The sequence below is a fragment of the Prinia subflava genome, chromosome 2 (genome assembly GCF_021018805.1).
Source record: "Prinia subflava isolate CZ2003 ecotype Zambia chromosome 2, Cam_Psub_1.2, whole genome shotgun sequence".
Classification (NCBI taxonomy): Eukaryota; Metazoa; Chordata; class Aves; order Passeriformes; family Cisticolidae; genus Prinia; species Prinia subflava.
This window is the reverse complement of record NC_086248.1, coordinates 110873097-110944649: the sequence shown is the minus strand read 5'-3', so window position 1 is coordinate 110944649 and position 71553 is coordinate 110873097. Positions and strand designations below refer to the sequence as shown.

At 45.3% G+C, this 71553-nt stretch overlaps 1 protein-coding gene across 2 annotated transcripts; it reads right to left on the bottom strand.

Annotated features, from left to right (window-relative positions):
• Window positions 1-10978: 10978 nt before the first annotated feature.
• SPRED2 (sprouty related EVH1 domain containing 2) lies at window positions 10979-68618 on the bottom strand. 2 transcript variants are annotated; one of them, XM_063391558.1, is made up of 6 exons: window positions 67931-68618; window positions 35965-36142; window positions 34454-34622; window positions 31823-31887; window positions 14860-15009; window positions 10979-14470 (listed from the first exon to the last, which is right to left on the bottom strand). In XM_063391558.1, the coding sequence occupies exons 1-6, from the start codon at window positions 67975-67977 to the stop codon at window positions 13817-13819; spliced, it is 1263 nt and encodes a 420-aa protein (XP_063247628.1). In that variant the 5' UTR covers window positions 67978-68618; the 3' UTR covers window positions 10979-13816. The 2 variants fall into 2 exon arrangements, with proteins under 2 accessions (XP_063247628.1, XP_063247629.1); XM_063391559.1 differs by lacking the exon at window positions 67931-68618 and adding an exon at window positions 43624-43971.
• Window positions 68619-71553: the final 2935 nt, after the last annotated feature.

The window sequence follows — 71553 nt, the reverse complement described above, 5'->3', positions numbered from 1 at the left end:
TTGCAGAGCTTTCAAAGCTCTGCAAAACCCAAAGCAGTGTCCCCATAGCGAGAGAAACAAGAGTTTGCTACTTGGAGGGGGAGAGGAGAGGTGAATGCCTGCTTGTGAGCAGATCTCATTTAATGGCAGATGAGAGCATCACTTATTTTCACAAACAGTTATTTAACATAAGGAAGCATCATGAATAGAGAATAGCAGATAAGGCATAAATTATACAGCTAGCTCAAGAATATGGCTCCTACTCGACTTTAAAAGGCAGGCCAGATGTCTTCAGAGACTGTCGGCTGTGAGTCGGTGTCGCAAAGCCTTTCAAGCTCAGCTAACTCGAGTCACAATGTGCACTTGATTTGCTTGGCTGAACGGGGAACTTCCCGAGCTGCGAGCAGGATCTATGCACAGCTGAAAATACGGTGGGAATGAGTCAGTTCCTTGGAGCTTGCGTGGGAGGCAAAGACAGAACTGTGGGTGGCTTCAAAGTGTTAAACAGCCTTTTAAATTCAGGCCCAGTTTCTCAGAGGAATAAGGAAACAGAGATATTCACCCAGTCTGGGTTTAGTTTCATGTCTTGGGTCAGCCTTGAGAAAATTGCTCTCTGATAGTAACAGCCACTTCCCAGGCACACAGATCCACTTGCTCCCAAGGCAGTTCAGCTTCAGATGTAATTCTGTTTAACAGCAACCCACTTGGTCACCCACAGCAAGGCAGCAGCAGCTGACCGTTCTCTCTTAACATCTGCGAGCTGCCTCCAAGGCAAGGCAGGGCCCCACCAGCTCCAAGCCAGATGTTTCTCTGTCCATCTCTGCTCCCTGCATTTCACCCCTTTTGCTTGAGCTGCCTGGGATGATCACTCCTCCAACACAGGCACCTCAGGCACCCAGTCCCTCTGATGACAGAGAGCTGCTTCACTCTTTCCAGTTCTGTATTGGCAGGGAGTTTCCCTATCCTGCTGTCTATCATTCCACCTCTGGTGCCAAGAACTTTGGGATGTGGTCCTACCCACAACGGGTTTGCACATATAAAAGAAAGGGGATGCTGTAGGTTAAATTACCTGGTGCATTGGAAATTCAGGCCTCATCCAGTTACCTCCTGCCAACTGTTTGCCATTCAGCCTGGTTCTCCTATAGTGCAACTGGAGTCTGGTCAGCTCTAAAGAGGATTTATTGCTTTTACTGGATCAGGCTCACCCTTCCATTTAAGTGGATTAATGTGGGTTAGCTCCACACAGCATTAGCCAAGTCAACAGAAAGTTCCCTACTACTGGCGATGTTGTTGTTTTTTCTCTGTCACGATGAATTTTAATGGTCTTTTTGTGCAAGAGCAGCTTTGCAAAATCTTAGACTCCTGCTTTCCAACTTAGATGATTTGGCATGTGAAGAATGCAATGAATATTTAAACCTGTAGTTTGGCATAGCCTCCACAGAGCAGCTAGAAACCTAGTCCTGGTCTTTTGGGGACCAGCCAGCAACGATGCAAAACCCCAAGCCTGGAGAAGCAGCATGGGGAGCTCGTGAGGTTACATAAATCTTTGGTGCTCAATTAAAATCACTCTAACCCTACCATTCTTCAGATTCTTTAAATTAACCTCAGGATTCATATGGAGGAGCCGTATGCGGGTGGAGCTGTGGGTTATTTGATAGATGACTCAGATCACTCTGCTGGTCATATTTTATTCACGTGAGAGTAACTGCTGAGGGGCTGCTATTTACCACTGCAACCAGGGTCCCCAGCACAGCACTGTGCAACCATGTGGCAACAATCTCTGCCTGGAAGATCTTACACTCAAACCAGATTAGACAAAAGGGTCAAAAAGGAAGGCACCCCTCTTTTGCCCTCCTGGTACACATGGGTGAACTAGGGGCTCGCACACACACTGAAGCAGCCACCAATTAAGAGTTTACTGTAACCCCTTTGTACCCGACTTAGCCCACGGCAAAATCAAGGCAAACGGACTCAGCTTTAGTGGCTGTAAAAGGGTGCCTGGTTCAGGAGCCACCACCAGAAATCCTCCATCATCCGCTCGAACACACAAGGATAGATGCTGGAATTCAGCCAAGACAACGTGGCTTTCATCTCCGACATGAAAGGGGGCTCCCTTTGACATTTTGAGGCCCACTTTTTTAGGAGCTGTTATGCAAACTTCAGCTCACATGAGCTCCAACAATACGGCGGCGCTCACGACCGAAACTTTTCAGGGCGAGCAAAGTTTCTGTGTGCTCTGCAAGGATGTGAGTGGGAACAACCCCATCGGCTGAACAACTCCGACAGGTACCAGTTTGTGACCAGCAGCCAGAAAGGAAGGCAGTGGAAATAAATTTCTGATCTCGGTAAAACCTGAGCCGTGGTTTCAGTAGAGATGTTAGCACGGAAAGACGCACATTTCTTCGGAAGTCGCTGTTGCTCTCTGTCTGTGCCTGGCCTTCTGGAAATCCCAGATCCAAATATTGGCAGTTCTGTGCTATTTAACTTGTGAAGCTGTCCCGTAGCCAGTGGCCTTCTTCACACACGATTATATTTAGAAGGCTCCATAGGCTGGTATGTCATTATCTCAGTGTGTTAATTGATTAAGTCTGGCCTACATACAGTCAGCTGGACTATTCTCTTTTGGGTTGTTATTATTAGCAAGACCCAGACATTTTAAGCCTTTTGGAGCACAGGAATCTCTCTCATCATGCAAGCAGAAGCCCACAGAAATCTCTTGGAATCACTGGCTTTCCAGCTACAATAATTCAGCTTCATAGATGGAAAAATACTCATATTGATGCACAGGAAAGTAGTAAAAAAAGGTGAAAGCAGACTTCAATCTGACAACAACAAAAAAAATCATCCACCTACAGTCCTTCAAGGATGCAGCCAACACTCACAGCTGAATTCAAAAATTGTGAAGCAGACCCTCTAGCAGCTAGTCAGACTGAAAAAACCCAGGGCATTACTTGACAGATTTCTTTGCTCTGATTGGGAAAACATGCCACTTCCCTCCTAGATCTCACTAGTATATGTTAAAACAAGTATTCCACGAGTGATGAAATAAACAGGGCTTGGTTTCTAAAGGATGTGTCTGAGCACAGCTGGCTGTTTAAGTGAGAGGCACGGTGTGAAAGCAAAGCTGCTCTGGTGGGGTGGCTGTTTAGTGTCCAGCAGGGCATGACTGCCAGCTGAATTTATCCACAGGTAAGGCACTCATGGCAAGGGTTTTCCCACACTGTTTGCCCAGTGTCTAATCAGGGATGAGCTCGGCAAGAGTACTAAGAGCTCTCTGTTGTACACAGCTGCCTATTTTTATGAAGCCTGCAGGAAATTAATGTCTATGAGACCACAGTTTGGTTTTCCCTGGACATGTGGTTCAAGAAGCATTACTGGAGCAATGGACAGGACAAGCAGAAGATTAATGGTGCAAATACAAATCTGTATGAAACCAAGCCAAGGATGAATTTGTGTGTGTCTCTTTTTATTCCAAGCTGTAATTAAATTCAATGAGGCGCAGAGCCTTAGGACCCACATCTTAGAGAGCCTTGTACCTGCTATTTTCAGTGATCTGTGGCCTGGTTTCCCGAGGTGCTGCTCATCTGTTCTTCATGTTGAAGCAATTAAAATGCCAAATTAGAAGCCTCACATTAGGATCCAAACATCACCCAGTGAGTTTCTGCAGCAGAACCACCAAATTTCTACTTTTTAGCTGAACTGCTCAACTGGCCAGGCCTCGTATTGAGCAGATCAGGTCTTTGTGTTGTTCGTGACTAAGACCAAAAAAATGACCCTTAAATGGATTGTGCTGGCAACTTAGGCTGCAGAATTTTCCTGTGTTTCATTACAGGTTTTGGGAAAAGGCAAAGACCTTTGCGCAATGAAATAAAACCCACAGAGGCATTCTGGTATTTTTTTGTAAGAGCCAAGCTCTTACAAAAAATGGCTGCCAATAATTAGTATCCTAACCCTGTATTTTGGGGGTGATTATACTTTACTAAAGTCAGTGGGAAATTTGCCACTGACCTCAGTGAGGCCAATGTGTTACACCTACCAAGCTCATAGGTTTCAGAAAAAATTAAGACATTCAACACCTCTCGGAGCAAAGCCCATTGAGCCTAAATACAGACTTTACACCTTCCTGTCAGACACCCTGTTCATCCTAGTGAGCATTCACAGCTACAGCACAGCTGCTTTGGAAAGTATCTGAGTTCTAGAAAACAAATATTATAAATCCAGCTCAATGTCAGCTCAATGACAAATAAACCAATAAATTGCTCTGTTTTTACTACCTGCCTCATATCCTCAAATCTGTTTTGGGTCTTTGACATACAGCAGGCTCCAGAGAAACTGTACAACAATAACACAGTATCATCCCAACACTAAGGAAATGATGGTAATGGGATCCATAAAAGAGGATTAAATCTCTTGCCAGGAGAAGGATTTGGAGGAGGAGACACTGTCATTTACAAAATAGCTGCCATAGGGCCACAGCTCCTGAACATTGTCACATTTCAAGGGCAATCTGTATAAAAAAGTGGCTGGAAAAACCCGTCAAACTCTAATTTCAGCACTAGGAAAACCACTAGAGAAAATGGTAGACGAGTTGTTATTTTAGAGAAATCAAATATATTTCAAATAAAAATTTGTTAGGGTTAATGGATAAACTCATATCACTGTTACATTCAACTGGATTTTTTTTTTAACAGGCACTTAAGCTTGCCTGTTTGAGGGGATAAATCAATGACAAATTGTCTGACGTTGGGAAGAAATTTCATCTGCTAGCAGATGATTCCAATACAGAGTTTTTTGTATTCTTTCCCTTTGAAGTATCTGGTACAGGCTGTGGTTAGAGACAGGATATCAGCCTGATGAACCCCAAAGACATTTTCTTGTAGCTCAAAGTTCAGATGGTCACAAACAGCAGTTGTTCTGGTTAGAAAAAAGCATCACGCATTTGCTCTGAGTTCAAAAGCTCTCTGCTCAGCACCTGGATTTGCTGCTCCTCATGCCACATCTTTACAACCACTTCCTTCAGGAACTGGCTGTAAAAAGTGCTCTGATGGTGACAGCTCTTAAAATGTTATGTATGTGAGTGGGTTTGAAAACACAGTCCTTACAGAGGTGCTTCTTTGTTGCAGGACCTTTTGGTCATGAATGTTAGCACACAGGCATCCTTTCAGCCTGTTTTTTTTTTAAATCTTTGATGGGAATTTTAAACCTTGTATCAGAAATAATTGCTGCCATCTGGAAGCCCTGCAAGCTGTCAAAAATGAGTGAAAGGTGGCTGAGGGAACCTCCCTGCCAATTTGTCACTTTTTAAGTCGAAACTGTTTACTACTCCTACCTATATTTCTTTGTGAAGGTCCAAGTAAATGAAATGTCCTGGTAATTGGGCACAGGAAAAAAAAAAACAGGTGACAAGCTAAGGTGCTACATTTAAAACCAGTGATGCCAGGGTCCCTCAGAAAACCCTCAGCTGTCAGTAGGACACTCATTCCTTTGCAAGGGCAGAAAGTGGCTGCCATTTCAAATGGCCCTTTTAAGACAGAACTGGAGAGTTGGTGCACTGTGTAGTAGAAGAAATCCCTTTTTATGGATGCAGACTGTCATTGTAGCCAGTGTCTTTGAGGAGGATGGAGGAAGAATAATTATGGAATATCCTCAGCTGAAAGGGACCCACAGGGATCACCAAAGTCCAACTCCTGGCCCTGCACAGGACACCCCAACAATCACACCCTGTGCCTGAGTGTTGTCCAAATGCTTCTTAAACCCTGTCAGTCTCACTGCTGTGATCACATTCCTGAGGAGCCTGCTCTAGTGCCAAACCACCCTCTGGATGAAGAAACTTTTTAATATCCAAACGAAACCTTCTCTGACACAGTTTCAGGCTTTTTCCTTGGGTCCTGTCACTGGTCACCTGAGAGCAGAGATCACTGCCTGCCCCTCCTCTTCCTCTCCCGAGGAAGTTGAAATTGCAGTGAGGTCTCCCTTCAGTCTCCTCCAGGATGAACAAGAGCATGGGAAGTTCACCTCAGAGAGCTGCCAGTCAAGGAGGTGCTTTGGGTGCCAAACCTTAAGATACTGGCATCCAAACCCTTCAAGTCCCCGGAGAGAAATCCTGGTTTCACTTTAGTATGTGGTTCTTTTGCCACTGACTTAAGTGGAATTAGGATTTTACCTCAGGGAGCTGGAGAACAGTCTCCAGTTGTCTCCTACCTGTTGCTGGAAGGAGTCCATTTATTCAAAGACTAGAGAAGCACACATGCAGCAAATAACATTGCATTGCTGATGGCTGCTAGAGTTTTGAAATTAAATGTATCTGGCGTTTTTGCTACCTCTCTGGCACATTGCAGCCCTTGAAATCTCTCTGCAAAGACAGGGGTGAATGTGAGGACTCTGTTCACCCTGCAGCCTGCTCCAGGCCTGTGGCATTTCTGGCCACATGTGGAAGCACAACTATGTCTCAGCCTTGTGGCAGAAACTGTATTTAAGCTGTGGAACTGGCACTGTTGCAAAGGCTGCCTTGCTCTGGCTTGCCACGAACCCCTCCATTTCAGACAGATGAACGAATGCACAGGCTTTCCTCCTTGCCAAAATGCCCATGGTTTCCCCAGAGCCCAGACAATGACTCCCAGAAAGTGTCACTGATCCTCCAGCACGTAACCCTCGAGCCACAGCAAAGCAGAAACCCCCTCTGAGCAGAATCCATCGCTCTGCTTCATCCTACTGCTATTTAGCTGGCTATTTGGAAGCCTTCTCATTTCTGTGGCTGGCTCAACCATTTAATAAGGTTCTGGGGTTTTGCTCTAGATGAGGATGTTCACTGAGACTTATTCACTAAGTGAACAGAGAAATCCTGCAGCCATCCCCAAGGCTCGGGGTCACTGCACAGAAAACCCCATTCACTGTTGCCAGGCCACCAGGGTCAGCCATACAGCCAGAGTTTTACCTGTTTATTTAGTTATTTAAAGGGCAGCTATCACTTAGGCATCTAGGTCATGTTGGTAATTTTGGATTTCTGTTCCAAAAGGATATGTATATTCGTATCCACAGACACATTTCCAGTTTGACAGCTTGTGCCATGAATGCACAGGCTGAATGCTCCTCTTGGAGGCACTGACCATGTGCCCTTCCTGGCAGGAATACATGAAAACGCTGGGGGCATTCCAGCTTGAACATCAGGTCCCTTGCCCATACATTACTGTGACAATGGAAGCTTCCTTTTAGGTGTCCCTCACAAGAAAATAAAAAAATAAGACTGTATTTCTTTTTATGTTTCATATCTAGGATGAACCATAATTCCCGCATCTGCATTCAGTCCTAACTTCTATTTTCTTTTTTATTTTAGCTGTTCAGAGGGTTCTGTTCAGGCTCCTGAACAAAACCAGCAGAGTACTGCTTCTTTTGGCTGCCCAGACCAAAATACTCGCTGCTGTAAATTGTGGCCAGCACTTTTGCAAAATGTGGTGGCAAGTTATACTTTGTAACCTGGCTTTTATCACTGTTCTCAGGAAGTTGTAAAGAGTAAGCACTTTTAAAGTGAAATCACTTGTGTTCAGTTGTTCTGGAATTGGGCTTTTAAAAATGGGAATTACTCTCTGGGGCACAAGGATGACAGTGCTTCAAACTCTGGAAGTGTCTGAGCTTTTTGTTTCTGAATGAGGTCGGAGCTAAATGTAATCTGCGTACTGAATATCTCACATTTGAAGACAGGATACCAGAGTTGATACTTCAAGGGTCTCACTGTATTGACAAGTTCCTATCCCTGTTCTTTTTTACAACTGAAATGTCACATCAAGAGCTCTATCAGTTAATAAGATAACACTGGCACAACACTGAAGTGGGGAAATTAAGGGTGTGAAAATCAGCAAAGTGCTTGCTCGAAGCAGTAAGCCTGATTGTGGTCCTGTCAGCTGCCTTAAAACAGATGTTGGCCACTTCAGTAGCTCACTGTGACAGAAGCTCGGAAAATGCAAAAAAGGGAATGCCAGTTCATGTGACACTTTCTATATAATTAATAATTAAGTAATCTAGATAAGAATGAAGTTTAAGGCTGTGTATGACTTGGCAATGTCTTATCCACCCCGAAGCGTGCATTAATTCTCGCTCCCCGAGGCAATGAAACTCACTGCTAACATCAGTGACTCCTTAGGTGATTGCATGAATCACACCAAGCCTGGAAATCGCTCTGTGCTTTCCTCGCCACCTCGGAGCACGGAGCTGTGAGGGCTCACGCAGGGAGAGGGGATGTGCTGGAGCCCTCACAAACCTCTCTCCTCACAGGCACCCAGAGCGCTGAGATCCCTGAGATCCCGCCTCCCATGACGCCGGGCAGCCCGCTTGGAATCCCACAGAAGCCAAACCAAAGCCTGTCAGCTCTTCCTAAATGAATTTACAAGTGGGGAGCGAGGGAATGAGATGAATGGCATGGGATGGTTGTGCATTACTGCAGGAAAGCAACTAAAAATATTTGTGGGGATCTAAGTATATGACCCCAAAAATACACACATACTTTCCACCGTTTAAATATCTTGTCTCTGGGTGGAAGCCAAACATTTTTCTATTTATTTCCACGTATGTCATCAAGATTCTAAGGAATTTAATTGCCTAAGTACATCCTGGAAAAGGACAAGGTGTTAGGAGGATGTTAACTCACCTAAACATCATGTGCTGAAGAAAGGAAAGCTCCTCCTTGCTGCTCTCACAGAAAAAGGCTGCATTTCTTTTATTACAAGAAGACAAGTTCTGTCTGTGGTAAGTACTGAGAACACATGCAATGAAACCTCTGGTTTCCAGGCATCCTGACAGCTACTTCAAATTTGCATTTTTAAGTGGAATCAGCAGAGAAAGGAGATTTACATACCTCTTGCTGGCAGCTTGGTTTGTGCTCCATGCAGCGAGGCTCCTGACAAAGCCCAAACATCCCAATTAATCTCCAGGATGATGGGAGAAATGACTTTTGGATGAAGATGGTGGTGAACTTGTGCTCAGGGTACTCCAGGCCAGACCATGTCACAAAACCCCCGTGTGACTTTATGGAAGAGATTCAAACTCTTGGACCTGTTTTCAGAACGGGATAAATCCGTTTTGCCCATTTCAATTACAAGCTCTCCCAAGCAAAGTGAGAAAAACTTCCTACCCAGCAATTAAAGAAAGCCAGGAGAACTCCCCTCATGCATTCTGTCCCTGAAGGAAATGCCAGGCAGCTGCATTCCTGAGAAAAGCTCCTTATTCTGGTCCCTTAGAGAAGAACAGAGCCACAGGGACCCACACTGCTCATCCCTTGCAGCTGCCCTCCACTCACTCTGCCCTCCCTGACCTGATGCTGCTTCCGTGAGAGGCCTCTTAGAAGCTTTTTAGGCTTCCTGAGGGAGCAGTCAAGAAAACCCTCTTCTTACCCTCTGACTCTTCAGTTTCACAGGCTACCAGGAGAACAATTCACAGGTGGAACTGTGTCTGAAGCCAAGGAAGCCTCCCCAGGGGAAAAGCCTGGGTGTGAACTGGGCCAGCACAGCTGCTGCTCAAGTAGTGAAAAGAGATGCCTGGAGAGCCACTCTGACCCAAGGAAGGATAGCTGCACATTTGGTGTCAAGACCCTGCTAGAAAATGCCAAGCTGCATTTGTCAGACCCTAAGACTCAGCCTGGGTGAGGACACCATTGTAAAATATATTTTGTATTTCATTTACTAGTGAACTGGTTTTTTTTTATAACCATAAAATATTCAATATTGGTTGGAAGCTTACAGTACCTGTGTCCTCTCCAACTTCAGTCTCTGTGATTGCATCCCACCAAGAGGACAGTACCTGTCCCAGGCAGTACCAGATAACGAAAGTAAATTATGCTGCAGAAAGCTGGCTGACATTCACGGTGCCTCCTATCTTGATGACACTTGCATTTTCCATAGATTCAGTGCCGAAATGTAACATTTTCTGGCTCAGTTCAGAAATCTCCAGGCATATGCAACACCCTGGATTCACAGATGAAAGCAAAAGGATGTGGCAGGGTGCAAGAAACATGGTTTAGCCAGGGATTTTGTGGGATGAGCTAAATCCAAATGGCCAGGGAATAGGGTTGGAGTTCATTAGTTCAGAGTGTGATGGACTGTGAGCAATACTTTGCAGCTTTGCTGTGGATGGAGCCAAACACCAACACAAACCAAATGATTTTGTGTGCAGCGAGCCCTGAAAGCATCACCTGACCGACAGTGAGCATTTATGAGGGCTGCAAGCCTTTTTAAAGGCTTTAATATAAATGAATAAAAAGTGTGCTCTCTGCCTTCTCTCTTACATACTGCTTGAAGCAGCTTTGTTGTTCAGCAGCAGGTAAAAAAGGAGCAACAGCGTGGTTATCACATACCTATGGAAAAATAAACCTGGGCTCTACAGATGAGGTCGGTGATGGCCTGACCGAGCCATTGGAAATAATTATAAAAATTCAGATATACTCACTGCTTTCTCCTGTTGATTGGTGGCAGCCTGGTTTCCATTTCAACTGGGTTCTTTCTCTTTCCATGCTAAACCTCTCTGAGCAGGGATGGCAGTGCCAGGCACCTCAGGCATCTCTCCTTCCCCTCAAGGCTGCGACCCTGCTCCCTCCTTCTCCTGGGAGCCCTGCTGGGATGAAACAAAGTAAAACAACAACAGCCCTGCAGCTATTGTTATTTTATCTCTAACTCAGCCCAAGGCTGTGTGGGGTGAGGCCTCAGGGGAGAAGAGCAGGGACAGCAAGAGCCGCTGTCATGGCTGCCGGGGCCTACTGGGGCCTTCCCACCAAATGCACCAAAACACCTAAAAACCACCTAAAAAAACGCACCTGTCCTCGTCCTCCCTTCTGTGTCTGGATGAGAATGGCCTGTGCCCAAAGCTTAGCAGCTTTTGCCATCCAAAACTGTAAAATAAAGCGATTTTTTTTCCTCAGAAACCCCGAGCTTTGGAGGTGTCCCCGTTCCGTTTCCCCCTCACTCCCCGGCCACCTCAACAACAATAAACAGCACAATTCTGCCAATAAACGGCATCATTTTGATATGATGTATTTGTATTTACATGGTACATTTTAAAGCAATAGCTACACTGATCATACATATTAGAAACAATAAAAAAAGAAGTTAAGAACTAAAATGTACATCATACACTTGTATATATATTTTTTTTTACACAGAGGTAAAAAGGCTTATAAAAATCAATACAACAGGGTTTTAACTTTTAGTATATAGATACATAATGATGAGGCTTCAGGCACTTTAATTTGTTAACGTGAGCAATAGCTTGGAAAAAAAAAAAAAACAAAACCAAAAACCAAAACCTTTCCACAACAGGAAAAAAAAAATTGGTTAATGTTTTTGTTACCACAGATACAAAAATAAAATCTGAATAATTTCTCTCAAATGATTGATGTCAGTATTGCAAAGCTGACTGGGAGAATGCTACACACTGTTCAGCAGCAGTGTGGAAATTAAGGAGAAATATTTACAAAAAACCACCCATTTCTATCCTTGTGCCCTTACACCACTGCCATCACGAACCAAATAACGTATGCAGCGAAATCTACAAGTATTACAAAAACCCAAGAGAAGAGGGAGGAAGGAGGAGGGAAAGAAAAAAAAATAATAAAAGAGGGACTTTTTTTTTTAATAACTTTTCTTTTCAGACATACAGAAAGGCTTGGAGTATGTCTACTTTACTTAAATAAATAGGGGCACTTCAAGACCGGACAAAAAACTGTAAGATCTTTTTGTAGTGTTGTGCTTTATAGAGAGAAGATCTTACAGGTGTTTGTTTACATGAAACAACTTTCAAGAACAGAAATAAAAGGAAAAGGTTGTTTCATTAATTATTTTTTTACGAGGCTGGCTTGATGTTTACTAGACACCATTGAGAGATTTGTCAACTGCTATTAGGCACAAAATATTTGTATTTCATTCAGCAAACCCAGACACATCACCCAGAGTGTTACACTCCATCCCTTTTCCACTATCATTCAATTCTTTTTTCTCCAACTGAAAAAATCCCCAGTAACTGCTATGAATTAAACCTACCCAACTCTATAGTGTATAATAAGCACATTGCATACTTAATGGTTGACTAAAAAGCTGTGATTAACTCTCAGAGGAACCGTTGGGACATTCCACCAAGAAAGAATGGCAAGCATTCCTTTTACATTTATTTGGCAAATTAATTCTTTAAAAAAAAAAAAATCCTCTCTTTTAAGACTGATGTCAATGTGCAATAGAGGGAGGGAAAGGACATGCGCCCACTGGCAATTTACTGCAGAAAGAAATTATGGCAGGAACAGCAGTGCCAGCTTTGACAAGCCAATCCCTAGCTGCCTCAAAGTATTCGGATTGTACTATGCTAGTTAGAGCTCACTGCGCTAAATCATTTTTTTTTATTTTTTAATAAAAATTATTTGGCTATTCCTTGTAATATATTAGAAAAATACTCTTTTTCCAAGCTAATTACAAGCCTTGTACACAAGACAACATGACATTTAAAAAAAAATAATTAAAAAAAGAAAAAAAAAATCAAAAGTAATATTTATCCTGCTGTATGCACCTTATGCATCCACTTGATAAACCTGGGTGGTGAACTGGGGAGGGGGAAAGCCAGGCAGACACCTCAGTCTGGCTCCTGCAAAGACTCACATGCTCCAATCCCACACACAGGCTCACAGCAGCGTGCTGTGGAAGTATCTGGCAGATTGGGAGTGCAGGTCACAGACTGCAAAGTGGTAGGTAACACCCTGGCTTTGGATTTTTTAAATACCTGCTTAGATTGCTAAATGTTGTTACTACAGTGGACGCGAATGTTCTCATGCTCATGTATACAGAAAACAAACACACACGATTTTTTCTATATAATCCACCACTTAATGCAGCATTTCCCCAGAATTGCCATAATAGTGCTTTTGACATTGCATTGTTAGTAATTCTTTGCATATCAACAATTTTCCTCATCTGGAACCTTAGTGTTTTATTCACAGATCTCTACATTGCTGGCTAATGAAGAAGTTCCCTTTCTTTTTGGGCAGAGCTCTGAAAACACATTTTTCCAATGTTATTTAGGGAAAAAAGAAAAGCCTAAAATTTAAGTTTCCCTTTCAAGTAGTGGTCTGAAATGATTACAGGTAAGGAGGACTACCAGATTCTCAATGGTTATGTGACTATGGTAACTGAGCCTTACTTTCTGTTCACAGAGCTTTACGAACAGAGAAATAATTTAAGATGTTTGCTGAAGGAAATGATGATGGACCCGAGAAGAGAAACTGCAGCTTAGATGGCTATTTTAGCTTTGGAAAACGGAACAAAAAACCCAAAGAAAACCACTGACAGAAATACTGTGTTGTGGTACAAGTTTGTTACTAGCACACCTTCTATACACACACAATAGCTTGACAGTAAGTTAAAATATCTTCCAAGTGAGATCTCATTCACTACACCGCCCCATTTCTAGAAATGCCAAAGCTTGCTAAACACTCTGATGGTACCACACAAGCAGAGGCAAGACAGACACAACCTGGAGATGTTCTACAATCCACCACCATTTAAAGCAGTTCTTCTCTCAAACTCATTTTAAATGAAAAAAAAAAAAAAAATATAAACATGTACAAGACAGTCTGTTTTGATTACAGATTAATAATACAAAAGTCTATGCTGTAGGTTAGTTAGTTAGAACAGTTGATGAGCAAATCAATGCAGTGTGAGCCCCAGATGACCCAATGTGAAGTGATCCATACTGGTGGTTTCCGGATGCTGTCGGGCACAGTGGCTGCATTAAAGTGAGTGACCTCAGTGCTCCAAAACCAACGTGTTCCTTGAACTACAGGACAAACCTAACACTTTGAATGCATCTGTAGTCATCCAGCAGCTTTGTGTTTCCCACCACAGCACCTGCACATGACCCCACAGTGGTAACAAGCCCGAAGCGGCAAGTAACAGCACATACATGGAGCAATGAAAGACAAGGCGATAAGGGCCATCCACCGGAGGCAAAACATTTCATCACTGGTGTCGCACGAGCAAGGATCTGTATAGTCTCCTTCTGGGTCGGACATACAGTGATAGAGCATAGTGTCTGCGCACCACATACAGCTCACTCGATGGATGCAAGTCTTGACGCGGTCCGGAGCATCCTGGCACTGACCCCGCTTGTTCTCCTCGTGGTTGAACATGTCCCTGCAGTACACGCACCGCGACCTCTCCCCGTCCTCCTTCCGCCTGGGCTTGAATTTGACAGGTTGAGTCTTTATCACAGCACCCTTGGTATCTTCATTCAGGTCAAAGTCCGAGTTGTCTACGTAAGGGTAAGTGTATTCGTGTTTCGAGGCCTCGCTTTTGGCAAAACGTACGTAGGAGTCCATGTCGTCGGGATCGAAGTTCTTCCCTCGCGCTGGGGCATGGCGATAATCCTCATAGCCAGTCATCCAAATCTTTTCCCGAGGGTTGATGCGCACTATCTCCTCATCGTCGTCTGGAAAGTTGACGTGCCGGTAGGAGCGTGGTCCTACTGACTGTGGAAGTGGGAAGGAGATGAAGAGAGAGAAAAGGTAAGTAAGCTCATTTTGCTACGGGTAATCACTGTCTCCTTGCTTCCTGAAGAGCCAATACTTAACAACTGTGTCTTTCCTTCTTTATATGCCCTTCACTGTGATCCATCACAGACTTCCAGCCTTTGGCTCAGGAGGGAGAACAACTGTCACAGTCCTACACTGGCCTGTGTGCACGTGGCACAACATAACATGCTAAACCATAGTGTTACTCCCCCTCCCACACTTTTTAATAACAGGAAGCCATTTAAAGCTAATTGAGAAGGAAACAGGGGGAGCAGAAGGAGGGAGCTGCCTCTCAGGCATGTCTCTCTGGCAGACACAGAGGTAACACCACTGAGAAGAAACCTTACTTGTTCTAGATGGTAGTGGTCAGAGCTGTAATGGTCGTGAAGGTGTCCACGAGTGCAAATTCTTCGATGTTCGCAGGATGCAGGAGAAGCCAGAGTTCTCACAGGCTGTTCCCTTTTCTGAGAGGAGTTGGAGGAGCTATCTGTAGCATTCTGTTTTAAATGGAAAGGGGGGGGAAAAAAATAGTCATGCATTCAGCTGTTACCACACAGGGCACTAAGAGATGTTTTGCCACTCACTGACTTCGAGCACACCTGCAATATTGGCAACACCTGACCGCTGGAGGCCTCATGAAGTTTCACATAAAATACTTGAAAGAGGCAGATCTGTTGCCAGGCCATAAAAGCTGTCACCACACACATGGAAAAATAATATGCCATAGCCTGCCCGTGACATATTCACCAACACCACTTGCATTCGCTTGGCATGTTATTTGTTATCCTGGGCATGGCGGGACGATGAGTGTTCACCGGGAACTACCTCTGAAGAGCAAAGCTAAACCCTGGCAAGAGAGGCAATCCTGTAGGTCCTGAGGGCTCAGACAGAGCATCTGTGTGCCCAGGCTGTACCCCACCAGCTACCCAGGCTCCAAAAACACTGGCAATTTTCTTAACCTTTACACATTCTCCAAACACTCACTGAATCCCAGTTCATCAGCGGCTACTTGAATAATCAGCTTTCCTTTAAAAACGTCAGGATTTTTTTTTCTTGTTTTGACACTTTCTTGCCACTCACAATTAATGTGCAATGACTGTTACTTGTGTTTTTAGAGATCCCTGGTTCCCTGTGAGCGCTTTCTGTAGGTTAATTAGTTACATCATTATGCAACAATGATCACGAAAGGGTGAAATATCACACAGTGACATGCTGTTGCCAATACCTACTGCTTCTAAACAATCGTGTCTCTCTTCCTGCAGAAACACACAGTGAGGTAATCATGTCAGCCATCACCTCTCCATAGCCCTTCCTTGGTTAAAACAGTTGCCATACAACATTCAGGATTTTGCCCATTAATTCTATTTATAGGTTTTGGGTTTTTTCGTACTACCATGAGTATCAGTGGACAGTTGGTAAATAAACCAGCAAACCAAGAGCAGGAAAAAAAGAACCTCCATGCACAACAAACAGAACAGCTGTAGCACTGCACGTGCCTGAAACATTGGTGCCTGAAATAAAAGAAATCTCCACCCCCTCTCAACTAACAAGATGTGCTGCAGCTACAAGTCCATGGAAAAGGTTCCTGATTGCCACTGCAGCCAGCTGAGACAACCTCAAGAGCAGAGAATTGTATCAGTAGTAGCAGGAGACTGGTTTTACCTGAAAAACCTTCTCTCCTTGTCAAGAATGCACTCTCTAAATAAATATGATTTTCCAATGAATCGCACCAGACACACTTCTTTCTCCAAGAATACAAGAACCCTCATTGTGACTATTTGTTTATTCTGAAAACAACACTCTGAAAGACTCTGTCCAAAGGTGAGAACACCTTGAAGCATTACAACACAAAAATAGATGGTGGTTCTCTTTAACTCTTACAGCACTTTAAAAGCACCGAACTCCCAACTTATTTTGTTGAAAGCAAATACACAGTTGTTTGCAGTGTGATGTAAAGCTGGGCTGGGTTACCTGAGAGGTACAACAAGCAGAATGAGTTTTGAATGGCTGACTCCCATTAAGAACAGAGTTTTAATACGTGTGTTTGTTTTCTTTCTTTCTTTTTTTTTTTTTTTAAACAAGTACATAGAAGCAGATCAACTCTTAACACAGTTAACAACAACTCTAAAGTGGAAGTGCACCAATATTCAGGCTCTTTTAACAAAGAAGTTTCATCAGCCCAGTCTTCAGGACTTATTAGACAAAGGCATTTCAAATCTGGTTTGAACCCTTTAAAGCTAATTCTTGTGCACTTACTTTGAGGCCCTGCAATAGCTAGCACATTTTGGGGACATTAAAAAAAAAAAAAAAGTCGTTTCTACAAATGTTTTGTAGTAACATTAAGCTTAAAACCTGTTTGAAAGAGAAGGGTCAGGATTAAGTTACAACAGCCACGTTGGTACTCACTCAAGTACCTTTCCTGCAGAGCTGTATGTGGTGCAGATCAAGATGCTGAGCTGTGATTTAAGTTTCTCAGAAAGCCACACAACACATCTCACAGCCTGGGCAGCCCCAGCCTGCTCTCAGAGCTAAACTCTGACAGACATGAAGCAAAAAAGAGGCAGGGCCTTAAAATGGTACCATGGCAGCCAGCAGGACCCTTCACCTTCAGTGGATCTACAGCTTAGCCCTGCTGGGACAAGCCTTCTGTGGATAGGCTCCAAAAACATCACGGGTGCTCATGGTCCAAACAATGCAGCCTGGCGAAACAACCCAGTGGGAGGTCATTGCACATACTGTCCTGCAACTGCCTCCCTGTCCTGGATGAAAATAAAAATCCCACCCAAACTGGATATAACTCCTTGATAATCTCAGCAGGGCAGCTGGGAGCTATAACCAGCCCTCCAAGCACTGTGCTATTTGCTGCCTCTCTGGGAAGGCAGCATTTCTGCAACAGGCAACTGGAAAAGAGCTTGTAGTGATTTTTATCTTGCCAGATTTGTATCTACCTTTGCTTTCCTCCACACCTTCTTCTCCCTTTAGACCCGTCAGGGCAACTGAGCCTCTCCTCCACATGTGTTGACACGGCTACAAAACCTGTTTGCAGCATACCAGAGGCTGTGGTGCTGCTCTCTGCTTTCACCTTATTAGAAATTGCTGCATTTCCACATTCAGTGTCCTCAGATCAGATGGGCACTCTGCCAACACAAACACTCACTCTGAGCACCCAGAAAGGAGAAATCAAGCTATCCAAGACTGGGCCTCTGCTCACTCGTCCATGGAGAAGTTGATGATGACTCCTGGTGGGTGACACTAAATGCAGTAGCTGGGTGACAAATGCAGTGTCTGCAGAGTGGCCTTGCTGACCATCAGCTGGATAAGCACTGGTACTTTCCACCAAGGTCCCTCAAGTGTTTCAAACTGTGCTCTCAACACACATGAATGCATGGTCTGAGGATTGAAGGAAACAAAAGAGGCAGAAAATTCCTGCCTCCCAAGCAGAAGGTCACCAGTGAAGCCCACAGGCTCCTCACCTGTGCTGGTGGGCACACTCATCAGTGATGTGAGGAGAGAGATGAGCAAGATGATGGCACCGTTTCCAGATGAAACTTGTGATTTACGAGAGTCAAAATGAGAGCTGACCCAGAAAACTTGCTTAAGAATCTCAAAATGCCGAGAGACTTTCAACATGCTGGATGTTAAAAAAAAACCCAAACGTAATTAAACCTCGAGAGCAACACGATATAATAATGACACATAGAATGATGCCCTCTGAGCCAGTTATTGCTGTTCAGGAAGGAGGTCTTGGGATTAAAATATGCAGCTTAGTGACACTGTCCACTTGGTGGCTCAGCAACAGGTTAAAAAAAACCAGCAGCAACAAACACAGCCACCAAGGCATTGCATGTATCTGCTGTGCTGCTCCAAGGTGTCTGTGGTGCTGCCCAATAAAGGTATTTCGATCCTGGCAAGCTCACAGAGACATGGCCAGGACCACAGAGGACATGGGATGGCTTCTCAGCAACAGCCAACTCAATAGCCTGGGTCTCTCCAACCTGGGAAAGAGATCATGGGAGGGAACAAGAAGATGAGAAGTCTACTGAATTGTGAATCCCATAGGAATGTCAGCAGGAAGAGACTATTCTTCTAGTATCCTTCAGAAAGGAAGATCACGAGACATTCACTGCAACAGGCTCAAATAAGGCAGAAGGAGGTACTTCTGATGGTGGCCATGGCTAAAATGGGTTCAAGAAGCCAGAGGAAACCCTCAGAAGAAAGTAAGTGACCAAAGATTAGAGGCATGATGATACCTCAGGCCTCTCAAAGTGTACTGTTGTCTCAATTCCCCTCCACTGGGACTGAACCTGGACTTGGTGACCAGTGAAAAATCAGCCATCGTCAGCCAAGTGCCACTAAGAAGAAATGACTTTGTCAGTGAGGGGAGCAGGGAACAACTTCTGTCCCCCACAAGAGGACTGGGACTTGGCCGGGATTATCTACCATCAGCACAGCAGGGAACATTTTGGGGAGGGTGGTGAAGGGTGGAGATGTCGAACACGAGATGTTTGCTGTAAGTCTTCCAAATACAACACACTCACCTACAGAAATACATCTAGAAGGGACATGGCCTCCAGAGCCAGGCTATTTCACTGATGGAAAATCAGGTCACAAACCACCGAGCCACTCGTCTCACAGAGAAACACCATCTTCTCCTCAAACCTGTTAAAACCAATCCTGCTCCAGCATTTGGCTTCGAGGGGAAACTACTGAAAACATGCCCAGTAGTCACAAAACAGAAAAGAACCCAAAACTAAAGTCTGAACAGGGAGTCCGATAACAAACTCTGTTTCAACATGCCCTCAAATGCTCAATTACAAGACATTTGTGCTGCTCCTACCAGAACCTTCTGACTGCTGTAGCAGTCACAAACTCTTGTGGTTTCAATGCTTGGATAACAAAATCATTAATCATGACCAGAAGAGTCATTTTATAAAACCTGTGCAACACATTTCCTGTTGCAGGCGAGCTGGATGTATCTGAGCAAGCACACGTACTGCATGTGTGGCATGGCTGCTTAAAGAAACAACACCAGGATTCTACAGGCAAATGATCACACTGTGGTAATTAAAAAAAAAAAAAAAAAGCATGGCCTTGTTTCCCCCTCAGACTTTCAGAAGTGACTCATTAAATTAAAAAACCCCAGTCATTAGTAAAGAAGATTATGTTAATCATTTACTGCAGTTTATTTCTCATTGAAATGGATTTGTTACACAAGAAGGCTAATCAGATACCTAAGCAGTAAGCATAGATGAGCATCTGGGAAAAAAACATGAGAAAAAGAAGACTGCTCCTGCTTCTGAACTGGACTGACCACCTTCCTTAAGTTCACTCTGTGTGGTGCAACATGCAAGGCTGACTACAAAAAAGAAGAAAAGATTCCTCTCAGAATTATGAAGCAATACAATCTGTGGCAGCTTGTCAGAAATCGGTTGCCAGAGGGAAATTATGGAGTTCTGTCACTTAAAACTTCCAGAAGTGCTCTCTGCCAGCTAAAGGATTTGTGAGTTTGCTGTCAAAAATAATTGTGGGTCAAGCAAGGCAAGATTTTTTTTTCCTCTCAGAATTTTAATGGTTGCATGAAGCAGGAGGGAACAGATGTACCATGATTTTGGACAATTAGCTTTGCAAGTAATGGTCCTGGAGGAATCAAAACCCCATGCCAGGCTGGCCTTTGCCAAGCACAAGCCAACCTGCCTTCTATTGCCCCGCTCCACTTTTCCCATCCCTCCCTGCCATGCAGGCCCACACAACCACAACATCCACATCCAAGGGGGCCTCTTGACATGCAGCAGGGAAGAGCAAAACTTGGTGGGGCTCACAGTCTTATCTTTACCAAAGGCATCCTCATGCAACAGCCAAAGCTTCTTGCAGCAGCTCCTGGGTTCACCTACGGAAGCCCGAGCACGTTGAAGAAGAGCCCAGCGCCGCCTCATCTATTGGGAAGGCATCCCCACTGTCACCAGGACAAGAAACCCAGCTCTGCTCGGGTTGAGGATGAGCCTGGAAAAGCGACAGCCAGAGAGCTGCATCCTCCCATGCCACAGCCCAGCACCCCCGGCCGAGACCCCTGCGATGGGCTCCCCACTGGCAGCCAGGGCCTGCAGTGTGCTCTGCCCATGTGCAATCCCCCGGGAGCCCCTGAGCTTTTCCACTTGGCCCTTTCCCTGGAATATTCTCCTCCTCCCTGGGGAGGCACAGCTGTGCTATCAGCACGGAAAGGAAGAGTGATAAAGGCAGCAAAACAGCGCAGCGAGCGGGTGATACTGAGCCTGCGCCTTATCTACGGAGCCGCTCTTCAGGAACTTCACAAAGAGGAAGTCCGAGAGTTATTTCGGATGCACGGCACAGAAACTTCCACCTTTCCAAAGAAATTAAGATAAAATATAGTCTCCCAGAACTCCCTCAGCTTAATCTTGCCAGACCACAACAAGTCCTTCCGCTCTCCTCCAGCTTTTTTTTTTATTATTTTTAAAGCCTGAAGAGATAGAGCACTTCTGAGTTTCACAGATAGTGGAACAGCACAAATCCTAAATTTTGTCTCAAGACACCTTTTTCTTTCTATTCAAGAAATTTAGAAAAGGGAACAGCTGACATTTCCATCAACCTCTAAGTGTGCCCTGTATACTCAAGACAGCCAAATTCAAAGAGAGCTTAGATCATCCAAGTATTAAGAAAAAGATTCAGTGCGAAAAATCTTTTAAGATTTGAGACTCCTGTCTCCTAAGCACAAGCTTTTAATTTGTCATGGCAAGACAAAGCCATGAGAGAAAATGCTTTTGTCAATTTTCTGTTTGTTTCCCATCACTGAAGACAAGATAGAAATTGTACTGCAGAAAATTGTGTCCACACGTTTTTGAAACGTTTTGCCACTCTCATACATTTGGGGATGGCTGGACCTGAATGTAGCTCTACTCTGCTGAAAGTCTGAAGGAAAAGCTTCACGTTAGACCATATTCCAGTTCAGTTCAAAGACAAATTGGCTGTACACAGCCATCACAATAAGCATGGATTTAGACTTGTCCAATACCAGAACAGGAATAGAGTTTCTCAAATGTTTGGACTGTTTTCTAGTCATCTCTGAAACAAATACTAATATAAAGTGCAGTAGTCTAGGTATTTTTTACTCTATCTTTTCTTATTTTTAGTGCCAGAAAGATGCTGGTGGCTGTGCTGGCTGAAGGCAGCAGAACTTAAGGAACATTTACAAGAATTCAGTGCACAAGATCATCTCCATTAAACTCCTGCAAAACCCGACTCTGGCATCATCGGGCAGCTCTGCATGGGCCACAGATGTGGCTTAACAGCTCACTTCAAGAAGTGAAGAGAATATATGAGACTCAGACATGATTAAATGACATGACAAACACTCAGATGTGGTAAGGGGGAAACCTCAGGGAGATTTTCCTGTTTCACTACTTGCCTCACACAGGGCATCAGACATGTCTGCAAAAGCAGGCATTTGAAGAGATACAAAGAGAAACTTTGTCTGCAAAAGTCAGAGGAGGACTGCAGTAAGTCAATACCCCATTTTGCTGGGACTCAGACCTGGACCAGAGGCTCTGAGCAGGTCTATTCAGCATTTCCTCCCCAGGATACCCCTCCCCTCACTGCACCACTGGGCTAGAGCACCGCTTGGATGGAAAGTCTTTCCATCAGGTACTTATAAGGGAAAACCAGGATGCTTTAAGGGGGAAAATACCCAACCCACAAGCCCAGCTTGTACAGGGCTGCTCCCCCAGGCAGCACAGCCACCCCACAGCACAGTGGTGAGAGCAGGGTGCCTCTGTCTCATCCATGTGGAGAGCCTCTCCTTACCAGGACTCCCACGCTTTCTCCTTCCTTCCTGCAACTCCTCCTTGCTGTGGCCTGACTGGATTTCTCCATGCTGAAACAAGCTACACTTCTTGACAGTGAATGAAAAGACAGGATCTTTTCACTTAAACCTGGGAACTGTTTGAACTAACCAACTGCTTAAAAGCATCTAGGGATAGAGGCTGGCCTTTTCTTTTAGCAGGGGCTCTGCTAATCTGGTTACACCTTGAAAATGACATCCTGGTGTGGACTACAGCATTGCTGAATGCTCCAGCATCCAGCACTTGTGCTTGTACAGCTCTGCAAAGACCAGCAGAGCTCATTCTCTAACAGCATTATCCACATTACCACAGCTGTCCTCTGCTAAGGCCAAGAGAATGGCCACCACGGTCTGAGCTGCTGAGGGGAGTGATGGCCACTGCTTGTCCCCCATCACCTGCTCCGTGGGCATGTGTGGGTGCAGGACCACAGGAATGCAGCCCAAAATCACTTCTGCATCAGCTCCCTGGGCTCAGCTGACCATCCCTGTGGTGGCACAGAGGTACAGGGAGCAGAGGTGGGGGAGCTCCTAAGTGGTGGAAGGGTAGCTCCTAATTTTCAGGTGCTGACGGGGAATTTAGCACATGCAACACTGCCAAAAAGCATTCCTTTTGCAAGATGGGTAAGGATGCTAGGAAATTAAGGAGGAAAGTTCATAAGGGGGTGTTAAACACTGGGCAGCTGAAAGCAGCTGGGAACAGATGGCTCCACAAAACTCACCATCTCAGCTCCTCTATATAGAAACCTTCAAGGAGGGGGGAAGGAAATAATATTAAGGGGGGAAGAAAAACACTAAAGAAAATTAAATCAGCTAAGCTAAAAGAACTGATGCACCTAAACCATCATTAATGTCTCTGATGTACTTAATCCATCAGTAATGTCTTTGCTGTGTATGCTGCTGCCTCTAAATTCAGCAGTGCTCCTCCTATATAATGCGACAGGTTACAAACAGAGGGAGAAAACACTAAAGTTAAATGCAAACTTCCCACAGCAGACTGATATGATATTTTAGGAAGTCAGTTAGGGGTCATTTATTCACACAGCTATGAACATCGATGATATTTTAGCTGGAATTTATCACCAAAATAGAATCCAACAGCTGATGCAAACTTTTAAAATACCCTCTTCATATGCACTGCAAATATGTCAGGCTCTGCTTAAAAATGTAATGGTACTTATTTACTTCTGTCCCTCCTTCTCCTTTTGCAGCAACAGCCAGAGACATATGAACTGCTTCCTGTAATCACTTCTGATTTAATTTTCATGAAGTGCTTACAAGACACAGGGAAAGCAGACCCTTAACAAAACACATCAGACAGGTGAGGGAAGGAAGCAGGCCTGTTTAGATGCAGCTCTTTATACTGCATTCCTGTACTGGGCAGAGGTCCACTCTGAGCTCCCCAGACCCTTGTATTCTGTTGTTCATCCTCAGTTACTCTCAAATACATATTGGGAGGCAGAGGGGACACCACCTTACAATATTTTCTCTCAGTCAGAAAGTTGTATGGTTTCTTTACAGCTTTTCTTTTGTTCTTTCTTGCTTTCCTGTTTCTTTCTAAGGGTGGGAGGGGGAATCTGTCAACTTTGGGAAAAATCTTGAAATCTCATATAAAAGCACGTTTCATTGCTAAGCTTTACCGAAGTACTCATTTTCTTTTACAAATTTTCCATAAAAAGGAAAGCCCAAGTAAACAAACAAATAACCCCCCTCCACCTCCAATCATTTGAGAGGATCCAAAATTCAAGGACACACTCCAGGCAGCCTCAGCTCTGTTTGTTTTGGGTTTTTCTTTTCTACCTGTTACACAAGACTACAGATCCAAATCAGATTTGCCCATGTTTACACAGCAGGTGGGAATTACAGGCTCCTCCACAAAGAGCAGAGCAGGGCACTCATTTGCCCCACGCTTCCCACTCAGCTCCATCCCCAGCACTGCCCAGATGGATGCTCCAGCTCAGCACCAGGAGCTGAATGCTCTTCCCATCCTCAGTGGTGTGGAGAGCTCTGCCTGCAGCCCTGCAGCCCTGCCATTCCCTAATCCTTGCTGCTGCAGGAAGTTGTCAGTCATTGCTCTGCCCCCGGCCAAGGCTGCCTCCTTCCAGCAGTGTTTACAGCCCGGGCTGGATCTGCTCTGCCTGGGGCCAGCCAAGACACCCCAAATCCAGCTGTCCCTGCTGCCTCCTCCTGCCCTGGGACAAGGGGTTTGCTCCAGCACTGCAGCCAGTGAGGATGCAGCTTACAAATACAAATTTCTCTCTGTCTGCTGAGAGCCACTTCCTCAGGTTGGACAGGCGAGCAATGGAAAAGGCCGTTTTCTGCTTTTGTCAAATTTTCAAGCACCCTGAAGCTGAAAGAAAGGCCTCTACACTTCAAAGGCTGACTGCACAGCCTAGATTAAAGAGGGGATCTAATGGAAAGCTGCAGTCACATCACCCATGTTCTGCTCAAAGGAAAAGCACACACTTGGCCATAACACACCCCCATCAACACCGCCTCAGCTATGCTGGCATCTCCTTCTGGTCTCAGCTGAAGGATGAACTTCACAGGAGGAAAATGTCATGAATCCTAAACCAGGCACAAGTGCAAGAGCCACCTTACCTCTACAGCAGCAGAGCAGAAGTCTTGCAGAAGGTGATGTATCCTGGGGTATGCAATGAATTTCAGGTGGCACCATGAATATTGGGGGGGTGGCAGAGGTTTTTTTGCCTCCTGCCCAGCCCATCAGCTGCAGTTTCCCTTGAGCCAGCATTTCTGCTTTTCCAGCTCTACAGCAAGCTGGCTCCAGGAGCTAAACCACCGGAAAAGTATTCACTTTCTTTTATAGGGCTAGTTTTTGGTTCATTTCCCTGGGTTGGCTCAGCACAGAGTCAGCTGTGCTTGGAAAAGGGGGATGGAGGAGCCCGTCCCTGCTCTGCTGAGGCTAAAGATGCATCAGTCAAGTTGCATCCCTCAGCTGTGGTTTCACAGAGGTGCTAAAATAACTCCTGCAACCCCAAATCCTGCTCCCCCACATCCACTTCACTCCTGGCATGACTGTGCTGTAAAAGCAAGGTGGGGGAACTGAGCTGGCTGGAAAATAACTTGCTTTTCACAGGAGTCTCGACTCAAATCAGGTCCCCCTTACATAATACCAAAGAAATGCCCTGGGAAACATGGCTGAACAAAAGCAAAAGTAAAAAAAAAAGTAAAAAAACCCCAACCTTTCCCCTCTCTGTTTTACTGTATGTTAAAAAGGGCAATTTACTCTTGGTTGTATTTTGTTTCTGACACATTTGTACCTTAAATACACAAATGCACCTACAGCATTCAGTTCCAGGTGAATTAAAAGAGAACATGCTTATAAACAGCTTCACACTTTAACTCATCATATAGTTGAAGTACATTACTACAGAGCCAAATTATTTTTTTCAGAAGATAAACATGCAGCACTCAGCCTTAGAATACCTGATAGCAATGCAGCTATTTTCTGTTTAATAATTTGTTCTTCTTATTTGTAATTCACTTAGAGTAAAACAGCACCAAAATTCAGAAGAATTTGGGAATTGTGTTAACATTCCTGATCTGCAGTAAGAAAAGCACGCTTTACCTATCAGACTGACACAAAAGCAAATAAACCCTCATGATAAATACAATAAAGCAATACAGAAATCGTGCAAGACCCTTACTCCCCTTCCTCTCTTTTAAAGAAAAGAAACAAGCCTTCAAACTTTCTCCTATCTGCTCTCCTGAGCTCTTCACTTCCATCTTACGAATCTGCTACATACACAAGAATAAACAGGTTTTATGTTCTGTGTACCTCTATACCACAGTAATTTTTATAGATCCTTCTGTCCAAATGACAGATTATGAATAAGAGTTAGCAAGGGCTATCTATAGGCTGAAGTACACAGTAATTGCCCCTACATTTTTGAAGGACTTAAGGAAAAGACCAGCTGCCTTTCCAGATGATACCACTGCTTCAGTGATAATAGTATTAAATTATCAGTGGGTACAGCCTGCAGAAAGAGCAAGAAAATAAATGGGTTAATTCCCAGCACCACTTGAAAGAAACAAGAGATCCTGAAAGAAAGGGAGAAATACAACACTAGAAAATAAACCTGACAGCCAGAGAAAAAACTTTCCACTTGACCTTCCCTACTGAAAAATCTCTTTCAGCATTAGTATCCATTCCCATTGAGTGATGTCAATTTGTGTGGGCAAAGTTAACCCGAAGGCAGGAAAAAACCCCAAACAGATAAAAAGCAGCTAGCCTTCAAACTGGTGGACAGTCAGGAATTTTCAGATTTTTGAGGGAAGGATTTGATCCTGCTGGTTTTTTCTGTGTGTGCATTTCTCTCTTCTTGGCAAGTACTTTTTTTCCCCCCCCTTTAAAATCTGAATTAGAATAGCTGTGGTTTCCAAGGCAAGCCCAAAATCCAGGCATCAGAGGATGTGGCTAGCAGCAGTGAAGCCCTTGGCTGTTCACACAGAGCACAGCTGGCTGCTGGGCAGGAAGGAGAACAGCAGTAAGGCCATCATGTCCTGTCGCTGGAACAATCCCCTTGTGGGTGTGCTCAGCCTCACAGAGCAGAGGTGGATTCACTCGAGGTGACAAGCCCATCATTCCCACAGACAGCTCTGGGCCTCCAAAATGCATTTTCCCCTTCTGCTACTTGAGGACAGCATTGAGAAAAAGGAAGTTGCAAGCTCCTGTGGCTCCTTAATCTCTGAGCACAACTTCTGACTCAAACACATCCTGCAACTCAGTGTTCTACTCTCAGCAACATCATTTTCCACAGAGGGCTGGGATGAGAGATGCTCCAGCATCCCACAGAACTTACCAATATATTCCAAAGTATTTGGACTGGGTTTCTACTGTCTACTTTAAAGAAAAAAAGCCATAGTTGTTCTTGAAAAGAACCATCTGAATGTGAAATGACCAAGCCAACAAGAAAAATTAGATTTAGTGTTTATCTAACAAATATAAATCTTATAAATTTCAATAGTGAGGTTGTAACATGCTTGAGGCCCAGATGGGAGATGAAAGTAGACAGAAGGTTTCAAGGAAAGGCAGCAGGGATAAATCTGTTTTTTTAATTAGGAAAGCAGAAGAGATGCAAGGGGGACTGTAATGCAAACATCTGCCCAATATGCACCATTCTGGTGGAGGTAATTGTGTCCATCTCTGAAATAAATGACTGTCAACAGCATCCAAGCCACATAAACTTCCTAACTCAAACATCCTCAAGCACAGGAATCCACGTTCAGACAAGAAAAAGGCACAAGGGGCACAGGATTGCTCCAAACACACAACTTGGTAGTGAAAGCACGAGCCTGAAGACTTCTGCTGGAGGTCCAGAAAGAAAAGCAGTGGCAGCAAGATCTGCCCATATTGATTATATGAAATACCTGTGATTGTAACATGCATATCAAACCCAGGAAGGCTGAGTTTTGCTGTGTTCTCCGTTTACATTTCCCTTAAAGCAAAAGGAGACTGCAGTCATTTTCAGAGTCACAAACCAGAACAGACATGGGAGCTGCTGCTCCTCCTGCCAGTGGGTGTCTTTTCTTTAGCACTAAAGCAGGCACAAGGCTGCAGATTTATCTGAAAAACACATGAGTGGTGTTTCAGCTGAACTGGTCATAAGGTTTCAGAACAAACACCTCTGCTTTTTCAGATGGGACGCTAAAAGAGGCCATTTCTGCAGACTCTGGAAGACATTGACCTTTTTTCCTTGGAATCAATTCACAATTTTCACTTCGTGGTCATGTGGGATTATTATCTGTAATTGAAAGTAGAAGTGTAGATTAGGGGAAAAAAAATTACACAAGAACTCAATTATATGGCAAAAGAACTACAGAATACATTCAGCCTGTATTAAAGCCTACTTCTGGAATGAATGTTAATTAAAGAAGGCTGAAGATGCAGGCTGGATGGATGAAGACAAACAGAACAATCTCAGGCTGTTGCAATGACAGTGCTTCCCCCAACGGAGACAGAACGGATGGCCAGTCTTACTCAGATTGCATCTCCTGAGAGGACGATTTATAACCCACAAGACAGAAGAAATTTATTTGCTAACATATGGAAAACATTTATGGGCTCTTCAGAGGATCTGAAACTCAAGAAACACAACTACATATTGTTAAAACCCCTAGATGGAGATTTCATTTTAGAAACAAGCATTTTTCAACTCTGGGCTGTGACATTTAGTTCTAGATGCTGTTGCTTCCTGCCCTGTCAGGCATGAATTTCAGAACAGGTTGTTTGCTGTAGGTCTAAGCCACAGGAAAAGCATTAGTTGGCAAAGTCTTGTTTTTAAAGATATAACCTATGCTTCAGAAAGATGGATGGGGAGCATTTGCCATAGGGATGGGGCAGGGTATTGCTGCCCAAGTTATCATCTCAGCTCTGCAAGTTACAGGCATGGGAGGAGGCTGCTGACACCAATGCTCCCACAGCCACAGCTGCAGATAATTCAAAACCCCCCAAAAAAGTCCACCTTCTGATACAAGAAAACAATCCTCCACTAAGCCATGCAAGGAGAGCCCTGCAAGGGGCAAACCTTCTCTTCCTCATGGAAGTAACCTGCTGGATGCCCGGAGGGGCTGCAGGCTGGCTGAGGAATAAACAGATGATGATGCACACACAAACCCACACACATCCCACGGGGCCACAGTGGGGCTGGCAGCACCAGGAGCTTTAGGGAAGCCCTGTGTCCATCAACAGCCAGCAGCTGTAGGGGGGTCAGGGCTTGCATGCCATGAGAGGGGTTGTTCTAAAGCTGGGAGCGCTACATTGGTGCAAACACCCGTGCACGACAAAGTCGGGGTGGCCGGCCACAAAGCAGCCTCAGAAATGTGAAGGTTTGTGCTTGAACAGATCGAAACATCTTCAAGAAGAGCAGGACCTCGGGCCAAATATTTGAGGCAGCAGTGCAGCAGCAATGGCTGAGATTTTCAGAGACGGGTAAATGACTGATTAAATGACTCAATCATGCAGATGCTTTTGAAAATTCTGCCGCACGCAGTTAAGTTTATTCATGCATGTGTGGGAGAGGGGGAGGACTGTGAAGATTTTAATAACTACCTTAGAAAATAAAAAAGAACAAACGTACTTTCTCTTTAAAACAGAGGAATAATCCAACCAAACCCAAAAAATCCACTGCTGTGGCTGGCTAAGAGTTTACAGAAAGTGTAGAGAAGTTTTGTGTGGCAGGATGACCAAACGGACTACGATATACAAGTCAAAAATATGTGCAAAGAAAGAATGGAACAGAAGGGTAAAAATAAAACATTTCACAGCCCTATCGATTTCTTCCAGTTTTAAACTGCTCTGTGCTTCAGTATGTTATTTCTGGCTTATGCAGTCTTCATACTTCACCATAACCTACCAGATAAATAGGAAGTTGAGAGCTTTGAAGAGCTTAAGGACTGCAGGAAAAGGAAAGACTTCATCCCAGAAAAACGAAGACATATTGGGGAAGGAGATGTCCCCAAAGCCTTATTTTTGGTGTGACAACCCATCCACCCTGGTGTGCCACCTTGACAAACAGCACCATGTGAGGTCCCAGCACCAGTGAGGTCTCTCTTGCACTGTGGAGATCACAAAACCCTGCAGAGAGCACTGCCAGGGAGGACACAACTCCTTCCCCCAAATCCCAAAAAGATGCCAACACTGCTGAGGTTTCCCTCCTTGCTAATGCTATTGAGCAGCTTGTTCCTCCTTCTCCATCAGGCATCCTACCCCATAAATGTCCGCATGGCAGGGAGTCACCTGTCACCTCCCCAGGGTCAAGTAGGTGGGAAAAATCTCCTGCAGTTCTGCCTCTTCAAACGCAGGAGTTTGAGTGATTTTGATGCAGCTGGGGCAGGATTCATCCAACTCTTTCAATGTAAAACGACACCTACCTAAAGGCAAAAAGTTCTTCCTCCTTGTAAAAATCATTCTTTCAGTTTAAAAATCAACACTCAGCTACAGGATTGAGCTTGTGGAGAATTGTGGAGCACTCCCAGGTGCCTAAACATCAACCAGGAGGATTTTAGCAAAAATATCTCCTCCTGTTTCCACAGGCCACTTGTCACTGTTTAAACATTTGAGTATTCCACTGTGTAACCCAGTGAGAGCTGGCACACACCCATCCAAGGCACATTTTGACAGTCATCCGCTTTCTGATGATCACAGAAGAGCCACACACACATCAAGAGTGACTGTCCACCCCCAGCAGTGCACAGCTCAACCAGCGAATTTGGGAACACAGCAGCACGTACTGGTAAAAGGCTCTGGCTCCACTGGTGCCTCCCCGCTCTGTCCGTGTCCCAGTGCCCATAAATCACTCCTGGCAGGTAGTTGGGAAGCAGCTGCTAATGATAGTTTTGCTGCAGAGTGCAGGAAGTCACCTTTTAACCCTGCCTGCTGTTGTTTGTCTCCCTGAGCGTGACAAAAGGACAGATGCGGACAACGCGCCGGCCGCGGGGAAGATCCGGTCAAAGCTCAGCAGGGAACCTGACCTGGTCCCACGTCCCCTTCAAAAAACACCTTTTGGCTTTGCATGCTTCTTGGGAGTCATCTCCAAGCAGCTTGAGGCTTGTACTGACTTTTTTTCCTCCTTCAACCTAAAAATCCAGGGATGTATCCCAAAGATAATTCTGAGTTTGCTGTTGCTGCATGAGGAGATCCCACTTGTCCCTTCCTGCCACCCGGGCCCCATGGGACAAGGAGGGTGTTTGTAAAATAACTAATATGTGCACATGGGGGTTGAATTCAAGTGAGCAAACAACCTTATAAAAAAAAAAAAAGGTATACAATGTGAGCAACTTGTTTCCAGCCCACAGAACAGCCTTGATCAGTCACATTTTCACCTGAGGAGTTTTTTTACTATTTAACTTCCCTTTTGAAGTTAGTAGCTTTAGTTTCAGCAAAACTCTGTAAATACATTTTAGACAACACTAGGAATCAACCTCCAACAGCTCACTCCTGTTTAAGTCACTGCTGCTTAGACAGATGCCACACTCCTGTGCCTTCCTCCACCTGAAGAACAGCTGTCTGACCTTTCTACGTTCCATGCACAGGTCGAACACCTTTAAAGTTTGCTTGTTTACTTACAACTGGGATTCAAAACCTCATTTCCCTGAGTAGCAGTCCCCTTGCTAGCTACCTGAGTTTGCAGGAAACTTCTCAAGGACAGAGAGAAGTATTAGCAGGTGTGTGCATCACCTCAGTCTAAGCCAGAAGAAATTCAAGGGTGGTTATTTCTTCACTTCTAGCCCCTGACATCACCCGCTCTGACACGCTCTTCACGTGGTGACAGGAGGCCAACAGCAGGCCTCACATTCTGTGGAGGATACACCTCCATCAAATAAAACACACCCAGTGTCCAAACACCACGGTGGCTGAACGCCAACCCTGAGGCACAGAAAGAAAAACCCTTTTCTAACCTGACCATAAAAGAGAAGGACTTGGGGTGACGTGTACTTACAGTGAAGACATCATCATCGCCGACCTCGGCCTCGTTGTGAAGGGTGGACGAGGAAGTGGTAGATCCTAGAAAAAACCAAACCAGAACTTTTTAAACACATGACACTTCCATTAAACTTTTTTTTTTTAGGCTGTTAAACATTTGGATTCTCACATTTGTGTGTTGTAGATGCGTGAAAGAGCGGCTAAAATTAAGGAAGGGCAACCTCTCTGCTGGTAGCTGGGTTGGAGAGGTAAAATCTGAAGAAGTGTTTCTTGAAACGCAACTGTGTGGCTGCCAATGCTAATTAACAATGATAAAAACACCAGTTACCATTTCCAATGACAGAAGACTGATTTCTGAAGAATAGTAAAGCTATGTACTAATCAGTGCCCTGGGCTGATTCTCAGCTGTCAAGAAACCAGGTATGAGTTTTTCACTTACTCCCTAAATCTGGGGTGGGGGAAATAGCCTTTAATTTAAAATAAAATGAACCTCACGTTGACAATGAAGACTTAGATTGGGTTTTTTCCTTTCAATTTTGGAAGCTGTTATATACTCTAAAGGTCTTTGTTATCACCTATGTCTCAGAGAATCACTTCGCCCCACATAAAAAAGTATTTGAAAGGAGCTGATATGTGCAAAACCACACACAAGATAAAAATACTGGGGTGCAATTTTCATTAGGTACATTAGATCTGCTGGAGGGAGAACCCTCAAGTCAAAGGTCTGTTTTTTGATGGAAGCCCACTGCTAAACTGAATTATGGCCACATCACATCCCTGACCAACGGAGAGAACATTCTGTACCGCCTTCATTCTGGAAATTTGTTAAAATAATGTGTTTTATATAACGCTATTGGCACCAGCCTTGGCTGCTCTCAGTTGCATCATCACGAAGATGTGCAGAGCTAAGTGTGAAAGCCCACTTAAAACACTGAATAATGTGGAAACATTTGTGCCATTTGCTACATTAGCTTTAAAATTAAAAAAAGCTGAGCCTCTGTGGAGCTGCACAAGGTTCTTGTACCTGTGCCCCAAACTTCTGATGCTACAGGGAATGAACCACTGGTTCAATATCCACAATAAAGCAGTGATTTCATGAAGTGAAGTTCTGAATGCACACCTAGTGGTGCTTAATATCACCTGCTGAATTTGATCAAGCATGTGAACAAAGAATGAACAAAAAATGAAATCCACTGCCCAACGCTGTGTGTGCATGAGCAAGTTATTGTTCTTCATTCAGAAAGCCTTATTTGGAAGTTAACCAGGAACACATTCATAAGGATCAGCCTGTACTGTTAATGGGATAAGGATAGATTTGCTGATTTGGAAGTATCTGAGATACAGCAGAATTTGATTTTCAATACCTCCACTGTAAAATGGGTCAAGAAGAGTGAAACAGGAGCTGCCAAGTATTGGCATGTCCGAAATACTACTCAATACAGCTGAGTTATTATCTCCTTGAAAGTTTGCACAATCCCATGCCACTTACACAAAACATCACTTTTATGACTCAAAATGCTTCACAGTTTTAACAAGGAGAAGAAAGAAGCAAGTCTACCTGTAGCTTCTTGATATTAGTGCCATAGAAAAAAAGCACATGAACTGAGAGCATCCTTCCTCTAACTGATGATGTATTTACCAGCAAGGAGCCCTGGAGGATTCATTCTCTCCCTGTATCTACCATGTTCATGTTAAAGTAAGGACAGGACATCCAGAGCATTAAGCTGTCTTATGGAGCAAATGTCCTCAAAAAAAATACACATCTATACATACATCTGAGTTAGCATCCTCAGAAAATGTAGCATCTATAAAAATATATACCATATATAAAAATATGTACCATATATAAAAATATGTACCATATATAAAAATATCCTGGTCATACTGGAAGAGAAGGCAAAAGGCTTTCGACTACTAAGTCCCTACATAAAGCAGTATGGTTAAAAAAAAAATCAGGAAAAAATGCATGAAGAATCAAATTTCATTAAAATAAAGTACAATTGAATTATAGCTGTATTGTGATTGCCTGATTGCAACGACATGTGAAAAGGAAAAATTTATGGCAACTTCAAAGCACAGACAATTCAAACGTGTTTTTTACAGAATTAAAAAAACAACACCCCAAAACACAACAAAGTCTTCAAGAAATACCATTCAACTAAGAGGATGCAGACAAAATTAATTACTGCAAAATAAAACCAAAAACAAACCAAAGTTTTATTCAACTCCAGGCAGGAATTAAATCCTATGATTTAACGAAGATTCGGTAAGATGAGATTTGACTGCAAATAAAGAGCCTGGGCTGTTTGAGTTGCCATCACTAGAGTATCAAACCCAAGCCTATAAAAAAAAAAAAAGGCAGTAACAACAAACTCGATGATAAATAATGGGGAGAAGTCTGCACAGACAGGATAGAAAAATACTTGACTGAATCAGCTTATCTCCTCTGAGGGATGAGAAAACTCAATTCTTAAAAGCTGGGGCTTGCCTCACTGTAGGGTAAGGGCCCCAACTGCACTTGGACATGTGTACAAGAGACCTTCAAGCCCAGGAACTGATTTTAAACATATCCCTCTTCCCAGCTCCCTGACTCAAAGCCCCTGCCCACTCTTCCAAGGGTGGAAGTGTCCATCCACCCCCACACTACCTTCGATGAGGTCCTCGATGGCTTTCCTCACTCCTCTGTCGAAGGCTCGAGCGTCAGCGGGGCTTTGGAAAGTGAGCCCAAACTTTCTGTTGTCGACTTTCCAGTGGTGGAAGGTGGGGTTGGCCTTCGTGTACACCAGGTCCTTCTTCACAAAGCACTCCAGCACCACCTGGGAGGGCGTGAGCCCCAAAAGAGGAGCAAAGTCACTTTTCCCACCCCAAGGACACAGCCAGCACCGTCTCAGGCTGGGCACAAAAAGCAAGCCAAGTCATGCCTCGCACAGGGGAACATCCTTCCCTACCAAATTATGACTAATAAACACCAGACACTGTGATTGTTCTCAAAACCATTGCACATTCATCTTTTGCTTGTGCTTTGAGTAGGCGCTCGTTCCCTACCCCAGGAACACAGCGTGGCACAGGTTAAGCTAGCGAGGGGCTCAGGAGGAAGGAGAACCTCTTCCCTCAGTAATTCTGCTCAACAGAAAATTTTATCCACCAGCAGCCAATTTAGGAGGTGCTGCAACACTCCCCTCACCGCTTTTAAATTGTTCACCCCCAGCCAGACACTCATCTCAAGTTCTGCTGTGCCAAAAACCGTCTCTGGAGTGATGCTCAGGGACAACAGGAATGGCTTGTCACGTCTTACTCCACCCCTCAAAACCATAAGCATGGCTCCCAAATAATGTCAAAAAAAAGCATCCTAAGCAAAACAGCATTGCGAAAGACAAACCATAATTGAAACAGCTTTAGAACACCAATCTTTCTGAAAGCAAGATCATTTCTGACTCAAATAATGCGTTTTTTGAGCCTGTGGAGGAAGTGCTGCTTTTAAGCTAGCCCATTTCTTCACAGGAGAGCATTTCAGAAGAATCAAATGCATAAAAACAAGATAACAAACGATAACATTTCAAGTGGCCCCTGGAAATCAGGAAAAGGCTTTATTAATTTGATTTGTGCAGGGATAGGAGAGAGCTCCTTTTTAGATAAACAGCTACCAGGAGAAACCAAGTGTGTCAATTCATAAGAGACAACTTGTCTTCATATTCTCACTCAGCTTGTTCAAACCTTGAACAGCACGCAGCATAAATAATTCATGGCCCTTTTAAAAGGCTTGCACTGCATTACTCAGTGCAATGTGACTGGCTTCATGGGCTCTTTACACTTCAATTCACTTCTCACTTACCCCCGCACTAGGTCTAAGAAAAAAAAAAAAGGAAAAACCACAGGCCCTCTTTCATTCAGAGGGGATCTTTGCATGTGGATGTCAAAAAATTTACCTGCTCCTTCCAGGTGGCATCACACCAGCCTAGGTAGCAAAAGATGGCAATTCTGGATGAGGATTGGGTTTGTTTTGTCCAATCCGGTATTATTTGCACATGCCTGTTTTTTATATATTTTTTAAAAAAACCCAACCAACCAAACAACAAACTTGCACAAGAATACAATACCAATACATCTGGGACAATTCCCATTATAAGAACAGACAAAAGTTGAATTAGGGTCTATTACCAGTTTGTCTTTCTGCCTTTCACCATGGATTAGAAATCCACTTCTTCCATTGCCCTCCGGGTACGTGACCTTGCAGACGCCAACTCTACTGAGACCGCCTCCTTCTTGCGGCAACCATCCCCCACTGGAGTCATCTCGGGTCATGACCACAGCTTTGACTCGCACAATGTAGCTGTCACTGCAAGGGCAACAGAACAGAGACACAACCTTTGGTGAGCGCCGCCGTCGCCTCGCCGCGCTTCCTCCCCGCGCCGCGGCGCTCGCACGGCGCAGAGCCTCTTCCATCCCTTCCATCCCTTCCGGATGGAAGCCCACCTCTGTCGTGGATGGCCTGGAATGCTCCAGCCACCGTAGGGAAGAGGCCCACCAAAGCTCAAGGAGTGACACCAAAGCTCAAGGAGTGACACCAAAGCTCAAGGAGTGAACCCGCCAGGCTTCCAGATGTCGGCGCACGCATCAAACAACCCATGGTCCCTGACGCTCTTTGCCTCCTGCAGCTAGGGACAGGGACCAAGAGAGCGGGGTGACCCCGGCACCACCCCAAGGCCAACTCCCACATTGGGGTATCAGGGCTCCCAAGTGCTGGAAGAACACAAGGAGCTCAAAAAACCCATGAACAAAGCGCTTCAAGGCTTCTGTGATGAAATTCGTGAAGCGGGCTTTGGAAGATGACACTCCGATTCCTCCAGATCTGGGACAGCTTTTTGAGGAAAACCCCACAAATTGTGGCTCCAGCTAGTACCTCAGGTGAAAGGAGATGGGAATCAGCTCAGCTCAGGTCATCAGGGCTGCACCATGTCCCTAAAACAGTTTCACCAGCATTTCACAGGGCTTTGAATTGCTGAGCATCCTAACCTCACAAGAAGCTACTCTGGAAGCAGCTAATATCTGGGGACAATCCAGATCTTAGCCGACCACAAAGGTTCAGATGAGCCCTGACAGAGCCTCCAGGCCACCTCCTGCACCCTTTCCACATCCATCATCTACTGGGGACATCACCGGGGTCATCTGGAAGCAGAAAAGCCCCAACAGGGGCGAGAGAAGGGGAACATGCAAAGGAAAGTGCCCAGGGACTGTCCATCTCCAGGCCACCAGGTGACCTCACCAGGAGTAGGAAGATCAACACACAGAGGGCTCCAAGAGGCAGCCTTTCAAAATGGCAGGTATCATCATCCTTCATGGAAAGAAATTCCTCCCTGTATCCAGGTATTTTCCCAACATCCTGTACAATGTGACAAGCAGTAGTAGCTTTCTTCACCTTGCACCAGGTACAACTGCCTCATTTTCAGACTATTTTGCAGCAGTTTCAGGTGCTAACACTTCAATTCCAAGCTTCCCTTTCTCTACCACGACCAGATTTGACATCTAAGCAAGCGGCCTCATGGATCCTACCTGAAGGCAGCTTGAGGACAAACCAAGGGAAGCAGTGAGCATCTTCTGGGACCAGCTTATCTCTTCTGGAGCTGCACAGATCTCACAAAACACAGGCTGCAACTTTCTCCCCACAGCCTTGATTTTATGGATACGCCAAGTTTCTCACTGGACCCACATAATGGTGGCAGTGCACAGATGCTGGAAGTTCATCCCCTGCTGCCCTGAGCACTTTGCAGTGGCTGATAAAAAGCTTTCCAATCTGATACACAGCCACAGCTGACACACACAAGGTATTCAGAGAACTGAGAAACTAGGTTTTTAAGAATATTTTTGCCTGAGTCCTTAAAGCAGCTTCCTGGTGCAGTAAACAGGGCAAGCGTGTCTATAAATGGATCCAGCTACCTTTTTATTTTTTAATGAAAACCCGTTTCTAGATTTTGCAGTGGCAACTTTAATCTCCTGACTTCCTGATACTCAGAAATAAGCAAAATACTTGAGCTAATTTCCTACTGTGCAAAAATTGAGCTGCTTCCATCCAAGACAGTTTTTGTTTTCTTCTCTGTACCTTTCCCATATGGTCTATAAGGATTAGCAATTAGCAGATGAAGTAAAAAGAAAGCCAACTATACGTTTCTATATCTTTCTACTATTCCCCAAGGATCCTTTCTGCACTTATTTTTAGCTCTCTTCTGAAGTCAGAGCCGCTCAATACGACCTTCCCTCCTATCCTCCCACAAAAGTCATCCAGAGAAACTGCTGCTTCTCCTTCCACACTTGAAAATTGCCACTGGCATTACAGCTTCCTGCAGGATTTACCATTCACTTTTACGGCAGCAGCTGGAGCCTTTGGCTGTCCCAAAAGTAATGTTGCCTTCAGTTACTTTGCTGCAGAAATTGTCCACTTAAAGGAAAATTAGGCAAGAAGCAGCTACTCAGTACTTTGTGATTCCTGACAGTCACTCACACATTTCCATCACCTCTCATTCTCAGTGAATTCTCCAGGCTTGTAATTACATTTGAGTATTACTGGATACCTATATATTAAATTTAGGTGCCATGACTATTCCTGCCCTTACAAGGACAGTCTGGTGGGGCACAGAGCCACATGGTTTTCCTCTTCATATCCACATCTATCCATGACCTATGGCCCTTACAAACTCTGCCAGCACATGCTGAGAAAACACCATTTAAACTGTGCTACTCCCACCCCAAAAACTAACCTCCTTAAATATATTAAGCCACAAAATCTAGATTCCACCCCCCTACGCCCACCAAGATGACCTCTGCTCCCCTATTAGACAAGAGCCTTGCCCAGCAGAAGGGTTCACCTTTGGCAGGGCAGGCAGAGCTCTGGCTCAATTAATGTAATCCCTTGGCACGCTTTCCTGCACGATCAAAAGTCACCAGTGACGCTGGGCTCCCTGCAGAGCCCCGTCCCCTGCTCTGCTCCAGCCACAGGAGCTTTCCCAAAGCTCAGCCTGTGCCAAGGGACTTGGGAAAAAAGAAAGATAAAAGGAAAGGAGGTGGTTAAGGGTTCTGAGGGCTTGGTTTAATCACTGGATTAGGACTCAGAAGCTGTACATTGAATTTTCAAGGCTACACACAGCTAGCTTCCTCCGGTCTTCTATGTCTAAATCCTGCCTGCTGTTTCCATCCACAAGCCTAGAATAGGCAATGCTTCTTTCCCTCATGCCAGTGTTGATAAATACTTAGGAGGTACTCAAATATTTCAGTTCCATATAAGGATCTCGCTTCCTTAGTGTAAAAGCTGTTTATTTTCTTTGCTATTTAATTTTACGCGACTGCATCAAGGCTCTGGCTGGTTCCAAGTATTCCAAACCCTGAGGAGCAAAGGAGAGCGATCTGCAAATCCCATGTGCGTGCCACTGATGAAACCTTGGTGCACTGGAGGAGCAGAACAACCCCATTCAAGCCATCCATCTGCATTTTTATTGTGGTAACTGCAATTTGACTCTTTCACAAGAAATGGTTAATGAGGTACATGAAAATATTTGGTCCTTTACAATTAATGAGGTCCTGATAACTAAAAATGAAACAAGCAGAGAAAACCCCACAGTAGCCTTAGTTCCCCTTGTTTTATTGGATCCTTGAAACTTTTAAGACTGCTCTAATTGTTGGGTTTATGGCCCACGCTCTATGCGTTTCATGCAAACTGTTCTTAATTACGCTTTTAAATGCTATCTTAACCCTACAGATTTGTCTTCAACAGCCTTAAAAGCTTGGGAAGAAAGAATGTGAAGGGATTACCCAGCTGCATGGCAGCCAGCCAGCGTGTTCCAGGGCTGCTCCAGGTTGTCTGCCTGCCCCACCCTGAGGAAAAAAAAAGGCTACAGAAAGAACTTGGGGAGTAAAGGTAGCGCCGAAAAGCACGTGTTGTTTTTACTGGAAGGAAAGGAGAACTCTTTAAAAATTATAGCTTGTGGGTATGCATATATACCTACAGAAGTAAAACAAAGTGTGTATAATTGCACTTCTGGAGGACACAGAACTTTCCTGAACAAGAAGTGACTGAGTATTACCTCTGTCATCACTGAACCCTGGTTTTGGTACCTCTAGTCCAACTCACAAAGCACCTGTGTGTCTCAGAGACAGGTGACGTTTGAGGCTGACAGAAGCGCTGTCCCCCACCACGTACACACGGGGCTGCCATCATCCTGTGCTCTCAGGCAGAACCCACATCACCTCCAGCAACACCACTGGGGAACAAAGCCATGAGCCCCCTGAATGGCCAGTGGGGGCTTAGGGCTGCAATCCTGCATCCAGGACTAAACACCAAACAATTCACTCCCTGGTGGAGGCTTTAACTTCATCACTGTCTTCATAAAAGGAGGGTCAAAGTAGACAACTCCCTTCCACCAGCTGCTCTTCTTTTCCACTTTGCTTCCAAAGCAGCAACTGCAAATACCATCTGAGATGTCTAAAAATCCCAAGGGGGGAAAAATGTAGTCCAACCCATTACATTTACTACTTTTTTTTAAAGTCACATTTAGCATCTAGAACACTTCCATAACTTATAATATTCTTCTCTCTAGCCAAGCTACTTGACCAAAATACAAGCTTATAAACTTCCACACTATTGCTGCCATAAGGCACTTGGATATTTTCCTCCCTTCCCAACTCTACAGCTTTCAAAGCCAGGAGAGATCCTGTAAAAATTATTTGCATATAATGGGTTCCAACACCACGGACTTCTGTCTTTTAATCCATGCATTGACATTCCCAGATCCCAGGTTTCAGGGAAGAACTGAAAGGACAGCAGGAGGCTGCTAAGGCAACAGCACCAGAGGTCAGGCTGTTCAGCTGAACCAGGCACATAAACACAATTTAAACTATTTGGATTCAAACAAATATAACTTTACGATTACTGGGGCATAACCTGTCTCTGGCTGACCTGGATGCATTTCACAGTGCCAGGTGTTTTCTCTGCCTCAGCAGCTCCAACAGCTGGAGTTAAAGCCATCACATTCTGCCCAGGTGATTGCTGCAAGTTGCATTGTGAGGCTCCTCTCTGCAGTTTCCAGCAGGGACATTTTGGTGAAGACATTAAAAGCTGCTATTTTTGGAGTCCCACTTCCTTGATCTGTTGGTTGGTGCGTGAACCTTCTAGCATGGATGACATATCTGCAGATTATAAACCAGCACTTGCTTCTTCAAATCCTAATTTACCAATTTGTTTGAAAGAAACCTCTGAGTGTATGCAGCTACAGCAAATTAAGTCGGTATTTCCAGACCTTTTAGATTTCCAGCATGTTTGAAACTTTTTCATTAAGTATCACCAAGGAAAAAAGACATCTGTGTCTCTCTGGCCAGATCAAATGTTAGAATGGAATCTGAAGAAAAACTGTGGAAAACCTCCCAAAAGTTTTCCTTGCCCTCACCTCTGCACCATACCAGGAACAAAGAACCACTATACCTGTAACCCAACTCTTGTATAACCAATTTGCAACCTGTATTTTTCTGGTTTTCAAATCAAATACCACCAAAATAAAAGGGCACCTGGGAAATTTGAGTTTCCACGCAGTCAGAGTAAATACAAACAATTCAGTCTCCACATTCCTTGCTCCAGAGATGCTGGTAGAGCCTAGAGCAGCCCCAAAGGCAAAATGAAGAGGGGTCAGGACTCCACAGCCAAGCCTGGCTTTGCTTCCAGCACTGCAGCGCATCCAAAAATCCTCCATAGGAAAAAACTAACAGCAGTTTTGTTTGGTTTCCTTTTTCCAGAAGAAAAAGGACTTCTCAAAAAACCAAGACACCTGCAACAACCCAGCCACCCGCCTCCACATCTCCCTTAAATGCCGAGGCAGTGAGGAACAAAGGAAGCCTTTCACCAAAACGTTTGTTCAACATTTGAGGCTGATTTTATTGAGTTTGCGAGAAACAGCTCTATCCTAACTAGCTCAGATGGGATTTCATAATCCCGTAATTAGTTCAGATCCTTCCAGGAAGAACATGAAAATTCATTCCTCAAATACAGACATACATATATATGTATTCAAAAATATACGTATTATGTAGCCCTGCATGGACTAAATCCATTTTTTTTGGCCAGCATAACATCCTTTCCTGCGCCAGACTTGCCCAGTGATCCCCACAGAGTGCTGTACACGTGGGCAAAACCTCAAATGAACTGGAAGCAGCTTTTCAGGGAAAAAAAAGCTGGCTTACAAGGATGCTGATAGGCAAGCAAAGATCCACTGATACAGCTCAAGCACATGGAATTTAAGGTCTCTCCACAGAAATTAGCTTATTACACAAACAATATTGAATTAAAATGACATTTTAATGGCGCTGGGGCAGATTAACTTATGACTTGTGTCTGTATTGAAGCATTTATGTCACATTGTTGAAACTGTGTTAGAACTATCTAAAGTCACAGCAAAGCTTGTTACAAAAACATCCAAAACAATGGTTGATTTTTTTTTCCCTAAAAAGCAGCCATGACATCACTGGGATACACATACTAATGACAAAACTTTTAATGAGCAACCATTCAATGAAATCTCTTAAAAAAGACTTTCCTCCAAATTTGCTGAATGGATCAATTTTGCAATAAATGGTTATTTATAGGTGCACATGGTGGTACATCTTGGAAGTTAAATGAGCAGCATAATACATCTGAATAATTTGCTTTGCACCTCATGCAGTACAGGCAAGAGTTGCAGCCTCCAGCCCTCCTATTTTTGTGCAAGAGTACAAAATATTAACAGATTACAAGGAAGCTAATTAGCACGATCATTTACAGTAATGAGTAATGAATTGTTGTTGCATGACAGATAGTATTTGTTTTATATCACGTGTAAGATAAGCAAAAATCACATAAAAGTTTAGCCAGCCAAACAGGTAGATTTGTAAGATCTGCATCCTGAATTGATTCCCCCGCCTCAAAAAACCCCACAATCAAGTTCTACCCTGATTTTTCCCCTAACAAACTGACCATAAGCACTCTGCTCCTGTTATCCTATGTTAGCAATACTTAGCAAAAAAAAAAAAAACAACACAACAAACCCAACTGACAACCACAGAAACTGCATTCCATAAAAACGATTATGTCTGCAGACAAACATATACAGAATATTCCTGTAAACTCAAAGTTTACAAAGAAAAGAAAAAAACCTGCTCCCCCAAAGGAAGTTGAATTTTCCCCCACTCTCCTCCATTTTGATCAGTGGAGACTACAACTATATTTATCCCTCTGTAAACATCCTCAATGACACGTATGTTATAACTATGAAGAGTAGATAATGTTTTGCAAATATTAAAAAATTAAAATAATTCTGTGACTCAGTTCCAGCTGGGTCTGTATCAGAGGAGGGGTGAGGGAGTAAGCAGGATAACTGCAGTCTAAATCTAAAGGGTTTTCATCTTTTGCCAGATAAATGAACATAAAAAAGAAAAGAAGACATTCTTGGCTATATCAAAACCACCATGCACATTGTTTTTGCCTTCAACCTTTTTTATAAATCCCTTACTCCATCAAATGTCCATGGAGAGGGACATCAAGGGAAGCACCATCTATTTTTCCTACAGGTATTTAAAGCAAGGGTGAATGTTAGACCATTAGTTCTGGAAAAAAAAAATTGACACGTAACCATAAATGAAACGCTGTGTTTCACAGAAGAATTCATACATTCTCAATAATGAGAAATTATATGCTGATTTAGACAATATTCAGAAGGGCTGTGGGAGCAGATGTGGGGGAAGGCAGAGGAGAAAGAACCCCAAGAGTAAAAAATACGGACTCACACGCAGCCAGAGCGCGCTTACCTGCTGGGGGATGCCATTTCCTCTGCATTTTAAACCTTTCCTGCTCCTTTTTGGCACCACTGCCACCGCCAGCCTCGCTGTGTGTCCCAGCTGGCTTCCCCCCATGCGTGATTCAGTCTCCTTGAGGGATGTGCTGCATTGTGGCGTGAGTCATCCCAGAGGTATTCTGCACATTACAGCCCCAGCCCGACCATTACTCACTCCAATATCCTCCCTGCTCACAAGGGAACATCGACCAAAGATCCTTGTTTCCCCACCCCGGTTATAGGCTGGGGATAAAAAAAAAAAAACAAGAAAATGACGATAGAGCTGCCATAAACTCATGATGGGAGTGTTTACAGCAGCTGACGGGGCAAACGTGCTGCCCAGCCCGTCACCCATGCAGCCAGGCCTGCAAACAGGTCCAAAGTTGAATGCAGGTGTGATTTCCTCAGGTAGCCTGTCAGCACTTTATTCCCAAAGCTGCCAACACAGCGCTGGGACAAAGGCTCCAAACAGAAGGCTTGGAGGAAGCACTCAGCCTTGCAATGTGTCTGCCTCCACCACAATTTTTAATGGAGTTTTAAATACTTGCAGTGGGCAATGAGTTGGTATCTCTAAGTATCAGCTATAAATCCTCACACAAGGCATCTCTGCACACAAGATTTGTTTTGGACACTGCATCCCAAATGCTCCCTTGCTGCTCAGAAACCTTCACAACTGCTGGAGCCCCTCGTTCAGCCAGGTATGTCCCCACAAGTTCTACCATGATCCCTAAGGCCCTCTCAATAAAGCAGAAATGTTGCTCCAAGAAATACCTCAGCACCGATAACAAGAATAAAAATTGTTACACTAGGACTTCTGAAAGCAGCTTCTAAAAATATCTGCCCAGTTTCTGAACTAATCTATGTTGATGATTAGGCAGGAGGGGAGAAGAAAGCTAAGTGTTTCCAGGCTCAGCTGCTTCTCTCTGCCTTAAATCCAAACAGTTTTAACCCTGATTTGGGGACAAAAAAATCCCTTTTTCCCCAAGGTAGAGAATGGTGACCGAGGTGATGCTGCCTGCAAGCATCTTGCAGAGCAAAGCTGCATCCCCACTTCACAGACACTGACAACCTAAAATCACAGGTGCTGCTGAAAACTTCATGTTGGACCACGGAAATGTTGAGCTGAGGACCAAGGAGGCTTGAACCCAGCTTCAGTGAGCAGACACCAGGCTGCATGGAGGACACAGGGGGATGGACTAGATGGCCTTTAAAGGTCCCTTCCCATCCAAACCATTTTGATTCCATGACATCCTGACATTTGTTGACTGCCGCTCTCCAGCATGCAGCAAGCACGTGTCCAAGTGCAGCTTCAGGCACCTATTTGCAGCTTGGATTTTGCAAATAGGACATTGGATTTTTGTCAAGACAATGGAATCAAGCTTCAGTCCAAAGCCATGATGGAGACAACAGGCAGCATGTGAAGTTTGTCACAGTGGTATCAAGGGACAGCTGCATTTACTGAATTTCAACACACAACATAAAAAGGTCTTTAATTTAATGGCTAAAGGATAGTCTGTGTTGGTAGAAGTGCATTTGCAATCAATGGGTTAACTCATCAGCCAGAGTATCATGCTACGCAAGTAATTAAAAATAACAGGTGGGGGATTTTTTAGATTTTGATTGCACATCCCAAGTCCACATCTCATCCTATCCAGATGTGCCAGAATCTGCCACTTCACTTTCCTCTGGAAGCTCTGCAGCAGCACTGCTTTTACCTTCAAATGCTTAGTGCAGCACCCATCAGCTCAATCCTCATCTGTCTCCAGCAAGAACTCAGCACACAAGTCCAAAGCAACGTCAGCCAGAAAAATTCAAGAAAGCTGCCTGGCAATTTTTGCTGCAAGTCCAGTTTCTAAAGCTTTCCTCCCAAGGGATGGGGGAAGATGAAATTAGCCTCCCTGTGTAAGACAAAACTATCCTTGAATCAGCTGTGTTGTAATCATGTTTTTGAAACAACATCTTGAGCAGTTATATCTCCCCAAAGCTTTCCTGTTTTCTGGCCTTCCTACTGGTCTGCAGACCATCCTGCCACTGGTCCTCCTAAAAACTCAAGGCTCAGCACACAGGGAGACTTGGGACCATCAGAAGGTTCTTACAGATGAGCAACATTAACCAACAGTTCCAGGATGACAAATGACACAGAAAAGCCATCCCACTGCACAGGTACCACAATCTCACAGCTGCTGTGAGTACCCTCTGCAGAGCTGCTGCTCTGCCCAGGGTCAGGAGCAGGTGGGGACAAACACTGAGTGTGAAAAAGCAAGACAGAGAAAAGCTCTGGGTTACAAATGTTACAGCACGCTTAATCCATAGGGATGGAAATAGTGCTCTTGCCTTTTGTCTACATCCAGAAGCTGTTGCATCAGTCAAGAAGAAGCACCAACTCATTCAGCTGGCTTCAGGCCCTGCTCCCAAGGGTTTTCTCCAAAGGGAAGTAGATATCAAATCACTGGATCAGCATCAACTGAATCATTCACTGGTTGGGTTCTCACCTTTGCACACGTTCTTTAACCTTAAGGCTAAGATAACAAACCTCAGCTCCAAGACTGGCAATGCTGCTGCCCTTCTAAAAAAATATTATTAAAATAACTATTGTTTTTCCCTTTAAATACTGCCCAGTCCAGCAGATTGCACACCCAACCCAACTGCTAGCTCAGTGCTACAGTGAAATACCCTCCAAAGTGTTCTTGCAATTCCTAGCGTGGACTGGTGAGTGGCTGTGCCAACACAGGAACATTTTCCCCATTTCCCTGCAAAATTCATGCTGCTACAGGGTTCTGCTGTCAGAAGTCTAAAGTAAACACTGTACCTGGTGGTGGATCTGCCTTTTGCAGTCTGCCAGCCAACTGCAAGCACAGTTCAAAGAGCTGAGACAGTGGCTGGAGCAAGAGGAGCTTGCTGTGAGGAGAATGAAATTCAAATTCAGTCACCTTGTTACCAGCAGTCACGTCCATGGGCTGAACTTCTGCAGCAAAACATTAGCAGAGCCCTGGCAATGGTGACCTGGGCACAGAGATGTCTCAGCACACAATTCCAGTGCAGTGGGAGGTGTCAGGTTCTGCAGTCCCAGGTCCCTTTTGGGAATACTGAACCTTGCTGTGCCGCACCCTCTGGGAACACCAGGGAACCTACCTGAAGTGTAGCACTCAAGATTAACCACAGCAATATTGCCTGAGCACTGCTTGCCGTGCCTTGTAAGAGGTAAAGAAGGTCACTTTTCACCGTTTTTGTCTAAATTTAAAAAAAATAACAAAACCCAAAATAGAACAAAGAAAAAAAAAACCAATCAAATGCTCTCCAAACAAACATCAAGCCCTAACAGAAGACTTCACAGACATGGTCAGTGTAGTTTTATGCTCAGCACTTGAGACACACTCACTGCACTTTTGCTGCCCTTGTTGTCCACAAAACTTTCTTGACTACTGGGTTCATCAAGCTGTGTTGTAGGGAAGAGCAGGAAGTATGGCAAAAATAGGAAAAACGGCACAAAAGTCGCTCCTTGGGAAGGACTTCAGACATTTTATGATATGCTTTAGGCTGCTGACCATTCCAGGAGCACCGAAATGCTCCTCCCTACATATCATTACCATGTTTTCCCCACTTTGAATGTCATTCTCACAGATGAATGGACCTTTGTACATATGTATGACAACAAAAAATGACCCCAGCATAGATGGGTATTTCCAGCCAGGATCTGGGTGGAGGCCATATGGATTTCATTTTCCTGCAGACAGATCAAAGGGAAGCGCTGAGAGCGTCTTACTCGACTCCAAATAAACATCCATGACCAGAAAAGAGGTTACACAAATGACATGCACCGAGCTCCTCCACGCCGGAAAAGCCTCATGTGCTTCTCTTCTAATTAAACCCTTCCTCCATGGCTCCTTAATTGATACCTGGACAAACAGCTGTAATAGACTCCAGGAAAGCTAACCCTGTACTTTGCCTGACTTGTGTGACATGGCCTCCTTCATCACAGGGCATGCTGCAAACTTTCATTCTCTTGATAAGAAACTGGTTTAAAAAGCACGCTGAAAAAAACACTGAAAAACCAGGGCCTTGCTCCTCCTTTTTTATTTTGCACTTTAATACTCAGCTCACAGTAGAGGTACTTAAGTGTGAGTCTTTCAACCACTGCATCTTTGCTTTCTCTTTAGGATAATTTTTTTTTTACCATGCGAGTACTCTCAGACTAATTATGCACATCCTAAACCAGATCTATCATTTGGTGTCTTCTCCAGTTTCTTCCCTCAAGATTTCAAATCATCTTTACTGCTCTCTGAGGGCTGGAAAGCCCCACGCCACAACTTAACATTCCATGGTAAAACCACCTGCAGACCAAGAGGCAGACACCAGAATATGATAACCTTTATCCACCTACGCCCCTAAAATCACTGAAAACTCCTGTAAAACTGTGCTGACCACATCCAGCTTCATACTCTCCAATCTGATGTTGACTGCACTTCCTGTCAGCCAACTCTCTGTTTTGCCAGGGACTGACTTAACCTAACCAGCTCAAGTTTGCAGGATCATTCTGCTTCTCTGTCAGTGTTAGTAAAACATTATCTTGCCCTTAAAATGTACCTTGTCCAGCTCTTCTTTTCAGTGCTCTTGGGAACATGCTGCTATTTTATAGACTTAAAGGAAGATGATTAACACTTATGATTCCACTTTCATTTTTTATTAATGCGGGAATTATTTTATTCCTCATTTATGACAGTGATCCTCACATTCTGCATCCTTCAGAGCACAGAAAAAACACAAGGCAGGTTTCCCCTCCTGTAAAGGGTACTGCAAGTGTCTCCAGGCCTGCCTTGGATCAGGACATCCAGAATTAACTATTTTCCTAAGGGCATGCAGTGCTAGGACAAGGGGGAATGATTGTCCTACCCTTTTAGGATGAAAGAAGGCAGGCTTAGGTTAAATATTAAAAATAAATTCTATATTCAGAGGGTGGTGAGGCACTGCCACAGGTTGCCCAGAGAAGCTGTGGATGCCCCATTCCTGAAGTGTTCAAGGTCAGGCTGGATGGGGTTTTGAGCTGCCTGGTCTAGTGGGAATTGTCTAGCTTTGGAGCAAGATGAGCTTTAAGGTCCCTTCCAACCCAAACCACTCTGTGGTTCTATGATTCTACTTCTTACCTTACTGATTTTATTATTTAAGTCCTACAGCAGGCAGAGATTTCTCACCAGTACCTTTGCTTTCCTCTGGCCAACTGTGTGCATCTCCTAAGCCCCACTTTGTTCTCCCTGCAGCCAGCCTTCCTGTTTACATCTCTGCCGCCGCTTCCCTCGCGCGGCCGAAGGGCTTTGCAGAAAGGACAAACAAACCAGCATTTCCTCAAGATGCTGCCAGTTGCGTGCCTGTGCCTCTCTCCCCACCACTGTCCTGCTCCTGGTCACAACACTGTCACATGCATTTAATGGCCTGTATTTCCTGTGCTCTGCTCGAACAGGCAGAATCTTTGAAATGCTGAAAGCCACGGTGGGTGCCAAGGGTTTGCGGAATGTGTCCCTGGCAAGAGGGATTTTGCTTGCACACAGCAGAGAAATCCATCAGGGGAATCATCCTGGGGTCATCCTATTTTCTCATTCTGGCAGTGAGGATGAGTTGTTAAACACACTGCAGGTTCATGCCCTCACACCAACTCCTTCCAAGCAGGTTCAGTATAGGGCCAGCTGGAGTCCCCTGATATACACAAAGGGATCAAAGATCCCCATGGTCTTCCCTTTCAGCAGCAAAGATGGTGAAGCCCCTTCTCATCCTGTACCCATCAGGGTTTTTGGTACACTCACTGTTAGCTGGGAGCTGCCATCTCAAATCTTCTGGATTCATTGGGGAGCACCACAACACCAGACTAAAAAAACCTGCTAAGAGTTTATCCGAGTCTATTAATTTAAATGGCCACAGCACTGCTTTAAAAGCATCAAAAAATGAAACCTGAAAAGAAGCAACATTATCTCCTTGCAGAAGATCTGTGGCAAGAAAGCATCTACCTTTAATGTTTGGCCAAAGCCCCATCTATACTATATACTGTCCACTTTCAATAAATTATAAAAGTATCTATCTACAAGAGGAGGAAGAAGATATATCCTGATTTTTTCCCCCTAACTTCACACTGGTTTTCCTCTGTCTCAAGCCGTGTAACAACCACTCTACGCATGTTCAGCAGATGATAATGAAACCACAAGTGTTTATCTCAATCCAAAATGGCTTCATTTTTTTCCCTACCCTAAAACTCAGATTTAACCGGGGTTTTAATGCCAAGGACAAAAGATGCATGCTTACCCTTTCATGCTCCATCTACAAATTTGGGTTTTTTTTTCCTTGAAGCAGTTTCACCCAGCTATAAGCCTGACTTTAGGATTTATCTGTCTCTGCTACTATGTCCACCAGTATTTTGGAGCAAGAGAAATTACAGCAAGGAAGAGCCTTGGCCTGAAAATGGGTATCTGCTGTATTAGTGCAAAGGGAGGGCAGCCCTTGCCCAGCACCCCACACTCATGTTTTGGCTCCTGGATGAGACAGCAGAAGAAGGGCAACATGTCAAGACTGCCCTGCAAGGCCTCCTTTGCCACTAAAAATTAATATTCAGAGAAAACAGCAATGGCTTTCCAGCCTCCTGAGAGAGACTCATTGCCCAAAAGCAAGAGGAGTTCAAACTCTGCTAAACAGTTTGCACCATGATGGCAAATCACAAGGTGAAAGGACGTCTGAAAAAAAACCCCAAACCCAAACCAAAGGAAACTCCCCCATGTCCCTCTGAGTGTGATAAAGGGATATTTCCAGCATTAACCTGCAAGGTGGGGCGAAGGCCCACAGCTGCTCCTTTGTCTAGGGATATTTTTATTGATTTTAGCACTTTTCCCTGATGTTAGCACCATGAGGAGGCTGCTGCCAAACCTTTGAAACAGAAAGCTGAGGGGGAAAGTCAGTTACTCATCCAAAATCCAGTGCTCTCCCTTGGAAATGCATGGATGATGCATACCATTCAATTCTGAGAGGGGAGAAATCACATTTCTCCGGTCTTTACCCTGTCCAGATGTGGCTGGGCTGCAGTGAGCCCAGTGAGGACTCAGGGGTTAAGTCCCCATCCAACACACATGCATGTTTTAGGAGGAATATTTGACACATTTAATGTATATACTTACAAACTGCGCTGAGATTAGATAAATTTAACAGAAGTTACTGGTGTAGCAATGTTTCCATCTCATTATAAGAAGGCAATGCAACATCTGGATGTGGAAAACAGGCACTTCCCTGCTGACTAATGGCCAATGCTCACCTTACTAAAGGTGATAAGGTGGAAATCTGTGGCTGTCTCAAGAGAAAGCCTAGGATGCAGCAGCATCCCTCTTCTGGAATTCCAGCTAGCACTCAGACTGGAGTCCTCCAGACGAATTCACGACCAAGTAAATGAAGTTTATGCTTTGCCAAAACTAACACAAGGACAGGGACCTCTGGAACTTGGTGTTACTCGCAGATGTCCTAAAGGATGCCATCAACGAAGCCATAAAAAAGGTACTTTAACCCTTGGCAGTGATTCATCTAGATATCTTTTCTAGCAAAAAAGCCTTATTACTGAGGGGAGAGTTTCCTACTATTTAAAGGAAAATTCAGAGGAGAACAAGTAGATACTAATTTGTTGTAAAGACAGATAAACATGTACAGGAAATACTTCCATGAAGGTCCTGATCCTCTGAAGATTAACAATCTACAGTACTGGAGACAAAACCATGACACTGAGGAAACAAGCGAACTATAAAAACAGGAAGAAGTGGAAGTTTATTTTTTTTATGTTATTTTGAGGGAATATTTGTTTTTCTGAAGCTTAAGATACCAGCAGAAGCCTCCATCTGCAGGTCATACTATTCTCTATACAAAAGCAGCTGCAGCGAGTTTCCTCACCCAGGTCCCCAGAGCTGTCAGATGGGAAGGCCATCCTGCACATTACAGATCTGCTGTTTCCCTAACCAGCACTGTTGTTCAGTTTTCACCTCATCTAAAGCCATTATGAATTGATGCATGGACAATACTCTGTAGCTGACACCAATAAATCAAGTTATTTTGATGTTGCATTTCCCTCACAGCCACAGGACTGGGCGTTCCCTCCAGATGATGTATTTTGGTGTATTTACTGTAACAATATTAAGGTAGTACTTGTTGGAAATGAAGGGCTTTGCCACAAACAGGAAAGTTGTTCTGGACCTTCCTGCCTTAAGTTTTCGTTCAAACAAAAATAAAACCATCACTGCTGTGAAAGACAAGGATGCAGCTGGGATGTGCTGGGGCCAGCCACCACTGCTGCAGCAACCTGGTGGCACAATTTCCAGAGCATCACAAGTCACCAAAGCTGCACAGACCCCATCACTTTTGTCTGGAGGCACCAAACTTTGCTTCTGTCTCAGAAACATCTTGTGTTTGCTCATGGTGGCATCACAAGGAGCCCTCAGACTCCTGTTCTAGCATACATAACTTATCCTCCTTAAGTGAGTCAGGCTGAGGCACAGCACTGTCCACTTTCTGCTGCTAAAGGAGCTGGGGAGAGTAGGAGACAAACATCAATTTGTTCCCCTCCGGATCTTTTGGAAGCAACCTCTCCACCTTTTTCTTGCAAAAACCTATGACAAATTCAGATAATTCCCCCTGCAACCAAAGCCATGCACATGTACTCAATGCCACCAGCCTAAGCGCAGAATTCAAATCTGTCTGCAGGATTCCCAAAGCACAGCAAGCCATCAATGAAGAAAATAAGTTAAACTTAACCTGAAAAAAAAGGTTTAAATATTTATGCTCCTAATATGTCCTCATCACTTCACTCTTCAGTACCATTTATAGTTGAATTATTTTTGTCCACTGAAAGTCATCCCTTTGAACTAGGGCATTCACTGTTTAGGAAATACAACTAAATTTCCACGTTAATTAACCATCGGGGGGAAATGATCTACATTAAGAAAATGCAAGTGCAACACCATCAGCCCTGCTTTCCACTTGGCTTTGACCTCTACCACAACTGCAATAATGATGCAGGTGTTATTTGAATGGTTATTGCACACAAATACAGAAGCATCTCTATCCTGGATCAAATCCTAAGCAGTTGCTATTTGTCTGACACACACTGCACCCAGCCACAGGCCTTCTGCTTTTGCATTAACAGTGGGTACCTGCCTTTTGCCAATTCAAATTTCCTTTCCACATGATCACTTGCATCCCAATCCTGCAGAACTGCTGCAAATTCAACAATCAGTTTTTACTTTTGCTACCTTCTGGGTTTGTCTGCCCCAGGTGTGTTTGTGTGCCAGGGTTTTAAGGGACCAAATGCTCTACACCACCTTGTAACTCCTCCTGTTAGGTACTGGTATTGGTAATTAAACAACTCACATCAGTTACAAGAAGGAACTGGAATAATAATAATAATAATAATAATAATAATAATAATAATAAGCCCATGAGCACCAGCTTCTAGGAAATCACTATCAGAACACTCCTGAAGTTCCTGCTCTCTGGCTAATTAAGTACTTGAGGTGGTGATATGGAGCTGCACCCATACACAGTGCTTACCAAGGCTTCCGGTGCTCTCCACCCTGATATATGACCCAGAAAGGAAATTGTAACTCTGGAATGACACCCAGATATCCTGGCTTCACCCCTTCTTTGCTCCAGATAAGGAATGAGACACCAAATAACCCTTGCAATGCTTCCACAGAGGCACCACACTTTGACTCCTGCCATTGAAGCAGATTATTTGTAGAGAGGCAACCAGCACAGTACAACAGTGTTTTGCTCCATTGTCTGCCAATACCCAAGAGATAACTTCAGAAAGTCACAGACTGGTTTTCAAGTCCTTTTCTTCAAAGCATACAAAAATAGTATGGAGTAACAGCAAAGCACGATGAAATGGTGGGTGCCTCATCCAGCTTCTGAGCTCTGGCAGCTCTGGTGGCAGGACACAGCGTCCAGGACAGTTTTAAACCAGATGATGCTGAAAGCGTTGGACTTTTGTTCTGGGACACCTCTTGGCTTCTTCATTTTGCTCAGTCCTGGCTGCATGGGGCATTTTTGCCATTAACCCCAGTGTTTGAGGTCTCTCAGTACTTGGCACGCCAGGGACATGAGAAACAAAATCACAACGACAATAATAAAATTCAAGCAGCTTTGAAAAATCTTCATGGCACTTAAATTCTGGACTCTGCTGCCAACCAAGTGATGGGGCAGGTGGAGCTCTGGTGCCAGGGATCCCAGATACCCATCATGCCTATAATGACCAGCTGCTTCCAGTGTGGAGGATGGCACAGGCACTATTTCAAAAATCCCAATCCTGGACAGTGCCTGGGACTTCCTCTGCCAAGCACGTGGCACTGCAAGCTCTGAGAGGCTCCTCACTCGCTGTCCTGAAACGCTGCTGTGGAATGGGCACAGAGGGCTTTGATGAGCCCAGGAGTACTCACACTGTCTCCAAGTAGCTGGTTTTATTAACTTTAACCATGGGCTGCTGAAGTTGCTACATCCCATTTAGATTTGTAGGGATAAAATAAAGCTTTTCCTTTGATAGGGAGTAATTTTTGCACGGTGCCACAAAGCTTGTTTGGGCAAGCTTTCTATTCACCTGGGGCAAGCACGCTCTTCAAGCTTAATTAGATCATATCCCTAGCTAAAAAAACTTAATAGTTAATTGAAACTTCATGCCAACCTATGGTCTGCTCTGCATGTCTCTCATGCCTCGTGTAATAGAAGTCCAAGGGTGGGAGAGCAGCGTGGGGTGGGAAGAGGGTTTAATTTTAGCCAAAAGGAAGAACAAAGTCAGCACACTGCCTACCTAAAGAAACAACCAAAATAAAACCAAAAATCCATTTTGCCACAGTCCTGCTCCATGACATGAACTGACTCTATTTGCATGTGACCCATAAGGCAGAGGAGAGCTGAATGTCAAAATGCATTCACAAAATTAGAGGTACAACCATGGACAACACTAGCCAAGAGTGCTGTGCTATGCAACGTGGGGGGACAGCCTGCACAAGCCTTGGATTTGCCAACAGGACACTCTCAACAAAGCCAAGGCTTGTCCTGCACAGGGGAAGTTATCACATACAGAAGCAAGTATCTTTTTTAGTCACAGAAGAGGTTAGTGTATTTACCACCTTAATTAGCTCATGAATGACAAAGTCACAGTGCTCCAAAAGAAGTTCCTGTACTTAAAATGTTCCATAATAAAACTAATGTACAGGGATTGGATTTTAACCTTTTAGGTATTTCTTTCCCCCATATTTAAGGTCTAGTTTGCAGAATATCTTGCATATAAAATAGCAGGAACATACACAAGCTGTAAACAAGCACAAACCTTTCAATTTCTCTTTATTCAATTAACTGAAGAAATTCATTCCCTGTAATGCAGCACCTTCCAATAAGCCACACTTTGCCCTCTCTCCAGTCATATGTTTCTTCCTGGGATTCAAAGATCTCCCTTTGGCATCAAGGGAGTTTCTAAATCCCCTTTATGAATTATACAGCAAGAGATGCCTGAAGCAGGTGCTCAACCAAAGACAATCCCATTGAAGCTATCCAAGGAAAGCCCTCCTTGGTTTTCTGCCATCTCACTAACCTACAGAGCTCTTAAGGACAGCTCTGGCAATTTACAGGTACTACTGCCCTGGATCTTGCATATAATACATCACTGAGAAAAAGATTATAAACTTTCTAAGTTTTCTGCTGTCTGGAATTTGAAGCAAAACATCAAATCAACAAAACACCCCAAAGGGGTTACTTCTTTCATCCATCAATACTTATCATTCTGAAGGGTCTTGAAATGCACAACATAACAGGAAAACTTACCTATGGATTACAAAAAAAGAAAATCCAACAAGCTTTTCTGCATTTTCCCTTCACTGTTTGCTTTGCACTGTGGACTTGCACGTCCCTGCTCTCCAACCACCTCCATCCGTCATGCCTCAGCTGCCTCTCCCTGGCTATTTACTCAGGGCTGGGTACAGCCAGGAATTCCTGTGTGTAACAAAATGTACAAACGTGCTTTTATGCGGGGCATTTCGATGCTGGAGAGTGCTCTCAAGGAGTTTCCCTTTTCTGTCCTGAGGAGCTGGCTTTGCTCAAGGAGCTCAGGGAGCAGCTGAAGTTTCTTGCTGACAAAAGTCACGCAGGGAAGTAGAGGTAAGGGGCTCAACATTTATTACATGCACCTAAGGAAAAAAGAGCTTAAAAGAATGCAGAATCTAGCACATAAGATATGACAAGGCTTAACAGGTAAGGAAATAGCCAGGTGCTCTGTATCTGGTAAGGAATTCACCCCTCAGTGATAAGCCAAGCAAGACTCTCACTGTCTAACACTGGAAGACACTATCTGCAGACACAAAGAAGATTCACTTGTACTGATCTAAGAAAAATACCCACCACCTTCTTGTGCTCTCTCTAGCAAAGGGTGACACAACTGGCACAAATTCACATCGTGGCAGTTAATAAAACCATGAGCTGAAATTAATCAGTACCAAAAAAAAAAATCCATATTTCTTCTGCTGACCTGTCACCAATTAAGATAAATTTCTCTGCCATTCTGCTCTTGCCTCCTCTCTCCACTGCTCTCATTACACGCAGGACTGTTTACTTCAATATCCACTGTAAAATAAATCTAGTGCTAACCACACTCAGAAGTAACATCAGTAGCCACCTACCAAGTATTTTTTAATGCATGCTAAGATTTGGAGAGTCACCCTCACATAAAAACAAGAGAGGATGCGAAGGATGTGCCTTTGATGGTCAGTTCTTCTCTGAAGGAGAGTTAATGCTGACCATTTCAAGAGACAACCCCTTCCAAATGCAGGCATGTTCTGTGCAAGCAGCAGCTTTCAGCTAGGCTCCCTGGAGCCCATCACTGAGTTCTTCACAGCACTGTTCACAACAAGCAGCTTATGTTACACATTGTGTCAAACATTTCCATGGACAGAGGCAACAGATCCATCCAGATGCCTCTTGCAAAGCAGTTGGGTTTTCCAAGCCTGGCTTACAGGGCAGGGGTTTCTTTATACTGGACACAGGCAGCACCTGGCTGTTTTAAACACTCACACTGTGAGCAGGTATAGCCAGGGCTCACTGCCTGTGACCCAAGGTGAATGGTGATCTCAAGAATGTCTAACCAGGGATGCCCATTTTCAGTCCCACCTCTACCATTTGTACCTCAGAGCAATTTTTTCCTTCTTAAAATATGTAGAAGGAAGCACTACTTGCTATGACTATGTTCAGGAGGGTACCAAACTCATGCAGAACCACAAAACCTGGTAAATGGTCTTGTGAGAAATCATTCCTCCCATTCCTGCAGCAGAGAACAAGCAAAAGAGGGAAACAGCCTAATAATACTTAATTGCTTTTTTTTTTTCTTTGTATGAAATTTGCACAAAAGGTATGCATTTTAAAATCTCAACACTTAAATGCTGGAGAAAAATATGTATTTTCCCCTCTGTATCACCTTAGCTCAAATCAACAAAGAAACCTTAGTTATATTCACAATCCAAAGAGAACGGATGAGCTAAATCACTCTGTGATTTTATTGCTTCAGTCACTGCAGAACGTGGAGTGCATTTGGCCAACAGAGACAAACCCAAAGCAGCAAAGTGCTCTCCTGCTCACTGCTATTCCCCTTTGGTTTTGTTTAAGTCAGCACTGAGAAAGCAAATTAAGCTTCCAACTCTCAACTCCTATAATGGCACGAGATATGCAGCAGTGACTCCAGAAGTTGATGTATTTTCTCTTTAAAACATGAATGGGAAAGTGTATACAAACACCCTTCTTTCCCCATCCCTTCCTTCCAATAAGAAAGGCTGTTTATTTTTTTATTTGACCTTATGAAAGGTTGGGGAAGCTATTCCACCAATACTCTGATAAAGGTAGCCCACGCTTCCTTAGGGATATAGCAAAGGGAAGAAGGAAAAAAGAAACCCACCAAAACTCCCCCACCAGCAAGAAAGCTGCTAGATACATTATTTAATGATTTTTGGATAGAACAGCAGATTTTATCAACTAATTAACCCAGTCTACAGTTTACCCAGAGCTTTCCTGAACTAGAAAATACAGAGTAAATGGTCGTAGAAGCACTAAGCATTGCAGAATTTCAGTGCTCCATAGCCAAACCAAGATAAAACTGCCTCAGATGGGGCCTTTTTGTGTTCCAATTTATGGATCTCAGGACCACCATTTCTAAAATAGTCCATGTGGCTACTTACTCTAGGGAACAATCGCTTTTGCTGATTATGGGGATCTGGAATGAAGAGGGCGGTTTTTTTGCACGCACTGGAAATTTATTTCAAGACTCCTGTTTAAAGGCACACATGCAGAACCAAACCAAATGAATGGTTGGTGGCAGACTTTGTTAAGCTGTAATTTTTTTCATTCATAGGCTGTGATTTTAAAGGGCTCCTCAACTGCTCACTGGGGAAGGATCAGCACAGCTGAGGCCACTGGCACACCAACAGCTATCTCCACACCCAAAAACTGGAACACCCTGGCCAGATGCCGGCTTTTGGGCACACAGTTACTCCTAGGACACAGCAAAAAGCCTGGGAGAGAATCAAGATTTTTAATGTGCAAGCACAGGAGAGAAGCTGGGTAAAAGCATCACAGCAAGGCAAGTACACGAATTTTAACATCATCCAGCCCAGCATCGTGCAAAGACTGCCACAGCAAGCCCAGCATCAACAAACTCTTTTGGAGTTCAACCCAAGGCATCAAAATAAGCCTATTTCTGTCTCCTAACCATTTCTATGCACATCACATCCCCATAATCATAACTCTGAGGTGAGGGAAGGTCATCATCCCCCATGTACACATCAAGTCATCCCTCACCTTCCTCCTGACTCTGCCCATCCGCACAGCTCTGCATTTGTAAGGATGCCAACCAAAAATGGTCACTGATCCAGACAGAATGACCTGGGAAGGTTTAGGACCTCTGGGTAAAGGAGACACAGACTTCAGTAACTGATAAAAGCACAAACAAACTGACAAACAGCTAAAAAAAAAAAAAAAAAAAAGTTGATATTTATCATACAACTTGTTTTAGGAACTACTGTAAAAAGGCACATCACCGACCTGATAAGATCTTCCAAATCAGTGGAGTTTATGTATACACAGGCACAAGGGGAAAAGGTTTATTTGGACTTTAAGGTTCTTCCTGTAGGATGCAGTGTTTATAAAGGGTATTTCTAGAACTTCCTGACTGCATTTGTGAGATCGTGCTCTCTGTGTGCCTCCAGTTCCCTCTCCACACCAGCCTGCCCCTCTCCTATCAATACCCCTTTAATTTTGTCATTTCGTTTATTGTTTTTAACCAATCTGGTTAACTCTGCACTTCACTTCCTTCAAATAACAAGCACAAGCTCATCTCCAGCATTGCTTAGTAATTTTCCAGCCATTCAATACACTCATGAAGTATTACTATAACAAAATGCCAAATACTTGCACAGAAAAGAAAAAAGGAGATTTTCCCCTTAAGCAGCTCTAATGGCTTAATTGTACTGCGGCCTTTTATTCTTGCTTTTAAACACAGAAAACAAGCTCTGCACTCTCTTTTTCTTCTAGTTCAACTAAAGTGCCTTTTTAAGAACACAAGGTCATTCAAGCAATGCAAGTACGAGAATTACTATTTTATAAAACTCTATACCATGTCCTAACCCTCTTTTTCTTTACAGCCACCAAACTGCATACATGCAGTAACAACACGTAAAGCAATGAAGGGCTGCAACCAGCTTAACACCTCCCATGCCAAGTTTCAGTCAAGGATGAATTACATTGGCAGCATTATAAATCTCTAGTGATAAAGCTTTTGCTGTAATTTCACCAGTGTTTAGAATAAAAAAGCTCACCACTGAAGTATCAGTGGCTTTTCTGAAATTTATAAACACACTTTAAATACATGGAGCATAACAAGCTCCTGAAATACAGAGATTTACACTGAGGTCTAACACAGGTGTCTGTACCCACTGAGGCAAGCAGGGCTCTTCATACAACTTCAAAAATGAAAATAAAAAGAAAGAATAAGAAGAAATAATAAGAAGAAATCAGCACTAAGGAATCAGACACCTTGTTTTTTAGGAAATGTGATCATGGAAGGTGGCTGCATTGTCGAAATTGTGGAGAAAATTGGAAAAGGCAGGTCTAGGTCTGGCCCCCACCTTAAGCAAAGTGGAAGAGCAGCTCTTTCACAGCCAACCTACCAGCAGAGGAGAGTGCATTTCTCAGCCTGTTAACATCATCAAGACCCACTGCACGGGGCATCTAAAGCAAAATTAGGCATTCATCACCCCACTGAAACACTGGATTTCTGACCTCAAATCCTCATCCAACACAGTACAGACAAATGATGGAGAGGTGCAAAGATCCAAGCATCACAGTAATCACACAAATAAATGAAACAAAAGTAAGTAATTGAACAAAAACTAAGCTACACATCTATAAACCTCCAAGCATGCGTTTCATTAACCTAGGCAGTACTTTCAGATCTCTACGTAACTTTTAAGAACGAGACAGTTTGTAAATAATCGTGACCCCAGAGCCAGATCCCCACAGCAGCAGCTGACCATACTCGCCAGCTCTGCTGATGCCTTCCAGCAGCTCTTTTATGGCATCCGTTGGACCACTGGAAAACAAGAGAAACAGCTCTCCAGTATTAGAACCTGGACATTTTTCCCCTTCCCTTTGCAAAGCCCTCCAGGTTTTACAAAGACAGATGCGGTGACGAGCCGCCCGAAACGCCGACTGCCACCGAGGCACCATCCCAGCTGTTCACCCGCCCCTCGCCTCCTTCTGCCCCAACCTGAGGCAGGGCACAGCCTCCCTCCGTGCTGCAGCTTGAAGCACTAGTTAGTAACCTTCTCTCTGCTCCAGGGCACACCTTTCCACTTGCAAAACCAGGTGAGCAGCCCTGCAAGCTCTGGAAGCCCAGGTGGCAGTGTTCGGACATGCCAGCGAAGGAAGGCAGCGAGCGGAGGGAAGCTGAGCTCTCTGCTTTTAGTGAGAGCAGTGAACACGGTGGGGACCTTTGTGGGCAGCATCCCCCTCGAAACAGGGACCTGCTATGTGTTAGGAGTCATTACAACTGCTGAAAAAGGAGTGCTGCCAATATTCAAAGGGAGAAAACCACATAGAAAGAAGGGAGACCCACATATGAGGAGACACCTCGTGTATGTCCCGCAGAAAAATGCTTTCCACCACCAGGATGGGAATTAAGAAACAAATAAAAAGCATAAATGGTCTAGAGACTCAAAGAAAAAAGGTAAATTACACAAGTGTGCTTTAGCTCAGATACTAATTGCTGCTAGTGGCATCAACTAATCCTAAGTGTGGACTTAATTCCTATAAAACCACATCATTTAAAAGAATGTCTTTCTGCAGGTGAGGGGAGGACCAGCCAGGAGCTGGTAGGTGAACCGTGGTGCTGCAACAGGCTGCAGTGTTTAGGGAAGAAGCCTTGTGATTTCCCACAGTGTTCTGAAACTCTGCTGCACGAATGCCTTTGGTGTATTTGAAGTATTGCAATGGAAACTAATCTTGCTCTCAATTACTCAAACAGGCAAGGATGTTCTACATTTTAATGTACAGGAGGGAAGCGGCCACTTCTAGCTAGCAAGAAAAGAAGTAATGGGACTGTCCAAACAGGATGTATGTATAATGCAGTTAAAAAACCCAACAAGCTAAGTGTTTCCAGAGCTCCTCGGGACTTGAGTGCATGTGCAGAACATGCTCCTGTCCTTGCAGGGCAGCGCAGGTCCCTACAAGCCGGGAGATGTGTTTCCCATATGCAGGATCACAAGATGCTATCAGGTTTTACAACACATCTCCCAGCCTGGCAAAGAGCAGCAGCAGAGCTGGAACAGAGACCAGCTCAACCCTCCCATTAAAAGAGAGGGGGAAGTGGTTACTCTCAGCAAGAGCGAGACACTTTTGTTCCTAGGGAGAGATGTACACAGGTAACAAGTCCTAATAATGCTTCTGTGAAAGGCCATTTGTCCTTCGAGTGACACTAATTCTGGCCTGCGTTTTTCCTCGTTTCCGCAGTACCCTGGACAAAAAGCTCCAGCTAGCAAGCAACAAGCCTCATCATCATCACAGTCTTCAGGTCATGGAATGCTTTTCTCCTTGCCAGACACTGCTGTCAAAGTCCAAGCACTTTGGGCAACTCTGCAATCCCACTTTTCACAACACCACAGATGGGGAAATAAACTTCTGTTGTTAGAAAGTCCTGTAAACCCTCCTCCCTACGCCTGCCAGTAAGAAGTTTCCTTCCTAGCTGGAATAGTCATCAGCAGTACTCAGCTGATAGACTCAAGATCTCTCCTCTGATTACACGTAGGAGTTGAGAACAAGGTGAGGGGAAGGAACACAATAAATCCCCAAAACGTAGTCCTTGAAATGTAAGTTGCAAGCAAAGAAAGTCAAAGAATAAAGTTTTTCAAAGACTGTAAGAACAAGCCGGCTAGAGACTAAAACAGTAATTTGGGTTAAAACTCACTTTAGACCTACTGCAACAGGTAGAACCTGTTGGCAGAAAGGTCTCCAACAGCCTTGAAAGCAGGCTTTGTAATAATGCTTTCGATGAAACACCTTTACTTCAAGGTGAAGCATCTACTTCTACTGCATGGGGTAGGACAGCGTTTTACTCCACTGGCTACTTTGGGTGCACGTTATAGGGATCACCTTCCCCTGATGTGAGGAGAAAATCCTGCCATGAGGGTTTGGCTGCAGCATGAGTCATAGAAGCCCTGCTCCCAGACAAGTGTGACACATGACAGGATCAAAACGAAAGAGGCAAGAAGCACAAGAATACCCTCAAGAGTGCGGAGAAAAGGGAATGGAGACAGAAAATGAGATGGAGGGAAGACATCCTCCTGGACTTTGAGGTGATGTCCACCTGCCCACACAACACTTGTCTGACATCAGGCTGGAGCAGAAAAAAGAGGCTGGAAGCATTTGTGGGTGCCATACCCGATGGTGATAAACCTCCCAGAACTGCTGTTGTGGCGGGCAGAAGTGCAGCAGTAGTGCATTGCTTTGCTATTCCTGCCGCATCAGCAGGGCCTGCCCCTCATCTGCAGCCCCACGACCTACACCCATGCAGCAGTGGGGGGAGCAGATGACTTTCCTTGCCTTGCAAGGAACCAAATCCTGAGAAACCACATGGGCAAACCCAGCCTTTGCCCCCAAGAGCTGATGCAAAACCCAGGGCGAGGGTCAGGCACACAGAGAAGGTGGCCAGCACAGCCCAGCTGCATTTTCCTGGGTCAGGTTTACAGCAAGCACCAGAAAAATAAATGATTAAAGAAAATTTGACAAAGAAAGGGGGTGGACGTGGGTAGAGAAACGGGAAGGAAGGAAAACTCAGAAGATCTTGGCAGAGAACCAATAGGTAAGAAAAGAAACAAAACAAAACAACAACAAGAAAGAAGAAAATAAATCACTAGAAACCATCAGCTGAGTTTACCCATGACCAAAGTGGAAAGAAATGGCCAGAGCAAGCAAGGTGCTGGGAGATGCTGCCCTGCTCTGCTTGCTGCCAGGCTTGGAGCAGACCTCTCTTTCCAGTGCTGGGATTTACGTGACAACAGCTTCCTGCTTGCTTTTGGTAGTCTAAAGAAATTGGGACCTGCTGCAGTTCCTTATCTCCTGTCAATCAACTCCACAGTCTATCTGTGCCTTTTTTAGTCAACTGACCTTTTCAATTTTACTTCTTTTTAAAATTCTACACTGCTTTAGAAGCCTAAGTCCTCGAAAAATCAAATGCTCCACTTAGCAAACAGGGCATATATCAAAAACACAGTCTCCAGAGCTGTACTTTTAGTTTCACTGATCTCTGTGCCCTCTCCACCCCTGCACAACTCTTGCATGAAATATCACCTTGTGCTGTTAAAAAGAGGGAAAAAAAGGGGAGAACAAAAAAGCCACATTTTTCAATGAATTTGTTGTAGAGAGCAGTTCCTAGGTCCATTCTGCTGGAGGGAAGGAAATTGAATTTATCAACTCCTTAAGCATGTCAGAGCGTGTAAGGAAGAAAAAGGAGGGCTTGAAACCCATAGTCAAGTTGTGTCTCATTCCTGAGGTCCTATTTTCAAGCCTGGTCCAGAAGAAGAAGGACAACTACCATCATCTCCCTGCAATTTGGTGGCCGACAGGAAACAATTTTGTGGTTGAAATCCGGCTAACAGCAAACCAAGCCCACGTTAAGAGCGAGCCTTGCCACACAACGCACTTTTGTTTGCAGCCTCAGGATTTAATTAAACAGGTAGATAAAACCTACCTTTTAACCCACGCTCCGGGGTGTGCCTCAGTGAGATAAAAAACAGGCTGCAAAAACAGGTCAAAGATGATTCCACTGCTGGTGCAGCATCTGCGCCGCACTCCAACGCCATCCCACCTCCTCAAGGAGGGCAGCTGCACCAAAAAACCTCATTTTCTGGCCAAAAGGCAGGTTGATTTCTCCTTTTCAGCACTGCATCTGGGTTATCCATGGGTTGCACGGGGTCACAGCACGGTCTAATGTGGTGAGAAATTAAAAATCCAGCTCCCTTCCACTTGTGGCAACCCTCTTCCCATACGTTTCCCTTCCGGCTGTCTGACCAAACACCCTCTCCATACATCTTCCACCTACAACTTCTTTTCAAGGCATTTCCAAAACAGGAGTAGAAAGGGTAAATCCCTCCTTTCTTTCCCTCTCGTCTTCGTCTGACAGATCTATTATTCCCTTATAAACAACAACTTCTCCCAGAGACCGAACAAAGCAGCTACTTACATGTCATATTTTAAACAGGCATGTTTTCAGGCCAAGAAATAAACAGTTATATTTTGGCAATCCCTCATTTCCTGTCCTATTTGCGAGTGATAATGTCATAACACAGTGTGTCCCATGCCTTCCTCTCTGGCTGAAACTTGCAGCAAAATAATGCAGCTGAATGAGCTGCCTTTGAAACCTACAGAAAAAATCATCAGAATGGGGCAAAAATGTAGAGAAAATGAAGGGGGGAATATTTTTTTTTTAGCACAAAGGGCAAATTGCGATACTGATAGACTCAGTATTCAGAGTAAACATCAGAAGTGGAGAGAAGGGAGATTTTGAGACTGGCAAAAGCACCAGCAAGAGCAATTTAAGTCTGATTTTCTTTCCTCAGACTGGAAAAACACATCGCTGCGATCTCACGCCACATTCTGCCGTCCCAGGCACCACCACAGCAACCCTACACGTATGGCACTTAACCCAGCTCGGGTTAAAACCCTCCGGGGGACCAGTCCCACTTGCAAACACTTGGCAGGAGCGCTCCCAGCCCGCTGGAATGAAGCAGGCGTGCGCTGCAGCAGCGGGGACACTCCCGGGACACGGCCCAGCCAGGGCATCGCGCCTCCATCCCGAGCAGCGCCAGGCTGCGGAGGACCAACACTTCCTCGTTCTCTGACCTTTTCCATTTAATTACTTCCTGTGACTTTCTTGGAACCGTGCATCGGAACGAGCAGGCGGCAGCCTCCGGGCGTTCAGGGTTCAGCTCTGTTCTCCTCCTCGCAGGCGGAAAAGCCACGGACAGCCCCATCCAGGATGGTTTGGGAGAGGGTCGCCCATCATCTGGGAGCAGCGCTGCCTGAAATCCCCCCAAATCGCAGCTTCCAGCCTCTGATTTATTACCTGGCATCCTCATTTTGCCCCCACCCTGCAGCGTGCGAGGGGCAAGGAGAGAAGCAGAAATATAAAGGCTGGGATGCAGAAAGAGGCGCTCGCTCGGCAATGACAAATTGACCTCTAAGTATCGATCCGGAATGGTGCAGTTCTGAAGGGACCCATGAGTTTCCAGCATCCTAAGCCCTGTTTGTTTCCCCCCTCGGTTTTACAAATTACCTCAAAACTGAAAGTCTTAACCGAGCTGTTCTCAAGAAACTGCTGAAAAAAAGGCAAAAAGAAAAACGGGGAGGAAAACCCTTATTATTTACTTGAAGGGGGTTATTTTAAAAGGCATCCTGACAGCGGTCCTTTTTTTTTGTAATCTGGCTGTTAACATTTGCTCAGAGTGCACTCAGTGAAACAAGAATAGCTATGCAAATTAAAGCCAGATATCTAGGGCAAATAGCGTGCTATACTACCATTGTTCTGACAGCTTGAGAAAACTTATCAGAAGAGCCTGTCCTTATTTCTTTTAACACCATATATATTGGAGGGAAAAAAAAAAAAAAGAAAAATCAAATCACTTCACCCACCACCGAAATGAAAAAACAACCCGTGAGTCACCGACTTCAGCAACGCTATCAATCAATGCAAGGCGAGGAGCTCGCAGAGGAAGCCATGGCTTACCTAAAACACCTCGCCGTGCCCTACAAAGCCAAGGCCTGCACCAAATTCTGATGAGAGCCCACTTGGGATGTGCACTGAGGTAAGGACCACGAGGCAGCACTGACCCTCAAAGTCAGCACAGCCAGATCCTAAAGAAAAAGTTCTCAGTGGCCTGGGAATTGGTTGGGTACCAGCTCCCTGTGGTCACCACCAGTGCTCCCCATCTCCAAGGGACCATGGCACAGTGCTGCTGGCTTGACAGGTGACCCCAGGAGAGTGGCACGACCCGAGAGCTTCCACACACACGAAAACCATTAGCTGATGCCTCTGTCAGCATGGCATGTGCAGCAGCACGTGGCAGAAGAATTCACTCCAAAACAAACTGCAGCCTACAGTCAGGGAAAAAAATCCCCCAGCTAACCATCAGAGCCAAGGGCTTGGTGTTTTACACCGACACTCACCTCTGCACTGAGCCCTGCAGGAAAACAATTTTGGAGCAAGATCTTGCCTCAAGATCAAGGCTGGTGAGCGCCAGATTTCTGTCCACTGAATTGGGTTAGGTTTGGCCCCATGTCCTCAAACCCAGAGACTGGGACCCACTTCTCTTCCTCTTGTCCAATTTGCAAAGTTAAAAAAAAAAAATAAAACCAACCAAATGAAGAACCAGGTTTTCAGTGGAAATGAGTTGGCCATGTTTTTCCAGCCTGTTAGGTCACGCCAATCTGCATGCAACCACTTCTTTTTTGGAATGGGGGGTTTTCTTCGCTTGTTTGTTTTTTTGTTGCAAGAACCTTACCAACTTCAAAATAACCACTATTTTAGAAGCTACATATAAACACATATTTATAGTCTCTCCATTAGGAGCTGCCAAATAACAATTCCTCTCCACACACGCGCTGGGGGCAGAAGCCATTTCCTTCGCCACTCATATTTCTCCAGTAAATCGCCCTAAAGTAAGTTTACCACGATGAAGGTGCAAGCAGGGTGCATGCCACCAATTACGATTTTTTCGGACCTCAAAACCGAGCCAGAAAGTTGCACAATTTTGACGGTGCTTTACAAGCCCTGCAAGGAGCCGTTCTGAAGCACGGTACATCCTATGGCGCTTGGCACCAGCCCAGTGCTGCACGCCAGTGAGTCATTCCTCTCGACTGTCAAAACCCCGAAGGAGATAGCCAGGAACAGCCCCTGGGCCAGCACGGCGTGCAAAGAGCCCATCCGGCCATTCCGCTGCAGCAGCTTCGGCTTTTATTTTGGGGAAGAAAGCATTTAAAAAAGGGAAAAAGCGCACCGTCGGGCATTTCAGAAGCCTCGGTGCGGCATCTCGGGGGGGTTGCTCAGCGGCGGGAGCGCTGCGGGGCGGGGGTGGGCGGCGGGGGGTGGCGGTGAATGGGGAGGCCGCCGGTGACCGGGTTTATGAATGCGGCGTCATGTGACGGCGGCGGCGGCCGCCCTCCTATTCACAAAACGGCGGCGGCCGGGGCGGGGATCCGCGACGTCGTGTGTCCCCCCCGCCCCGGCTCCGCTTCTCGACCCCCCCCAGGCCCGGGGCTGCGGGGCGGGCACCGCTCCCCCCTTCCCCTCCCCGCCGCTTCCGCCCCCGCCGGGCGCCCCGAGCCCTTCAGGCGGGGCGGGGAGCGGCGGCGGCGCGGGGCTGCGCCCCCTCCCTGCCGTGCCCCGGGGCCCCGCACCCCGGCGGGGCCGCGCCGCCCTCCCGGGGGTTTTTATGAATGAAAGGGCCGTATGCAAATGAGCGCGGCCCGGGGGGAGCGCGAAATGGCGGATGCGCGGGCGGGCGGCGCGCACACGAACGCGCGTGTCCGCGTCCCTCCGTCCGCCCGCGGCCGGTCCGTCCGTCCGTCCGTCCGTCCGTCCGCGCGGGGCACGGGCACGAGCGACCCGCACCGCTTCCCGCCGGGGCAACAAAGACTCCCCCCCGTTCCGCGCCCCTCGCCCGCCCGCCGCCCCCGGCCCCGCTCACTCGTCAGGGTAGGCTTCCTCGGTCATCTTCTCCCCGTCTAGGCTCATCCCTCGCCGCGGGCGGCCGGGCTGCGCCTCCGCATCTTCCCGAGCTTCACATGGCGAGGGAGGCCGCGCCGCGGCGGGCCGGGGCTGGCGGCCGCGCCGGGCCCGACGGCGCGGGAGCGCGGGCGGCGGCGGGGGGGGAGAAGGGGGGACTACGGCCGCGCTCGTCGCCGGGCGGCGGCGGCCGGGGGCGGAGGAGGAGAGGCGGCGGTCAGCGCGCCGCGGGGGCGCGGCGGGGCGCGGCGGCGGCGGCGGCGGCGCGGGGTCCGGGCCCGGGGGAGCGGCGCAGCGCCCGGGGGCAGGCGGCGGCGCCGGGCCAGCCCCATGGCCGCGATCACGCCATGGCGGGGCGCCGCGGGGGGCGGCGGAGCGGGCGGGGAGGGAAGGGAGAGCGGGGAGCCCCGGCAGGAAGCGGCGGCGCTGCCGCGACCGCCGGGAGCGGGCAGGGCAGCGCCGGACCCGGGCGGGAGGAGGGAAGGGAGGAGGGAGGGAGCCGCAGCGGCGGCGGCGGGGAAGGAGGAGACGCGGCCGGCAGAGGCGCCGCCCCGGCCCGGCCCCCCGAGCCCCGCGGCGCAGCGCAGCGCCCGGGGTGCGGTCCCGCCGCGTTCGCCTCAGCCCGCTGGCGCCGCCCCCCGCGCCGCAGCCCCCGCGCCCCGCCCGCCGCTGCTCTTGGCCCGGCCCGCCCGGTTCGCCCTCAGCCGGCCCCCTCAGCCTTGCGCAGCCCGACCCAGCGAGACGTGGGTCAGTCGTGCCAGGCCGCGCGCAAAAATCACAGAATCGATTAGGCTGCAAGAGATCTCTGAGATCATCGGGTCCAACCTATGACCGAGCACCGTGTCAGGCAGGCCGTGGCGCTGAGGGCCACGTCCAGTCTGCCCTGAAACACCTCCAGGGATGGTGACTCCACCACCTCCCCGGGCAGCGCATGCCAATGTCTAATGGCCCTTTCTGTGAAGAAATTTCACCTAATGTCCAACCTTAACTTCTCCTGGCACAGCATAAGAGTGAGTCCTCCTGTCCTGTCTGTCCCACTTGGTTTACTTGGAGAAGAGGCCAACCCCAAACCTGGCCACACGCTCCTTTCAGGGGGTTGTAGAGAGTGATAAGGTCATCCCTGAGCCTCCTCTTCTCAGGCTAGACAACCCCAGCTCCCTCAGCCGCTCCTCATGTGCTCCAGAGCTTCACCCTTTTCTAGACATCTTGGCTCACCTCAACCTGCCCCTTAGAGCCACATTCAGGGTTGCTGTGCCATCATGCTGGTAACATCGCACAGCTTTCCTCATGGGTCAATTCAAATGTTTTTTGCTGCAATGAACAGTGCCATAAGTGTAAACACTGCCAACTTGTGTTGTGTTCATGGCTACACTGTGACATCTGCCCTCAGGACTTGCTTGGTCCACAGAGGAGGGGTAACAGGAGCTGGCTATTGAAAAGATAGTTTGGCCCATGAGGTTGAGTAACTAGCCGTGAGTTTTGGATTTGCTTCCTCCATCAGGTCCTCTGTGATCAAGCAATCCTTGGAGAATGAAGAAATATGTCTGTACCACCTGAGCACATCACCTTGCCCTCCGGCTTTTGCAGGCCTCTGCACTGCAGCATCCCTTTCCCGCTGCAGGCAGGGAGATGTGCCCTCTCTGCTCTTGCTGCACTGGGATGTTCAGTCTCGAGATGGCTGCACTTCCTAAGGGAGTCACATACTGATTTAACTTTCAAGTCTAGTCCGTGGGATGTAGTCTTCAAGGGGCCCTCAGATTTTGGTGTGGGAATTGTGTTTCTGCTCCGCTGGGTTTCAGTTTCTAAGTGCTGTAAATTTTCTTTTCAGGAGCAGAAGTGGAAACTTGGAGAGAAATCTGTGGACTGCTAGTAATGAGACGGAGGCAAGAGCTGATGAAAGCTTTGAAATCTTCTCCTCAGGGAGAAGCAGCATGTCCTTTGGAGGTGGTACCAGAATCTGCAGCTTTGTGGCACAGTGTTACAGTAATGCTCCTGTCACTGCTAGAGGTTTGGCCATCACACCAGATAATGGATGAGAGTGCAAGCCTGCTGCCCTCCCTTTGGCAGACTGTGGGTGCTCTTTTGGGTGGCAGTGCTGCCTATTCCCCCACTCCCTTCCCACCCATTCCTTTGCAAAGCACAGTTTGTCACCCCCTCGGCTGTGCTAATGCATCCCCCGCTGAGGAGTGACACTGCTGGGTCTGCTAAATGGTCCCAGCTAATAATACCCCCCAATACCTCTTTCTTTTGGAAAGTTATTCAAGGATGCAGCTTGCAGAATGGCATGATAAACATCTTGGCAAAGCTGAGCTGACAGCAAAAGGAGGTGTCAGAGCAGGAGTAAGCGGCTGGGGCAAGGAAATGGCAGGAACGTCTTCAGCTGCTGTACAGTAAGAGACCAGATGTAATGATTTGACACATTTCCACTCATCCTATGTCCTTTCTTTCCCCCAAAGGATGCTGAGATTGCACAGACCTCTAACATCCTCAAAATCTTTCCTGCCAAAAATTTCTGTGATTAGCAGAACATTGATGATTGCCTGAATTGGGGAGCTTGGCATTTAGCAGTTGGTTACGACAGAAGCAGAATATGAGGAGAGTTATAGCCATGTGAAAAACCCAGGGCACAATCATGTAATTAAAAGGCCATTATAATGGTTATACCTCTGAGGAGGACGGGGTATTAATCACTGTCTGATTAATACTTGAGAGCTTGTCTGTGTGATCTGGATGTATTTTTATGTGCTTATGTTGCGTGTGCGCATATTTATCCCGATGGTGAGAAGCAAATGTGTCTGAGGCTTGGAAGCTGAAGTTTTACTTGATCTAGCTTCTTGAGTCATTTCCTGTGGATTTGCAAGATCTCTTATTTGATCTCTGCTTTCACTGTCCTGCCAATTTGCAAGCTGCTAAGCGATTTATTCTCCTAATGATTTCTCTCACTCACTGCACAACCCCTTTACTATCACTTTCACCAAAGTACTGAATTTTATTTTTCTAATATTCAGGTTACCGTGCCTGCTCTTGTGAGTAGCGTGTTTGAGCTGACTGACTTTTTCTGAATGAAGAGGCTCTCTCTCAGAGGTGTGATTTCTGTTTGTGCTTTGTGTTGTTTGTATACAGAGCTTCTGCTCAGACACAGAATAGCGCTTCCCTGGGATGCGATCGTTAAGGTACCTAGAATTAATTAGCCTTTGGTGGCAGAGCTTCAAGGCAGCAGCTCCTGCATACTAACCATTTGCCTGCTGTGACTGTCCTGTGTTTTATATTCAGAAGAAACATTTATTTTATGTAAAGAGTAATACTTTAGTTGTTGCAGAAAACCTTGTTTCTGCCTGGATTGGAATGAGCTTCGCTGAGTGCTGTTACACCTTTAGCTAGCACTTATTTAGGATGAGAACCACTGGAATTTGAAGTGTCAAGGTTTAGGATGGCATTTACTGCAGGCTTGCAACGTAGCCTCCTACTTTCACTTACTCTCCCTTGAAAAACCTTTCAGCCTCTGAGCTGAAATCTTCCACACTGTTGATTTAGGAATCTAAATATGAATGTTGGTACCCTGTTGACTGTGCTGAATTCAATAAT

Bases quoted from the DNA above. Each gene is read 5' to 3' on its own strand.
- SPRED2 (XM_063391558.1), bottom strand. From the start codon at position 67,977: ATGAGCCTAGACGGGGAGAAGATGACCGAGGAAGCCTACCCTGACGA. The intron at 31,888-34,453 runs GTAGTGTGGGGG...GGTTTTTTCTAG, and splicing joins CATCGAGGACCTCATCGAAG to GATCTACCACTTCCTCGTCC. The intron at 15,010-31,822 runs GTAAGTACACGT...CATTTAAAACAG, and splicing joins GCGATGATGATGTCTTCACT to AATGCTACAGATAGCTCCTC.